Here is a 72089-nt window from a genome sequence, read left to right as displayed (position 1 = left end):
CAGCATACATTTGGACAGCTGTTTCCTGTTCAAGCCATAACACTGTGTACACACACAATAAGGACTGTGTGGAATAAGCTCTCAGTATTATGGGCAGATATCCTATGGTCCATTGCCTTGCTTCTGGGCTCTGTGAAAATGATTGAGGAGCAGTATTGTTCAGCCTTTGTCAGCTTTGCTGTAAGAAAAGTTGGCGCAATATGAGACTGAGTTGGGAGGGCAGGACAAGGGCAAAAAAAAATCAGATTGTTGTGGAGGGCGGGGGTCAGATGATACCTTGGAAAAAGCTTGTGTTTTGAATGAGAAAAATGAAGCTCATAAGTGTTTCCAAATTCCAAATATAAAAAAAAATGACAGAATTACTTTTGTATATTGCATTGTTCCTCACAAACAAAAACCCCAGTCAAACAAACAAAATACTTGAAATCTAATTGAAACAGAATACCTTGGGTTAGTGGAGAAAGCACAAACAGCATTTCTAGTTCAACTTTGTCTCAGAATCCGTTAATAACTCAGAACCAAAAATTAAGCAACTGACAGTGGTTTGTATTTTTCTGCCTAGCCAATAATACCTAAGTGTTAGTTAAATACCCACTAATGTAGACAAAGTGATCCAGCTGATAGTGCTTTAACTGTGAAACATGCACCATCAACAAAGTGCATTGCTATACAGAGAGTGAAGAATAACTTTCAGATTGACAATAGGAAAAAGCATGCTCTTAAAATCTATCTATCTATCTATCTATCTATCTATCTATCTATCTATCTATCTATCTATCTATCTATCTATAGAAAGCTTTTGGTATCATTATCAAAAGTTTAGTAGTGTGTGTATATCACATGGTTTGTGTGTGTATATTCACACCCATGGCCTTCATTTTTGTACTTGTAAATTACTGGCACAACTTTTCCTCTGAAATTATTTTCACCCCTAATTTAAGTCATTTAGATACCAATCAGATACTCAGATGTTTAGATTAACTAAACTGAGTCTGAAGTTAATTGTGTCTACAAATTGCATGCGCAGTAAGGTTGGTTGACAATTTGTGTGTGTATGTATTTGTGTATCCTCCACTAGCAGCACAAATGCCTCTCTCCAACTGCGTACAAGCCATAAAGCCAGAAGGGACCATTAGATCATCTTGTCTGAAGTCCAATATATCATAGACAATTTCATGCTGTATAGAGCCCGATAACTAGTTTGGCTAAAGCATATCTTTCAGAAAAGCATCCAGTCTTGATTTGATGAAATCAGGTGATGGAGAATCCACCACTTCCCTTAGTTGTTTTTCCAATAGTTAATCACCCCAGTTAAAAGTTTGCGAGTAGTGTTCAACTTGAATTTGTTTGGCTTTAGCTTCCAAACATTGGTTCTTGTTATGCCTTTCTCCAATAGATGAAAGAGCCCTTTAGTACCTGGTATTTTCTCCTTGTGACAGTCCTTCTACACTGTAATCACATCCTCTCTCAGTCTTCTCATTCTGTTAAGCTTATCACAAAGCTCTTTACCTCTCTCATTGTAAGGCTTTTCCCTCCAGCCTTCAAATAATTTGTGTGACTGTTTCTGCACCATCTCCCCATTATGAACACATTTTTTAAAAATGTAGATACCAGAACTGTATTTAGTATTCTATTATGTCTCACCAATGACACAGTGGTAAAAATCACCTCCCTACTCCTACTGACTACTCCCTTGCTTATACATCTGAAGAAAGCATTAGGCCTTCCCCAATGTGGCACAGGCGCTCAAGCTGAGTTACTTGTCCACTATGACCCTAAATCGTTTTCAGAATCACTGCTTTCTAGGATATAGTCCCTCATTCTGCATTCCTTGTTCTTAGATGTATAACTTTGCATTTGACTTATTAAAATACATTTTGTTTGAAGAGATCCATGACTGTCCTGTCCTTATAATTCTTTACTACTCTGCCAATCTTTGTGCCATCTGCAAGTTTTAACAACAATGATTTTATATGTATTTCTAGATCACTGACGAAAGTGCTGAATAGTGTCAGACCCAGTACCAATCCTTGCTTAACGCCACTACAAACACACCCATTTCTGGATTATTCCCTGTTGACAACTATTTTTTGAGATGTCAGTTAGCCAGTTCTTAATCCATTTATCGTGTGCTTTATTGATATTATGTAGTGTACAGAGCTACTTTTTAAAAATAAGAGTGTTAGGGTACAAATCAAATACCCTGCAAAACTCTGAGTATTACATCTGTGCAGTGACCTTTATCAACCAAACTTGTAATCTCAAAGAATGCAGTCAGGTTTTCTTGGCAAGACCTATTTTCCATAAAATTATGTTGATTTTTAATTTTTAATTTTTAATCTTTAATTCATTATCAGTTTTTTCCATTATTTTGTCCTGGAGCGATGTCAAGCAAACTTGCTTGTAGTTATGTGTGTCGTCTTTGCTTACCCTTTGTGAATATAGGCACATTAGGTCTCTTCCTGTCTTCTGGAATTTCTCTGGTATTCTAAGATTTATTATAAGTTAACATCAGTGAGTCAGAGATCTTCTCAGCAAATCTTTTAGCGCTCTGTGGAAGTTATCCGCACCTGCTAGTTTAGATTTTTTTTTATCTCTAATAGATTATGTAGCTCTATGACAAGCTATTTCTATTTAAAAGCCAAATAATTCCCTTAAAAAACAAATCAACCAGCATAACACAGTAAAACTAACCCCAGCTAAAAATCTGCAAGCCAACACCAGCTGAACATACTCAATAGAGCTAGTAAAATTTCCAAATTTTGATTTTACAACAAAATTTATCGAATTTGACCACTAAAACCAACACAAAAAGTCACAGTCAAAAAATAAGAATTTTTTCCCTCCCAATTCTGGTTCTGAACAATTAGAAAAAAGAATGCTTTCTAACTACCACCTCATACAGTCAAAGTTAAAAGTTGTATGTTTTATATGAAGGTAGAGGCAGGAGATATGTCTGTCATGGGTGATGGCTGTGAGGGTGCAACAGATGGAACCTAGAGTTCTGCTGGCATTTTTAGCCTTGTGTTAGCAGAATACTCATTTAAGCAATATTAATTGGTCCTTAATGAACCATTTTGTTTGAAAAATATAAATATGTACACAAATATATATACACCCAGAGATTTTTTAATAGATTTTCATTTCCTATATTAACCCTTCAAACAGCACCGTTTTTCAAAATAAATGATTTTACTTAAGTTGAAAACTCAGACATTGTCACATAATGTAACAATGTGCATAGACTAAGAAGAAAGGTGGCTTTTAAGGAAAAGGAGGAATCCTTGTAGCATTGGTTAAAATCTAAAGTTGGACCATTAATCATGTAATCATCTATATAATATTATTTGAATATGATTAGGGGTATGAAACGGCTTCCATATGAGGAGAGATTAATAAGACTGGGACTTTTCAGCTTGGAAAAGAGACGACTAAGGGGGGATATGATAGAGACCTATAAAATCATGACTGGTGTGGAGAAGGTAAATAAGGAAGTGTTATTTACTCCTCATAACACAAGAACTGGGATCACCAAATGAAATTAATAGGCAGCACGTTTAAAACAAACAAAAGGAAGTATTTTTTCACACAATGAATGGTCAACCTGTGGAACTCCTTGCCAGGGGATGTTGTGAAGGCCAAGACTATAACAGGGTTCAAAAAAGAACTAGATAAGTTCATGGAAGATAGGTCCATCAATGTCTATTAGCCAAGATGGGCCAAGATGGTGTCTTTAGCCTCTGTTTGCCAGAAGCTGGGAATGGGCGACAGGGGATGAATCACTTGATTGCCTGATCTGTTCATTTCCTCTGGGGCATCTGAAATTGTCCACTGTCAGAAGACAGGATACTGGGCTAGATGGACCATTGGTCTGACCCACTGTGGCCGTTCTTATGAATATGTTCAGAGTATAACTCAATGAAAAATCTTTCATAATTTAATATATTATTTCTTGGCTTTTTGAACCATGTTATTGAATTCAATTGAGAATTCTAAAACATGTTTTTTGGGGGAAGGAAGGAATAGAAAAGATTTTTTTCTCCCTTTGATTCTATAGAATTTTATAGTTCTTTTTTATAGACCTGCTATTACACTTAACGTTCCAAAAGATTCTTACTGGTTTCTGCATTAAGACATTCCATAGGAATTTTCCCTAAGGGTAGAAATGGTCACAGAGTCCCAATGAACCCCTTTTGGGGTACTAAAGAGTCCAATAGCTAACAGTTTATTTGCCCTAACTAGGGTCTTTGGCCCCAGCTGTGGATCCTTTAAGTTCAGCCCTTTGTTCAGACTCCAAAATAAGGCCCATCTCCTTATTATTATGCCACTTTATCTGTGGCCTGCATGGGGAACCCAGGCCCAGCACCCTCTATACAAGTTTCCAACACAGGAACGCTAAAAACAGCTGCTACTCGCCACTCAATTTCAATTTGTTGCTGCTTCTTCCTTGGGCCTTTTCCTACATGGCCCTTTTTAGCTTCACCCTTATGTCAGGGTTAAGGTTCTTACTCTTCCTGTAAACCCAGCTAAGTGAAAGACAACTAGATACAAAGTCTGGCTATCACTCAAGCACCTTCAGCTAGAGAGGAGCAACCTTCCTTACCGACTTCCTAAACCCCTGAAGCGCCTTTTATCTGAGCCTGCTGGACTCTGATTGAATGCTTCTGTGAGGCCTCTCCGGTCAGAACTGGAGCACCCACCTTTGTTGCTCTTTTCCTGTCACCTTGCTGCTTCCTGAAGTAGGTCATATAGGACCTCAGGGCCTCCTGTAGGGAGCCTCGAATACCATGTATACCCCATCACGAGGCCCTGTGTTATGTTGTTATATGTTGTATGCAAGCCAATTGTCTTCAAATTCTGCTCTTGTTAACACACGTGAGAACCTACTGAGGGATTTGTAAAATGATTAATGCAGTGCATGGGGAGGCAGAACATCATCCTTAGATCCACTAAAACCTTTAAAGAAAAAAAAATATTTTGTGGGACCTTAGGCTTCAAATATTTGATTGGTGAGTAAAAACTAAAGGCTGTAATGCAGTTGCACAAATCTAAGTGACAGAAGCATTGGGACTACAAACTTTATTAATGAGAATGATGAGTAAGTGGGAAATAACCCAACTTAATTCTCAAAGCCCCAGGTTGAGTTTGTGGGATTTGCAGTTAGGAAAGAACTAGAGTTGATTGAAAAATTAGTAATAGAATTTACAGGAAAATTTCAAAATATTTTACTAATTTTATTTAATATTTTTAAATAGACATTTTACTGCTGTTTTGCCAATTAAAATATTAAAGGTTTTTCTTTTTAGTCAAAAGTTAATTTCTGGTGACAAATTTTCTTGAACACTCAACATTTAGGAAGTTTCCACCTACTCTAAAAAATCCTACCTTTTTTATTCTAAAGTGAGCCAGTCCGATATGAAATCATTGGGATGCTGTAAATGCAAAACCCATGATAGACTCTATAACTAATTTTGTCTTTTTCAGAGATCACATGGGGGGAGAGGCACAGCACAGAACTCACAACCCAAGGGAGGATGTAAAGCCACTGCTGTGCCTTCTGGAACCTGGGCCAATCCAACAGATAAAGAGACCTCCAACATACTGACATAGTGCTGGAGGCCTGGTTGCATTGTGGCAGGCAGCCCTACGAGCTACAGTGCTGCTTCCTACACTGGGGTTTGTGAGGGGGTCTTTGAGGCAGCCTTATGGCTGTCTGTCACTCTTTCTGCACCAGGGGATTCCATCCCCCAATGTATATGGGATTCTTAAAGCCCCTTTATGCTATGCCTGCCCTTTCATGCAGTGTAAAAAAGCCAGAGCCAAGGGTGAAGATCTCACCCACAGTATTTACAGACTAACTTTTCAGCATAAAATTGCCTCTTAAATACAACTCTACTATAAGAGCAAGCAGCTTGCAGATGCTCGTACTGCAGCTGGCTAATGACGGAGGCCTGATGCAAAGGAGTGGTCTACTTGTGAAAAATGATTAGCTATCCTTATTACATTTTTACTAGATTGGGGTAAGATCTGTTCTCACATGTGGTGATGGAGTCGAACTATCACATTTCTATTTATGTATTCCAACTTTATGTTGTAGTGACAGATATAAAATTATGGATAGCTAGTTCTTTTAGTTTCTATTTTATTGGGTATTGTTAGCATTAGCATATCCCTATATGACCATTACTCTTGAAATGCTAGGGAGAAAGGTATAAACCCCAGTCCAGCAAAGCACTTCAGCACTTGCTTAACTTTAAGCATGTTCAGAAGTGTTTTGCAGGATTAGGCAATAATGAGCTCATGACAGTATGAATAAATAACAGATTTCAGGTTTCAGTAGCAGGCTATTTCCAACTATAGTTGTGCAGAGAATGGAGATTCTCTTTGCAAAGTATTTCATGCTTTCAACAAATTCCGATTAGGAACAAAACAGAAAAATTTAAAATTCTCTGCAAAAGAAAATTTTTAAAAAATCATTTATGGTCTATCATGTTTTATTTCATCAAAATTGAAATGTCTTGTTTCAATGTTGCTTATATGGTACTATATATACAAAACAAAATAATAATATTGAAAATTTAAAAAATGAAATTAGATCTTTTCAAGACAAAAAATGAAATATTGTGTTCCAAAAATGTCAAAATAGGATGTTTCAATATTGTCTGAACTTTTTTTTTTGTTCTCCAAAATGAAATTTCAGCAAAATCAACATGATCTCATGAATTGTTGCTATTATGGCAAAACTGCATTCTTTGAAGGAAAATGATTTTATCAAAGTTTTTCTGAGCAGTTCTAGGGCCATCATAAGAGTAATTCCTCCCTTAAGCTGACCAGGAGTGGGCTTTTGGATTCACAATTATGTGAGGTAGGTTTCCAGTTCCAAACGTGATGTTGTAAAGATGAAGTGTCTTTTGGCAATGAAAAAAGTTTTATAATAGTTGCCCTAGAGCTTTGTGGTAACATTTTTTTCTCAGATAGACTGAGCTCTTGCTCCAGTAGAGGATAGAGTTGTGTTCTGTCATCTGTTGATTTAAAAAAAGAAAAACAGAATGTCTTCAAGACTATTGTAAAGAGTCCCAAGATATTAGTTACACAGGGAAATATTCAAGAGTTGAAGATTGATGATAGACTTGTGATCTGAGAGTTTTCAGGGTTACTTTTGGTAGAAATTTCTTCTTTCACTTGTCTTTCTGCTACTATTAACCAGTTATCCCCAGGCACAAGAAGACATAATGACCCAATTTCCAAAAATGAGCTGTAATCACTAAAGATTTTTTTTCAAAGACATTTGACAATAAAGTCTGAGATCCTGATGGAAAAAACACTGACTAGGTCATCAGCCTCAAGGAGGTTGATACTCCAACATTTACTGTGACAAGAACAAATTACATATGTGGAAGCTGGCATCACTCAGGTCTATTGAGCAGAGATACCTTCTAGGCAAGATGGCTCTTATCACTAACTGTAGGGTTTCAATTGTGAAGCTCATCTACTTGATGTAAGAGTTTAGATGATTGAAACCTAAAATGGATCTCAGGTCTCCTGTGTCTTTTAGATCAGGAAATAGGTTGAAAAGCCTTCTAGTTCAGATAGCACAATCTTTCTTTGTTATCACTATTTCCCACTGTAGACTTGATCTTAGAGGAAAGTAACAATGATCTTCTCTGAGAGGGAAATAGTTGATATTGCTACTGTCAGTAGAGGAACTAGAAGAAAGTTTACAGCAAAGCTGATTTTGATTTAGGTAGATAAGAAACTGAAGAGATGAATAGAAATCTCTTTCCAGGACGTTCGTTTCTGTCCTAAGAGCTGAGATTTCTTTATAGGATTCCAGGCACTAAATAGCAGGAAAGATTCAGTAGTTTCACCAATTTCAAGACTTTAAACAATAATTAACATTATATTAATTGAGGTATCAGTTGTAAAGAGCATAAGGCAAAAAGAGGTTCAGTAACAGGATAGATATCAGTCATCCTTTTGTTTTCTGAAAATCATGATAACCTACAAAAATGTTCACCAGATGTGGAACACATGCTGTTTACTATTCTCCTCTGGAAAAACAAACAAACAAACAAACAAACAAACAAACAAACACACCTACATAGGTGTGTTTGTTTGTTTATGTGCAAAAATAGGGATTGTTCCATTCTCAAACACATGACGGATTCATCCATACAGTAGTCATAAAACCCACAGAATATATGATACAGTTACAGAAATTGTTTCCAATCCTCAACAACAGCTGGTAACCAGGATGGTCAGCCATCAGAATGAAAGAAAACTATCTCAAAAAGAATAACAATACTGAAAGGCAGCTTTGGAGAGCAGACTGTGACCACAGCAAGAAACCCTGCAGGACAACAGTCCTGGTGGATGTAACAAGGACACTGCAAAATAGGCATGTGACAGTAGAAAGTAAATATATCAACAAACACAATGACCAAGTCCATGTTACAAAATTCACATCACACAGATCAGATGTGCTATATACTGCATGAAACATTAGTTCATACATATTGCACTCTTCAGGTAGATGCCCACCATCCATTGTGTTGCTGAGACAAAAAGCTAATGATGGCCTAAAAAAGTTACTTCCGGCTACATTAATTGTTATGGTATCACACACACTTTTTGTCTTTTCACTTAACATGGACCTTTGAATTGAGCCTGTCATTCGATACCTATCCCCTTGGGCTAGTAAGCAATACCCTGGCTGATGCAGTTTAGGGTTTCACTCATCTCAAAGGTAAAGAATCAAAGAAATAATAACTTTTTTTTTCTAACATTGATCCAGGAACTCCATTAGGAATAAGGAAAATAGTATTCAATATTTAAAGAAACAGTTTAGATTACCTTTCAGTGCTAGTTTTCACAATATTAAATTCTTTAGACACATGGGGGTTACCAGGCTTCCCCAGCACTTTAAAACAACCAAGCACAGGAATTGCTTTCTTCATGTAAATCACTACAATTGTTCAGAATCTGTAAGCAGTACAGTATGGAAGCAGCACAGGTAAATAGATTCAGGCAGAGATGACACAGTTGAACCAGTATCTAGCAGTTCAGTGAAGTGTGGCTGCTCTCCAGGGGTGCAAATGTCAACATAGCAAAGCAGTTCAAGAACAGGGTGACATGAACTGCAATTATCTTCACTCTGGGCAGTAACATCAGAGACAGTGACATAATGTACCTGATTTCCAAAGTGAAGACTCATTTCAGTATATTTCAGTGAAATGTCCTAACTTTCTATAGTATCGATACTGGGTGTTTTTTAGGACATTGGACGTCCTATACAGCTCACTATGTATAGCCTATAAACAGACTGGAATCATGATTTTGGTCAGTTCAGTGAAGAATATAGTATTGTGCACAGTGCTTACTAGACATATGGATTGTGCAGTTTTCAGTTTCGTAGGAAAACTAAGAGATGGACCTCAGTTCATGGTTATGAAGTATGAGCTAATTCTTCAGCAGAAGAAAATATGCTCAAAACATTTTTCCATTTATGATCCTTATGCTCATGCAGAAAAAGAACATTTTAAAAGTTTTGAAAAGACTGTTTGCAAACTGCCCATCTAAAACAAAAGCCTGGAAATAATTTATCATAGCTTTCTTATGGAACTACCAAACAACCGGATATGCAACAACCCAGATGTCTACTGCAGAATAATTGCAAGGGAGGGTTATGCAGACCAAGTTTCATGTCAGTGTGTTCTCCAAAAGACCAAACCTGTTAAATAAAGAAACCAGGATAACACACCTCAGCACATTAAACAGTACAAAACATAGTTTGAAGAAAGCAGGAGAAAAGGTAGGAAGAACAGCACAGATATATACTGGAACTCAAGGTAACCCATATTCTGGTGTGGTTCTTTTGCGAATCCAGATTTGTGTTTGTTTAAAATAAAAAAGACAATGACTCACATTTTGAAAGTGACTAGTGATTTTTGGTTTGAAATAACATAGCAAATCTATTGTGCTGTATACATACATAGAAAAGATCTGCATATACCAGTGCTCCATTCCACATTTTTTAAATTATGTCTTTGGAAATTTACCTATAGCTCTCTCCCTCTTTCTACAAAGTCCAAAATTACCATCTCTTAGTGGCCAATTTGGGAGGCATGTGTTTACGCTTTCTCTCCATTGCTATTGTAATAAGCATATTCAAGCTCACAGTGAAGAATGAAAAAATCAGATTGAACAACAGCAAGCTTTTCTCAGCTTATTTGAAATACTGGTGAACAGTGCATTGCCACTCCAGATGAGATGAGATGAACCACATATATCTGTTAAACTGCATGCTGCCATTGGGGATTGTAAGTCTTTTCAACACATGAAACCTTTATGTTCTCCTAATCACATTTCTCAGTATCTAGTATTCAAATGCACTAAATCACACAGTCACTTTAGCCTTTATACAGTACTATATAAACAAGCAGGAAAAACAACCCTTTTATTTCTCTCTTTCTTTTTCACCTTTTAAATTTGTTGCTTCCTTCCTTCCTATCTATAAACAGGGCCTGAGCTAAATAAACAAAATGGTAGTGTTGCATGTCAGTGATTTGTGTCACATTTTTGTTTTATACTGAGCCAATCTATCAGCATTGTTATGTAATTATATGGTATTATATTATTCTGTAATTGTTTCCACCCTTCCTCCCATGCATTTGCAAATTTTAAAGCACAAGTTTCATCTAGTATCTATTCCTCTGTCTCCTTTCAATATTGTTATGCATTTTTCTACTGGGATGAGGCTAATCGTGGGCTATAAAACCATCCCTCTGAGTTTCCATTATATTGCAGAACATTGTTGCCGTAGTGTTCAAAACTGATCCTTCTTAAGCTTTGGGTTGAATTTTGAACTGTTTGCATCACTAGATTGGATTGGAACTTCAGTCCAAGTGAGTTAGCCCAATGGCTGTCATGTAAGGAAATACAGGTTGCTATTTATTTGTTTTTTTGATACATTTAGTCCTAAAACTGCAGTTTGACACATGGTCCCTTTGGATAGATTTGTGTTCTGGATGGTTTTTTTTAACAGTTCTTGCAAATCTTGCTCAACAAACTAGGTTCTAGTTCTGTGTTTTATGAACTGATGACGGCCTGCTGTTTTATACCATATTTTGTTTTATTGTATCGGTTATGCCAATAAATCTTAACTAAGCAATATCTATTACATGAATCATAGAATCATAAAACTGGAGGGACCTCGAGAGGTCATCTAGGCCAGTCCCCTGCACTCATGGCAGGACTAATTAGCTAGACCATCCCTGACAGGTGTTTGTCCAACCTGCTCTTTAAAATCTCCAGTGATGGAGATGCCACAATCTCACTAGGCAATTTATTCCAGTGCTTAACCACCTTACAGTTAGGAAGTTTTTCCTAATGTCCATCCTAAACCTCCCTTGCTGCAATTTAAGCCCATTGCTTCTTGTCATATCCTCAGAGGTTAAGAAAAATATTTTTTCTTCCTTCTCCTTGTAACAACCTTTTACATACACTCTACCCCGATATAACGCGACCCGCTATAACACGAATTCGGATATAACACGGTAAAGCAGTGCTCCGGGGGGGCGGGGCTGCACACTCCAGTGGATCAAAGCAAGTTTGATATAACGTGGTTTCACCTATAACTCGGTAAGCTTTTTGGGCTCCCGAGGACAGTGTTATATCGAGGTAGAGGTGTACTTGAAAACTGTTATCTTGTCCCCTCTCAGTCTTCTCTTTTCCAGACTATACAAACCCAATTTTTTCAATCTTCCTTCACAGGTCATGTTTTCTAGACCTTTAACCATTTTTGTTGCTCTTCTCTGGACTCTCTCCAATTTGTTCACATCCTTCCTGAAATGTGGCACCCAGAACTGGACACAATACTCCAGTTGAGGCCTAATCAGGGTGGAGTAGAGCGGAAGAATTACTTCTCGTGTCTTGCTTAGAACACTCCTGCTAATACATGAGAGAGGGGGAGTACACGGAAAGGACTTCAGGGGATTCTGGATTTAATTATAGGGTCTTTAATATAATTAACTGAGGAGCTAACTTAGAGAAGAATTATTCCGACAGAACAGGTCCTGAATTGAATTATGAGTTAGAATACAGTTCCAGTTAGGGATTCTGAGATAGGGTAGAGTGTGAAAAGGGAGTTCAAACAGTTCCAGTGGAACTGGGGCCTTGTGATTTTTTTTTTAATGCTTGCTCTTTTCTTCCATCTTGCGGCTTTAGCCTTCTCTGTAACAGCTCCCTTCACTTGACCTTGATTGACTTTATTTGCATGCCTGAGCATGCAGTTAAAGCTCATTGGTTTCACCTGGTATAGCTCTGAGTTTCATAGACATGTTATAACCTTTCACCTGATTTCTCTCAGAGTTTCACAGGGATATTGGTCACATCTTTCACCCACTACCACAGTCATTCCAAACCAAGCAATTCATTTGTGAAGCTGTGGGGGGTGAATTCTTATAGGCAAGTGTGATTTCCATCATGAATACCTACATGCACAAGAATGGTGCTCAAAATCTCCTCTACAGCGTGTATACCTGCCCCTAAATCAGATAGATAGAACTAACTTCTGTCCTCTTATTACCCTCTAGGTATGCTGATCCAGCATCAGTGTGAGCAGGGTACAACTCTAACCCTCACCTATTACACTTGGTCCTGCATCAGGCATTGGGAATGAGAAAGATGCACTGATTTAATACCTTAATTCCTGCATCTGCGCTTTTTATCTCCAGAGAGAACTCAGCATTTAAGGAGATAACATAATAGGGTACCCAGGCCTGCAGAGCTGCCAAATTGCTGATATCACTATGCTGCCACCGACTACCCATGACCTGCTGTGGACACAGACCATGGAAAGGCCTACCTCAAAGGGGTCTGACAGGCAGCAGCCTCATGGCTCCTGATTGACTCCCCACCCTATATAAACCCAAGGGGCATTCCAGGAAGTCTCTAGACAACAAATCCGCCATGACTATTCCTGCTCCTGAACTCCTGATTTTGAACTCAGCTTGTTTAGGACTTTGCCTCCTGATTCAGACCTTGAAAACTGACTCTGACTCTGAACCTTGGTATCATCCCTGGCCTGGAATCTGACTATGAGTTCCTCTGCTACTCCCAGCTTCAGGTTTGTCTGTGCTCTGACCCTTGGTCCCAACTGCCCTTGTTAGGATGCTAACAGTCAAGGTGAAGGAAGATTCCAAAGGCTGTGGGAGTGAGGCTAGATATGGATAGAATCAGAACCACTACAAATAGGAATAAAGGATGGATAAAAGTAGTAGCATGGTCTGAGCATCTGAGACACAGAAATGTTTATCCCCTTTATTGGTTACACTTGTTAATAATTTACAGCCCTCTGTAATGCATCTTCTGCAAAAGAAATCCTCTGCAAAAGAATACACATAATAATGTATTCTTAATGTTAATTATAAATTGTTCTTCTTGGGTCTGATAATCCCCTTTTATGGAAACACCTACTAGACACTTCATGAGGTTCACCTAGGCTCAGTGGGGAAATATAGCTGCAACCCCATAGATCAAGGCTTGTATCATGGGCCCTTCCTCAATTACCTTCCCCATTTGAAATTGTGATTCTCTGAGCAGATGTTCTATAGGCGATCTCCACTATGTCTGGATCTTATCCCTTTCTTCAGCTGGACGGAAGGTGCACAAGAAAAGATAACGCTTTTTAGAGCTTTTTGCAGCAGCTATGAGGGAGGAGGAAGGGGAAGAAAAGCTAATAATGATGACAACAATAAGGCTGAGGTGTTCCATGCCTATTTTGCTTCAATCTTTCATTAAAAAGGTTAATGGTGACCAGATACTTAACACAATTAATATTCCCCACCAGTAGGAACACAAATCAAACTAGGGAAAAAACACGTTAAAGAATATTTAGATAAGTTACATGTAGTCAAGTCAGCAAGGCCTGATGAAATTCATTTTAGGGTACTTAAGGAACTAGTTGAGGTAATCTTGGAACCATTAGCAATTGTCTTCAAGAACTCATGAAGGATGGGTGAGTTCCCAAGGACTGGCCAAGGACAAACATACTATCTATCTTTAAAAAGCAGGGCAAAGAGGACTCAGCGAATTATAGACCAGTCAGCCTGACCTCAATACTTGGAAAGATACTAGAACATATTATTAAACAATCAATTTGTAAGTACCTGGAGGATAATAGATTTATAAGGAATAGCCAGAATGGGAAGAACAAATCATGCAAAACCAACCTAACTTCCTTCTTCAACAGTATTACTGGCCTTGTGGATGGGGGGAATCAGTAAACATGATATATCTTGATTTTAGTAAGGCTTTTGACATAGTCTCACATGACATTCTCATAAGTAAACTAGGGAAATGCAGTTTAGATAAAATTACTATAAGTGGATGCACCACTGGTTGAAAGATCATACTCAAAAAGTAGTTAACAATGGTTCACTGTCAATGTGGAAGGCAATGTCCAGCAGGGTCCCTCAGGGATCAGTCTTGGATCTGGTACTAGTCAATATTTTCATTAATGACTTGCATAATGGACTGAAAGTATGCTTATAACATTTACAGATAATATCAAGATGGGAGGGGTTGCAAACACTTTGGAGGACAGGATTAGAATTCAAAACAACCTTAAAAAATTGGACAATTGGGCTGAATTCAACAACAGGGAATTCAATAAAGATAAGTGCAAAGTACTTCACTTAGGAAGGAAAAATGAAATTCACAGTTACAGAATTGGGAATAACTGGCTAGGTTCTAGCTAAAAAGGCTAATATCATCTGGCGTGTATTAACAGGAGTGCCGTAGGTAAGACATAGGAGGTAACTGTCCTCTTCTATGCAGCACCAGTGAAGCTTCAGCTGGAGAACTGTGTCCAGTTCCACTTTAGGAAATGTGTGGAAAATTGGAGAGTCTAGAGAAGAGTAACAAATAATAAAAGTTTTCGAAAACCTTACTTATGAGGCAAGGTTAAAAAAACTGGACAACTTTAGTCTCAAGAAAAGAAGGCTAATGGGGCGGGGGGGGGGGGGGGGGGGACCTGATAAGAGTCTTCAAACAGGTTAAGGGCTGTTATAAAGAGGCCTGTAAAAAATTGTTCTCCATGGCCACTGAAAGTAGGAGAAGAAGTAATGGTCTTAATCTTCAGCAAGGGAGATTTATATTAGACAGATTTTTCTAATGATAAGGGTAGTTAAGCTCTGGAACAGGCTTCCAAAGGAGGTTGTGGAATCACCATCATTGGAGGTTTTTAAGAACAGATTGGACAAACATCTGCCAGGGATGGTCTAGGTGTCATTGACCTTGCCTCTACGCAGGGGGCTGAACAAGATGACCTCTCAAAGTCCCTTCCAACGCGCCATTTCTCTGATTCTGTGAATTGTCAGGTCCAAAGGGGAACATGCCACATAAGGGGGATGCTCCCCTTCCTACTTCTGCTATATCCCCTCCCATTCTGGATACTTCTAAACTTACCCCAAGAAGAAGGGCGTCTACAGACTTGGGAATGGGACAGCATGCAGCACAGCTGCTGCTCCTCCTTCTATGCCCTCTTTCCAGTTTAACAGCCTTCTTTAAATGCAAGCGAAGGGAAGCGCGTGACCCTCTATTCTAATCACATCACATCACTTGGTTGAGAAAGAAGTTTGGTCCCCAAACTGCTTTAAATGCCTCAAGATGTCAAAGCAAGTGCAAAGAAAAACAGATGCCATAAAAGCCTGGCAGTCATCAGAAGCACTGTGAAAAGACAAAGTAACAAGTGTACCGTACTCCTTCACGCATTAGCTTTGACAAAGGATTTCTTATCTACAGGAAGTCTGTGGGATCTATAGTTAAAGGTCATTGTCTCCTTTAGTTCAGATTTAAAGTACCTGCAACACTTCACTGAACTTTACTGTACAGAGCAAGTAAAAATGGGAAAAAATTTGGTATGCATGATTAAATAAAAGGAAACTGTTAGATGCAGTATTTTTTCCAGTGTAGTTGGAAATTAGTAATTCTCACCTGGCAGTTGTTTTTTATGAACATGACAACCTCAAGCAAATGATAACTGATGGTATTCATTCCTACTGCTGGACATGTAATCACAGGGGCTAGAAATTTTTTCCACTGCATTATTCTGAATGAAGAATTTGAATGAGTGTTTCCATTTATATCTGGTAAGTACTGTTTCAAAGAGAGCTCCCCCACCCCTGCTTTGCAATTCACCCACGTCAAACTAAAAATAAAAGAAAAGCGTGCTGTTCTTTTAAATCACATCGTAGGACTGGGCTAACTCCCATTGCTATTTCTCTTTAACACACGTAATTATGCTTTTCAACTGCCCTTTGACTCTCAGTGGACCAAGGGCAGTCCTGCGTGGAAATAAACTTAATTAATTCTGCTATTGGAATGTAGTCTCAGCCATGGCATGGCAGCTTGTTTCCATTGGCTGATGCTGCTAGCTGTAAACTGTTAGCCGATCCATTTCGCCTTTCTAGAATGCTCCTGCTCAGGTGGTTTTGGCCCTGCTGTCACATCTTTGGAAATGGGTAAATTGGATTGAAGAATGAGAACAAGCCTTCACTCAGAACTGAAATTAAGCGCACAAGAAAACCAATGGATTTTCAGGGACAAGTACCAAAATCTGCACAAGTATCAAACTAGTCAAATGGTGAGTGCAAGTGTTCATCCCCAAAAATTCAGTGAAGCATTTAAGCACATGTGTAACTTTAAGCATATGAGAAGTCCTAATAAAGTCAATGAGATTGCTCATGGGCATAAAGTTATACAAGTGTTTTGCTGGTTCAGGGCTTTAGCACATGCATGCGCGCACACACACACACACACACACACACAAATGTCTGCCTTTGCTAAGTGCAGGTGCAAACTTGTGCTTATGCACAAATGGAGAATGAGGATTGACAATCCATCCCTGTATCTGGTCTAATAGTAACACTATCTGTATCTCTTGCACAACAGGGGCTTCCAACTATTAGGAGAACATGGCATATTGGGGAATAGCAGGATATTTTTAATCCTCAAGTTCAGCTCATTTTTATGAGACCTCTCTGCCCTTTTGGCTGCAGTGATTTGTTATCAAAATGAGGATTGCTGCACTGAGTGGATGAAAAGAAGAATAAAACAGAATTTTAGGTTAAGAACCTAAATCCCATCCCAGTGGCATAGTGAGAACCCTCAATGCTATTTACCTTCAATAGGAGTCAAGAATCATAGAATCTTAGGGCTGGAAAGGACCTTGAAAGGTCTTCTAGTCCAGTCCCCTGCACTCATGGCAGGACTAAGTATTATCTAGACCATGCTTGACAGGTGTTTGTCTAACCTGGTCTTAAAAATCTCCAATGATGGAGATTCCACAACCTCCCTAGACAATTTATTCTCAACACCTCCTAATTTCACACCCAAAGTTTGCTTATACTAAGGTTGGGTGAACTGATATCGACTTTTGCAAGTGCCTTGAATCAAACTAAATCAGTATTGCAACTCTCATGATTGGTGATTTTATCATGAGTCTAGCACAGGGATCGACAACCTTTGGCACGTGGCCCACCAGGGCAAGCACTCTAGCGGGCCGGGCCAGTTTGTTTACCTGCTGCATCCACAGGTTTGGCCAATCGCGGCTCCCACTGGCTGCAGTTCGCCGCTCCGGGCCAATGGGAGCTGCAGGAAGCGGCGGCCAGCACGTGCCTCAGTCTGCATTGCTTCCCGCAGCCCCCATTGGCCTGGAGCGGCGAACCGCAGCCAGTGGAGCCGTGATTGGCCAAACCTGCAGACATGGCAGGTAAACAAACCAGCCTAGCCTGCCAGGGTGCTTATCCTATCACGTGTCAAAGGTTGCCTATCCCTGGTCTAGCAATATGGGAGCAATTTGTTTCAGGAAACCAGGCTGAAAGACTGCCAAATCAAGAATTTTCTCCTATTTAAAGTGGTCACCATCTCCAATTACTGTTAATGGGACCGAAGGCTGCAAGATGGTCACCATTTCTCTACAGTCTATCTGTGTGTGGGAGTGAGGCTGCCCTTAACAAAGTTGGCTGCCATCTCCCACTGTTTTCAAGAGAATGAAGACATGCCCAGAAGCAAAATGGCTCCCATGCTATGGTTCACAGGCCAAGACAAAACACAGCATCTGTATGGAGTCACTATGAAAGGTGGATGGGGAGAACGCGGGAGCAGGAGGCAGATATAAGGGTTGCAGGGGGGCAGGAAGGAGGGGTGGGGAAGGGATTGAGGGTTTGGAGCAGGGCAAGGCAGATCAGCATGGTAGTCATTTGCCATGGGGTAAGGGGGCCCCTGTCCAAACCTTTGTTTGCCCCCCTCGGACTTCTCATAGGTCTATATGCTTTATTTTTGTCCCTCCCCAGAGTTTGAAGGGTACAATATAATTATGTATAAAGTTCTATATGCTGACAGACACCCCCCCCCAATATTTCTGAAATGATGCTCCTGCAGGTTGGGGGGAGGGGTCTGGAGCAAAGGGAGGTGGGGGAGTGGGGGAAGGAGTGCTTCCCAGTTTCAGGCCAAGAAGTCAGAGGAGGAGTCATGAACGTGTTGCTTCTTGCAAAAGACTAACCTATCCCATGTCAATTTTAGTGTGACATTATCACTTATATGAATGATTGATATTAAAATTCATTATGTATATCTGTAACTCATCAACACTAAAACGTAATATAAGCTCTATATGTGTGTGTAAATCATGATGCATTAATTAGGTCAGTGGTTTTCAAACTATTTACCATCCAGGCCTTTCTTTTATCAGTGGAAATATATTAGAAAGAGAGAGAGTCAAGAAAGCAATATGAAATGGATTGCAGTTTCCTCAATTTAAGGGTGAGGGGAAGGTAACTGATGTCTCCATGTGACCAGCCAGTGGGAGGTATGCATTAGTTTGCAGAGGAATAGGAAAGGTTAATCCCAATTTAAAGCATGAGAGAGTGTTCTCGTGACATTTCAAACCTGGCCCAAACCAGGAAGCATTAGGAATCCAATGGGAGAGATTGTTTTCATTAGATTACATTGCTCTACAGCCATAATGCTTCTGAAATAAATGTAGTCAAACTTTACTAATTCTGGGTCACTGAGAACGAAAATGATGCTTAAAATTGTTGATTGGCTCTAGTTTTCAAGATATGCTATTGGGTCAGTATATACGACCCTTGACTTGGGAATGGCGGAGGATAAGTGAGTTATAAAGGGAAGGGATCTCAATTTAAACCAGAAATGACTAAAATACATCTTTGACTGGATCTATGAATAAATCTATGACTGGGTTTGGACAGTACTTGCTTTTTAGGCAAAACAATGAATGATGCAATCTGAAGCTGGTATTGCATCATACATGATATGAATTGCATCATGTTATTCCTAGAAGTCATGGATGATGCAATCATAACGAAGCTTACATCACTCTGCTGAACAAATTGCCCTATATCAGCTCTAGAAATCATACAGTGTCGTGCTCTCTTATTTGTCAGTGTTTGATTTTGCAAAGGGACACATTTCTGTTTAGCCAAAGTGAGCAGAGATGCCTGGTACTTGTTTGAACAGTGCAGATAACTTCTGCTATGTTATGGTGAAGTGACTTTTGCATCACAAAAGCGCAGTATAACCACTATGGTTAAGAAAGCCTATCACCTTTATTTTGGCTGCAAAATTGGAGATCAGGACAAGAGGTGGGCCCCACACATATGCTGCAACACTTGTGCAACAAATCTTCACCAGTGGTTGAACAGGAAAAGGAAATCTATGCCTTTTGCAGTGCCAATGATTTGGAGAGAGCCAACAGATCATACCAGCAATTGTTACTTCTGCATGGTGCCTCCAGTTGGGAAAGGTGTGTCAAAGAAGAAAAAGTGGACTGTGCATTATCCAAACATTCCATCAGCTATACGCCCAGTACCCCACGGAGAAGGACTGCCGGTTCCTGTTGCACCAGAATCATTCTCACTTGAATCAGATGAGGAAGAGGAAGAGGATGAAACTTCTGGTCCTGAACCATCAATGTCACAGGACCCACATTTACTCCTATCCTCCTCCTCTGAACCACACCTCATAACACAAGGTGAACTGAATGACCTTGTCAGGGATTTGGAACTACCCAAGAGTAAGGCAGAGCTGTTGGGCTCCAGACTACAGCAGTGGAATCTCCTGGCAGGTGATGTTAGGGTTTCCATGTTCCGTGACCGTCAAAAGGATCTTGTCCCATTCTTCTTCATGGAAGGTGATCTTGTAGCCTGCAGCAACATCGATGGTGTGATGGCAGCCCTCAACATTGTTCACGATCCAGATGAGTGGAGACTGTTCATTGATTCATCGAAGAAGAGTCTTAAACCTGTTTTACTGCATAATGGCAATGTTTTGCCATCAATTCCAGTTGGTCATGCAGTCCATATGAAGGAAACCTATGACAACATGAAACAACTTTTGAGGTGCATAAACTATGACCAACATCAGTGGCAGCTTTGTGGCGATTTGAAGGTTGTTGCTCTCTTGCTTGGTCTGCAGACTGGATACACAAAGTACTGCTGTTTTCTCTGCGAATGGGATAGTCATGCAAGAGATTCCCACTACATCAAGAAAGATTGGCCACTCCGACAGTCATTGGAGCCTGGGAGGAAAAGTGTTCAGCATCCACCACTTGTTGAATCAAGGAAGATTTTGTTACCACCCTTACACATCAAGCTGGGTCTGATGAAGAACTTTGTCAAGGCCATTGACAAAACACAAGCAGCTTTCAAGTACCTCCGTGGAAAATTTCCAAGGTGAAGTGAAGCTAAGATAAAGGAAGGTGTCTTTGTTGGTCCTCATATGCGTGAACTTCTTCGAGATGATGCATTTGACCATGCACTGCGTGGCAAGGAAAAGACAGCATGGAAAGCCTTCCAGTTAGTGGCAATAAATTTTCTCGGAAACAACAAGGCAGACAACTACAGGTTGTTGGTGGAAAACCTCCTCAAGGCATACAAAAGCCTTGGTTGCAACATGTCACTAAAGATACATTTTTTGCACTTTCATCTAGATTTTTTCCCACCAAACTGCGGAGCAGTGAGCGACGAGCACGGCGAGCGATTTCACCAGGACATTGCAACAATGGAGAAACGCTATCAGGGCAAATGGAGCCCATCAATGCTTGCAGACTATTGCTGGACAGTGACAAGAGATGCTCCATTTAATGAATACAAGAGACAAGCCAAGAAGCGCTGAGTAGACACTGCATAGGACTAAACTATGTACAGAATAGTTTTTTGCCTTTTGTTTCATAATACATTTTATTTATATAACCCTTTTGCTGATTTTTAAAGTGTTACATAAACAGGACAGGTGAAATATTATCATGTAAAGCAACCATAAACACATGAAAAGACCTAGGTTTACCATTTATGATTAAAACTCTACTATCTACACAGTATACATAGACATAAAATGTAAAAACTTAAATATCTTAGAAACAGTAGCCAATCAGTTGTTTTAATTGTCATATTTTAATTCAGCACATCAAAATACATAATAAATAGCACATTTTATCTCTGAAGCAGACGACTTCTCAAAAATTGTAGACCAGTGTTACTTGTCCAGTTTCCAGCCTGCAGAGTTTGGATAAGTATCAAAAAATTTTAGGGTTTATCTGAAATGAATAAACCCCCAAACCCTTTGGGTTTCTTCCATCTCTATTGTACAATATAATATAATTTGTGCAATGCTTTTTTTATTTCTAAAAGTAGCTATTATGTATTCAGCAGAGTTTAGAAAAATATGGAAATATTCTACTGCATTTTATACTCTGTAGCCATATCTAACACTTTTAGCTGAAGGGGCAACCTCAAGGATTTCATGAACACTTAATGGTTCTCTGTGATTTGGGTGTGTTAGGATAGCTGAATGTTCCTCAGTTCCAACTGTAATTAGATTGCTGTTCTAATGCAGAATAATTAATGTAACATAGAGACCAAAAAAAACCCACAAAGAAAACTTATTAAGTTTCCACTGAATTAGACATTTTGAAATGAAGTGTTCTTGCCAAATGACTGCCTTTTCTAGATTAAAAAAAAAGGCCAACGTTTAGGACGGCCATCTAAGTCAAGGACAGTGAAAAGCAAGTAACATTCGATAACATGAATTCAAACTTCAAAGGGTTATTCTGAGCTAGTTCACTGACAGAGAATTATCCAAGCAAAGGTCAGGCACTCATTAAACCTTATCTGAAGCCAAAGTTATATGTTATGGTTTATTGCCTCAAGTACCAATTAATAAAGAATTAAAGAAATGAAAAACCAGTGATTCATACCTTAGCCGAGAGAACACTCATACTTCAACATAATGCTAAAACATTAATAGTCATTTTAGTCATGTAGTATTTTATTAGGCACTTAACTCTGTGGGTTTTATCAAAAGATATATGACATTCATTTTTAACAAAATGCTGAGGAGATTTGGGGAACATTTACTCAAAATCTAATAAAGTAGATTTGAGAGAGATTTTCAAACGGAAGCCTTAAACATGGGCATCAATTATTAATGAAGAAGAAATGCTTAATAATAGGGGTCTGGGTAGAGGCCATAAAGAAGTGCTGAAATATCACTGTGATATCAAGGGCATGTGTCTTCTAAAGAAGCAGCAACAGGAAACAGTAAGAGCTGTAACTGTGTACTACAGCAGCACTAATGCATTTTGCCCGCAAGAGGGGCTCTCCAGTGCTTATTGTTATTATCATGTGCATTTCATTTGTTGTACATCATCTAGATATTTTTCCTCAGTATTCAGAGAGTTAAATGCTTCAGTCACACACACATAACTGCCTGCAAAACCTTAGAAATATACTTATTTTCATCAATTGCATATGCTCCAAATCATCTAGGGCCCTGAACTGATGCCCTTTAGCATACTAAGCTGAAAACATGTTTGCACCTGCAGATGCCAACAATGTTGCACCTGTGACAGGGTACTTTCTATTGTCCTCATTACTTATCACATTAGGGGCTGAAAAACACAGGGGTTCCAATGAAATGGAAGTGGCAAAGCTAATTTTAACCAGACTGCAGAAAGTGAGACTGCAGATGACCTCCTCGGTCAAGTAAAAATTGACTTCCCTGGCATCAGCAAGACACAAGCGTTGTATGAAAAAAATAATTTTGATAATTGAGTTTGCTAGTCTGTGCATGAGTAAAGATGGATACTTCTGCTATTTACTATCAGTTATCAGGTAGCTGGATTCTTAAGCCTCTACAGTTGTTTCCCACCTGCTCCCACAACAGAGAGACTATTCCCGTCATTGTACAGATTGTTTTGGTGAGACCTTGTCATTGGCAAAGGCTTGTCATGTGGCAATTCCATATGTCTCAACACTAGATATATAGCTAAAAGCATCTGTCTTCTTGTCCATCTTTGTAAGGGTCCATAGACCTTAATAAAGTAATTGATACATTCTCATCACTGTTTGCTTATTTGTTCTCTGTTCTGTTATGTGGCCCAGACAGTCTCTAATACTGTTTGGCCAGCTCTTTCTTTGGAATTCCCTGCAATTTTTTCCTGGTATACTCCATGGATTCATCCGCTGTTGGCAAATAAAGTAATTAGGGTCTGCTCAAAAGCCTGTTAAAGTCAGTTGGAGTCTTCCATGGGTTTTGGATCAGGTCCTTAAGCTTTATTTAGACAAATCCCATAATATTACATAGTATAGGGCCGTTTCTCAGATGAATACCATATTGTGCCAGAGATGGGCTAACATTTAAATAGCAAATAGTGCTCTCTTTTTTTTTAGACTCTCAGAGTACTTTACAACCATTTGCTATTTCCTCATTGAAGCAGGTGCCATTGTACCCATTTTTAGGATGAGGAAACTAAGGCATAGAGATTTTAAATGACTAGTTATGGCCACATAGTGAATCGGCAGCAAAGCCAGGAATTAGAATCCATGAGTCCTGATTCCTAGTCCTTTGCTCTAGCCAGTAATCAGCTTCCCTCAGCTATTCACCGTTATACTGGATAACTAAAAGTACACCATCATTTCTTTTTTATATGGCAGCATCTCAGTGTTTAAAGCCCTGATTCAGCAAGGTATTTAAGTATGTGCCTATCTTTAAACATGTGAGATTACTCACATACTTAAAGTTATTAGCCACACTGTTTAATTTATGAAAATATTCAGAGTTGAAGACCAGAAGGGATCTGTATGATCATTTGGCCTCATTCATAACAAAGACCATAGAAACCCATGCATCATTTCCTGCACTTATCCCAATAACATGTGGATAGAACTAGAACATATCCTTTGAGGAAGACATTCAGTCCTGATTTAAAGACTACAAGTGATGGAGCATCTACCACATCCCATCTGTTCCAATGTTTAATTACCCTCACAGTTAAAAGTTTTGCACCTTATTTCCAGTTTGAATTTTTCTCACTTCAGTTTCCAACCACTGGGGCTCGTTATGCCTTCTTCTGCTAGACCTGGTGTCAAATGGTATCAATTTGATAAATAATATGGATGTATGTCCTCAACCACCTTTTCAGGCAGGAGGTGCTCAGCACTTGTATAACAGAGACCAATAACTGGAATCAAAATTCTGTTTTCATTAATTCCTGCATATTTGTATTTCTCTCATCCTGAGCAAATTTGATGTTGCCATCTTTGCATAGTTGTAGCTTTCTTGAGAGTAGAGAAAGGCCTCGAGATGTGATGTACTTTCTCAAGCACTGTGCACAATAAGCCTCTTTTAAAAGCTATTGTTTATTCATGGAACTAGAAAGCCTCATGAGTTTTGTATTTGTAAACTTAGGTTTTGTATTTTCAGAGATACTAAACAACAGGAAAGAAATATACTTTTAAAGCGACTAGCTAATTATTATATGTTACCCTCTGAAGCATGTTTAAATATTTCTCTTTCAATTTGTACAATAAGGAGCTATTTAAAAAGGTATTGCAGGGTGCCTGCCACTTCTTTCCTTCTGTAGGAGGAAAATATATAGAAGCATATGCCAAGCCTTATTCTCTTCCAAATGCTAAAGTGAATGGATGTCAAATCAAATCTCTCACAGAAGCAGAAACGCAGCTGCAGGTATTATGTCTGGAAAAACCTTTCTGCTACTGATGTGTCTGTGTCTGTTTTTCTGTTTAGTTTACATCCTCAAAATAATTACCGGAAATTTGCATCAAAACATATGGATGGGGGTGGCCACTTATTAGGCCTCTGACTATTAGGCCGATTTTTGTTGTTATGAAAGGGAGAAAAAAATTCTTTCAAGAATAAATCTATATAACCCTGGCTTCATTTTAACGCATTTTGTCCATTTTTTTCCCCCAAAGAAAACTTAAGGAAAGATTTGGAACTGAATTTGATTATAAACAATAGGATAGGTTATGTTTCACATTATTTATGTTTTAATACAACTCTGTGTACTATAGTTTGTCTTCTATGACTGTACATATTAGAATTTTCTTTCCCTAAGTGGTTTCCAAAAACTCTAATTTTTATTCCATCACTGTTAATAGAAACCAATCCAATAAATACTTCCTCTTCTAAATCTTCAGTTAATCTATAAAATGATGTGCTTTATCTGTCTTACAAAATAAAAACCTGTGGAGCTGAAACAGCTGAGTCCAAATCAGTTTACTTTCTGGACTTCAGAGATTAAATCCAAAAGGATGGGGTTAGAAAGTGATATACGGTTTCAGAGTTCCCTTCTGAAGACAAAGGAATCCCTGGCAGCTGATTCTAACCTGGGTGTTCAGCACCACGCGTTTGCTACAACAGCAACTGGATTTTTGTTCTTGTTCCTCATTCGTATATAATTCCCTGCACATTCAGAGGATTACATACTGTTTATGCATCATGCAATCTCACTGAGTCCTGTTTCTTTACAGTACTTACTCCTGCTGCTAAAAGGAAAATAGGCTCTAACAATCCTCTTTTGGTGCCAAAGCTGCTGCCACTGAATGAACACATCCTGCCTGCAGTAGTCTGATTGATCCCTGTGATCCCTGTATCCAACAGGAGTTCAAAAGAATTCTGCAGCTCAGAGGACTGAAATTTGTATTCATTTAAGATTTACTGGCAAACCAAAGCTCCTTCATGTAACGGCACGGCAGATGCTATCCTAGCTTTCAACTCCACAGCACTGGACTAGCTCAAAGTTTGGCCCAGGTTAAAGGCCCACTGCACCTAAAACTTGGCATATTTCTGGCACGGTATTCTCATTCTGCTCACGAACAATACCTAACATCATGGAATTAGTCTTCAACCTGTAGTTTTATTCTGAAACAATGGTATTAAGTTGCCTGAATGTTTGTGGCAAATACAAAGTAATCCTACTTGTCCTCGATCTTTGTACTGTTGTTCTTAAGACCAGCCTTGCATCTTGTTAAACCCTATTGCCTATCAGAGTCCCAGTCTTGTTCCCACTGGACGCAACTGCCATGGCAGTGGTATTGTGTCAAAGTGATTTTTTTCTTAAAATACAGCTTTTGGTAGGCTGAAAATATTATTTTAGAGGTTGCTTTAAGTGTGTACATGCTCTTCTAATAGGGTGACCAGATAGCAAGTGTGAAAAATCAGGACACTTTTTCTTTCCAGGGGTGGTATCATTGTGTATATAAGACAAAGTCCCTAATATCAGGACAGTTCCATTAACATCAGGCCATCTGGTCATCCTATCTTCCAAGAGGGGTAAGGGAAGTGTAATGTTACAGAGACAATGGTAGATGATTTATAAAATTTGCCTTATAGAGCAAAAGATTCTATTCCAAGTGTTTTGGACACCACACAGCTTGTGCAAGATGGGGGCCTCTGATGTTTGTTGGCACTGTAAAAAAGAAAGAAGAACCTTGATGCATATGCTATGGGACTGTCCAACAGCCAGGCAGCTGTGGAAAGAGGTGGACACAAGAGTGAAAATAGTACTTGGCTTCAGCAACCAAATCTCACTTGAAAATTATATCCTTGGTTACATGCCTACTAAGCTGGGTTTAACTCCACCACAAAGTCTTGAGGTCCTCAATGATTACTAAGCGCATGATTTTATATAAATGGAGGAGTAGGTTTGTGCCCAGAATAGCACAATGGTATTTGGACCTGTCTAAGTTAGCAGTGAAAAAGAATAGCTTATCAGGGTAGAAAGCAATGATATGAATGTGAAGTAATTTGGACCCCATTTTCTGAAACGTTTGGATAAAGAATGGTGAGATAGCTCAAAAAATGCCAGACTTCTCTGCTTTTTCCCTCCCTCTTCCTGCCCTTGTCCCCCCAGATCCCCTCTTTCCATTTCTTGCCTATTTGTGTGGGGGGTGGGGTGGGCGGGAGGGTAGTTGTTACTCCACCCTAACATGTTATGCCCATGTAATATTATCTTATTTTTATATGGTCTGGTCTTGCAGCTTTGACACGTTGTGAAGTTGTGTAATTACATAATTGAATTGGATATTCTATGAAATGTGTGGTATTTGGTAACATCTACAAATTGTGTGTTGTTTGCCTTTCTGTATTCTTTATTATTTGCTCCTTTATGAAAAAAATTAACCACAAAAAATAATCTGTAAGCTGCTGAATGAGCACCTTCATCTCTCATTAACTTCAGTGGGACTGGAGGGTGTTCAGCACTCTTCAGATTCGGGCCATCATGACTTAGCTCACATAACAAATTAATGAGGTAGCTGGGGATAGAACCTTTGAATCCAGTTCTCAATACCAAGCCTCTTTTTCTAAGTACTAGATAACACTGCTTCCTTACTCTAGGGTACTTGCATTCTCCTTCCTGAGTGTACCTTGGAGCCCTTCTAGGGAGATAACTGTCCCAAATGTATTTGTTTTATACTAACTGAATAACTTGGGGTGCCTGAACCTTTTCTCTTTCTTGGCTCTAGTAGTCATCACTTTTCCATTTTGAAACACACATAGTGCCAATTGGTGCACTTTTTCATAAGTGCACCAGGTTCTAGAGTCTGTAGGCCTAGTATTGGAAAGGTCCACAGTTCTTGCCTTCAGAATATAGCACACTTGGCATACAATTAGGCATCTCCAGATGTCTGATGTCTGCCACTTGCAACAATCCACTGCGGGTGAGGGTATTTGCAATCTACTAGTATTATTCCTAGACCCTTCCAAAGGATAATTTAACCAAGAAAGAACAATGCATTATAATAAAATGTAGATATTGGACTGTTTAATATAACCAAATGTACTCAGGGTCCCAACTGTAATAATCTATATGTAATGAATTCTGTCTTCCCTTATCGAATATATGCCTATTTTTCAGCCATATTCCAGAGCCATAGTTAACAGTGATATTACTACAGAATTTAAATTGTTACTTTACTACCTTAAAAAAGCATTTTGGGGCCTCTGGGTGGACTGGGCAAATGAAACTTGCAGGGAACAATCCGTTTGTAATGTATACAGGTATATGCATAACATTTCAAACTCTAATTGCTATAAACAGTGATCTTTTTGGCAGCAGGTTTAGTTTTGCAGATAAAAGTATTCATTGGTAAATTCTGAAGCTGCAGAATCCCAAAAGGCACTGATTATAGTCTTGATACTTTCAGATTATTATTATTGGTATTATTAAGCCTTCCCCATAGACAGCAGTTTAACATTTATTGTCATTCAAAAAGAAGAAGACAAATAAACCCAGAGAGGTCATGGGGCCAAACCACTATATAACAGAAATAGACAACCTGAGGCTTAAAAAAAGCACAATATTTTTATTCATAGCAAGGTGAAATATGGTTTACAACACAGTTCAATGAATATACTCAGAGCACATCAAAAATACAGTTTTCCTGTATAATTTATTGTTGTGCATTTATTGATGAGTTTATATTCTGTTTCATACTGTTGTGGATACAATAATACTATGTTACTCATCCATGAGTCACAGGCAGCTGTTAATATTTGGAAAGTGCTTTGAGAGCCACAGTAGAAAGGTGATAAATAAGGGAAGTGATTATTTTTAGTACATATTAGTGATGAGATTCTGCTTTTTACAAAGCTGTCACCTTGTTTTTTATTTCTTATATTCAGAAATAACACCCATTCATGTTCTTCCACAGATAATAGTGACTGACTTTGCTATATTGACCAATACCTGGTGCACTTTCCTGGGCATTAGTCTGTTGGGAAAGTAGTCTCATCTGGTCACTAATTCTCAATGAGACATGATGTGCCAAGGTCATCAATTTGGTTGGGTTTATGACAATGGGCCAACAAAAAGTAAGATGGAGAATTTCTAGTGCTCTTGGCACTGTTGTACCAAGCATTTCTAGAGAATAAAAAGTCAGAGTTCAATTTACTGAGAGAAATATTAGAGATTTGCCTTGTCTCTGGTGGAGGCTTAGCCTCATTCTGGATGCTGCTAAAGTATTCTGGCAGTGGTTACTTGTGTTAGTAATGATAGAGGATGGTCTTGTGTTTAAGCCAGAGTGCAATAATCCACAGAATCTCTATGCGTAGAAATTCCATGCTTGAATTCCATGTAGTAGGAATATATGACCGACCACATGACCAGGATGGTGATGGTGATGGTGAAATTCTCAGGGAGATTAGAGAGGCTATAAAATCAGAAAACCCAATAATAATGGGTTATTTCAACTATTCCCATATTGACTGGGAACATGCCACCTCAGGCGGGATGCAGAGAGAAAATTCCTAGACACCATTAATGACTGCTTCTTGGAGCAGTTAGTCCTGGAAACCACCAGGGGAGAGACAATTCTTGACTTAGTCATAAGTGACACACAGGATCTGGTCCAAGAGCTAAATATAGCTGAACCGCTCCGTAATAGAAACCACAATGTAATGAAATGTAACATTCTTGTAGTGGAGGAGAATACCAGAGAAACCCATCACAATAGCATTTAACTGCAAAATGGGAAATGACATAAAAAATGAGGAAGCTAGTTAAATGGAAATTTAAAAGGAACAGTCACATGAGTGAAATGCCTGCTGACTTCATTGAAACTTATTAAAAACACCATAACAGAAGCTCAAATTAAATAAAAGAAACAGTAAGAGGACCACAAAAATGCCACCAGGGCTAAATCGAATAAAACAGACAGCGACAAAAATACATCTTTAAAAATTGGAAGTCACATCCTACTGAAGAAAATAGAAAGGAGCATAAACTCTGGTAAGTCAAGTGTAAAAGTATAATTAGGCAGGCCAAAAAAAAATTTGAAGAGCAACTAGCAAAAGACACAAAAACTGGCAGCAAAATTGTTTTTAAATACATCAGAACCAAGAAGCTTGCCAAACAATCAGTGGGGCCACTAGACAACTTAGGTGCTAGAGGAGCACTCAAGGAAGACATGGCTGTGGTGGAGAAGCCATATTAATTCTTTGTATCAGTCCTAATTGTAGAGGATGTGAGGGCGATTCTCACCCCTGACCAGAGGTGAAAGTAGAAATAGGGACTTACCGGTACGGGCCTGGGTTGGGGCCGGCTCTGGCCCCCGGAAGGGGTGGGGATGGGGGTCAGAGCCAACCCTGGCCCGCCCTGTACCGGTAAGTGCCCTCCCCCTCCCCCACCGGGGTAGCAGCGGCAGCTGGGGGATCCGGCAGCAGTTTAAAGGGCCCAGGGCTCGGCCGCTGCTACCACCCCGGGCCCTTTAAACTGCTGCCGGAGCCCCCAGCTGCCGCTGCTACCCCAGGGCTCCGGCAGCGGGGCTCCAGTGCCTATTTAAAGAGCTAGGGCCGTAGAGGCAGCGGGAGCCCCAGGCCCTTTAAATAGCCCCCGGAGCAACGCTGCTACTCCAGGGCTCTGGGGGCTATTTAAAGGGCCCAGGACTCCCCTCCTTCTACCGCCCAGGCCCTTTAAATAGCCCCCGGAGCCCTGGGGTAGCAGCGGCGGGGCTCCGGTAGCTATTTAAAGGGCCCAGGGCAGTAGAGGCAGCGGGAGCCCCGGCCCTTTAAATAACCCTCAGAGCCCCGCTTCCGCTACCCCAGGGCTCCAGCAGCGGGGCTCTGGCAGCAATTTAAAGGGCCTGGGGCTCCCAGCAGGGGAAGCCAGGCCGCCCCGGTACGGCGCACCGGCTCTTGCTGGTACGCCGTACCAGGACGTACCAGCTTACTTTCACCTCTGCACATGACCCATTGTTTTTTCAGTCCCTCTGAAGCATCTGGCACTGACCACTGTCAGAAGACAGGTTACTGGGGTAGATGGACCATTGGTCTGACCCAAAATGGTCATTGTTATGTTCTAGCACAAAAACTCTGGGTTGAATTGCTGGCTTTCCCATAGATTCTTTGTGTGATCTTAAGCACTGTGTCTGTCTGCATCTTAGTTCCCCATCAGTACAATGGAGATAATAATACTTTTTTTCTGTCACGTGTTGTCTGTCTTGTCTATTTAGATTGTAAACGATTTGGACAGGGACTATCTCTTACTGTGTATGGAGCCTAGTTCAATGGGGGCCTAATCTGAGCTGAGGCCTCTAAGTGTTATTGTAATTCAAATCATTATTCTTAATAATTTTATTACCGTTGTATTCTGAAGCCCCAAGCAAGATTGGAACCCAGCGTGCAAGGCACAGTACAGACATGGAGGCAAACATACTCCCTGCTCCAAAGAATTTACAGTCTAAGAAGACACTCAATATACAGAAGCCAGGTCCTTGTTTAAGAAAGATAGTGAAGAGCATCTGTTTTCTGTTTGGATTGCACAAATGTATGTTTTAAAAATATTTTCCAGATAAGGAAACCCCCCAGGCTCGCCTACAGATCTTTAATCCCTTCCTTCCTTTGCAATTTTTGCACTTTACCAAATGCTCAGTACAGAAGCCAAACAAATTACTTTTTGTTGTTGCAAGTTGTATGGTGGGGGAGGGTTGTACAGTGAATAGTTTCCTCGTGTATATTTTTAAATTCTTGTGCATCTCTGATTTGACCACAGCTGTAGTGAAGTAATCATTTACAAGCATATTTCAGGGCACCTGATTCATAATTATATCCCTAAAAATGTTCCACAGTAAAAATAATCATGAGATGCTGAGCAGTTGAGAAAAAAAATCAGATCTCTCGAAATAAGACGGCTTACAGTTAACACATCTGTATATACAGTAGTTATTTGCAGCTAAAAGTTTCCAAGCACTTTATAAAGGGCACAATCCAGTCAAGTGCTGAGCACCCACAGCTTCCATCTGTCCTCCCTGACCACTGTTTTCCACATGAACAACTGTATCCCTCACACAGTAACATTCAGTACCACTTTAGGGCAGGAAGTGAAGTGCGATGCATCCAGTTAAAATGGGAAGGCTGTAGTATATTTTATCTGATCAAGGAACCGTGTGACCACTATTCTTTTCCATCTCTTGCCTGGGGCACACACGTGTCGTTTTAAATGTCTGTGAACAAGTAAAAAAGGGAAAACAGCCTTTGTGTATGATCCCTAATTGCCAACTTTATCACCATCATCTTGGAAGATCTGGCAAGTGAGGCATGCTGTTCACTACTACTACTTATTTGCAAGACACAGAAAAAGCCAGAGAAATCCTAGAAGGATGCCCACTGCAGAAACCCCAGTGACAGAAACAAGAAAACTGCTAGGTTTAACTTGTCTTTACTTGAAGAACTGATCTTGCATAACAAGCACTGAGCTGCCAATGTATCTCATTCTAAGACCTTAGTGCTCCACCCCTCTTACACCCATAACTTCTTTCCTGACATTTAAAGTGTGCAACCACAAAATAACACGCTTTTACAAGTGCCTGCACATGTCAGTAATGTTCTGAAATATGCCCTCTTGTGGTAAAATTATGATATAACAGATGGGAGAATGGAAAAGGACAAGATTGATTTAACACCTTTTGTATTTAAGGTATACTTTGCAAAGTAATGCAGTGACTGAAGGCTAATGCAGCACCTCATAAGAGGAGTCTTTCTCTCCTGGGTTTTTATATGGCCCTTGTCGCTGTGGTATCTGAATTCTTCCTATTATTTTACCCACGTACAGCCTTGGACATTAAAACTAGAGCAGATCTCCGAGCATGAAATCTGGATCTGTTTAGTTCCAGGATATAGGTTCAGCCTGCTATAAGGATTGTTAATAAATCTGGATTCAGGTCAAGTTTGGATTCTGAATCCCAGCTAAGTTTGGGTTTTGGTTAGGACCCATCTCCACTTAGAACATGAAAATCACTTATACCCAGCTCCCGCTCAGAGCTCAGTCACGCCTACCTATTTAACACAAAGTATATGGCTGCTTACTGTATATGGAAAATAAACATAATTAACAGGGATGATTGGGAGAAAGAGGTGTGGTCTTAGAATGGAATTGGAGTCAGGCAGCAAGACCAGCATTGGCCTTTTTGGGTGGGCATGTCAAACAACTTCTTAGCATCCTGCCGCTCAATGTCACTGATTCCTGCCCCACACATCACTCGCTAGGATCCTTTTGATACATCCTTTTTAGGTTACATAAAAAGAGTGTGTGTGTGCGAGAGCGAGAGAGCGTATGTGCATGTGCACGCACTCCTGAGCACAGAGCGGGGGATTTCCTTGGGTTTCCCCTAGCATCCTGCTGTGGAAGTACACGTCCACTGCTTATGTCAGCAGTCAGCCATTCTCACTTTACATTGGCTTACCTCTCTGAACACATCGAAGGAAAAGGACTAGAAACTTACATGGAAAACAAAAGTTCCTCCCATATCAGGGAGGCTCACAGATGCAGGCTTTGCAGGAACCAAAGTTATAGAATCAGCATTCAGCTGTGAGACTCCCCCCTGATATTCCCATTTGACCTCCTTTGTAAAGTGCTTTAAGAGAGATACTGACAAAAAGTGCTAGATAAGAGCTAGGTAGTATTATTATCATTAGTATACCATCGAGGGGGGCTCAGTCCTGTTCCCATTGAACTCAGCAGCAATGTTCCCATTGACTGGGGGAAGGATCTGGGCCATATTATGTGTACCCCACACAGCTAATGTAATTAGTCACTGCTTGTAAAATACTTTGAAGATGAACAGCACCATATCACTGATTAAAAGGCTGTTATAGACTGTGTGCTAGAAAAATAAGGGAGCATCAAGCCCTGAAAAAACCCATTAACATTTACTTTTTTACTCGCAGCAGGAATAGAGAATAATTTGTGGGAGTACCAAAAAAAAGCAATGCAGAAGCCAGATAAAATAAGCACTAACTGGTATAGCTGTGTTCTCTAAACACAATGGCCAGGAGCTATAATGGGGAGAGTAGTTCCAAGAAAAATGAATAACTGGAGGATATTAATAGGTCAACATTCCATGGAAACCAATAACGTTTAAAAAGCTGCAGATACAATGGATCGCATTTGTGACGACGCAGCAGATAATCATCTGACTTTCTTGCGACTTAAATGAGTTACTAGTAAATCTCTAATCACTTCCGTTTTTCTGTTTTTTCTTCAGATGTCATTAACTTTTTGAAATCATAAGCACTGGACAGACAGTAAGGAGTGAAGATATGTTTATGAATGAGAATATATGATTGTGTTGCCTGTGATAGCAGAGATATAGACTCGAACACGGAGAAGGTCATTTCCAGTCTTATGTCCTATGAAGAGCTAAATGGAGTGGTGGTCTGGTGTACAGTTATTTGAATTGCTGCAATAAAAATTAAGAAATCTCTCTACACCCATCCCCACAAAACATTCACCCAAAACTCTAATCAAACCTGTTTTGATATTCAAATCAATGGATTTTCACCTATTTACACTAGCAGAGACTTCAGCCATAGTTTAATTAATGCAGTCAGGGAATAGAAACAATACCACGTGAGCTGTGTCTCCAAACAAATTTAGTCAACACAGGTTCAAATTTGTTCTTGTAACAATGTGCTGGAAAGCAATCTACAATCTGATTGGCTGGTTAGCTCTAAAAATTATCCAAAGGATAGAGGTTTGAATAAAGAATAAATTCTAGAAAATCAAGAGCTGCTGGTGGACAATTTATGATCAAAAAGAAGCTGCATTTATTGATAAATGATTTACTGTGATGTAATCTCTGAATTTTGATTATCTGAATCTGAAATCCATGCCACAGCTGCCATCCTGCAATTTTTTACTGTCTTGGAAGCTCCATTTCTGGACTGTTTCATGGTATGTTATACTCCATTGCACAACATAACCAAGAATGACTGACACCGGTAGACTCCCAACAACCACCAAAGGAGATTAACAGAGAGAAATACTGTCAACAATTTTTTTCAATGTCTCATAATCTGAGAAAAATCCCACTAATCCCCCAAAAGATTTTGCTGGACCCAGTCATATCCTCTCTTTGCCTTTTAAGAGACCAATAGTATTTATTGTTTGTCCCTTGTATCAGCTGAATATATAGTAAATAAGGAACAGATTTTAATCCCCTTTGAACGACTATCCTCCTAAACTTGAGCTGCTCTTTCGTGGTTTTAAGACATAAATGAAATTGCTCCTCTGTCTATGGATGAAACATATGCTTGCTTTTTAGCAGACAGGAATTTTTGGATAGCAGCTCATTGTGCATCAGGTTGTTGGGCTGGTGTCTTCTACAGTGCTGTCACTCCACTCGGTCAAGCAGAACATTGATTTCTGTACAGGGAGGACTGTAGGGGAAAAAATTCCAATATTCTATTAAACAAAGAAGAGTGGCAGTGGAGTAGTGGCAATGAGCTTGGCCCCCCAGTGTATTTGTGTGTGTACATGTGTATGTGAAGGGAGTGAGATCTATATGCTGGCTTTACTTTGGAAGGACAAAAACAGGTCTGGAAGAGAAAGACAGCCTGAGAGAACCACCAAAAAGAAAAAAAGAGAGGGATGGAAGAGGCAAATAAAAGTGAAGAAATAAAGAAAGTGGAAAAGAGGAAGAGAGATAGGAAAGGAGTTTTATATTGATAAATATGGTAAATAATAGCTGCATATTGAGAAAAGGGCAGGATTGTGACTAACGAAGGGTTATTTTTGGATAACAATCCAGAAATTGAGGTGCTTGTCCACACCCTTGAATTTGGGAGGCAAATCTCATGAGATCACGTATCCTCATGAGATTTTTTCATACTGTCTGCTAGCAATAAGCCTGGAAATATAAAAATTACCATGACTCCAGCATGGTTATTACAGCTGTACAATTTTGAACAAAAGAGAAAAAGAAAAAGAAAATCCCTTGGAATTGTAACCCATATGTTTTACACTGCAGCATTTTACTTTGTTTGCCTCAAAGAAAGGAAGAGAAACAGTGGGGAGAAGACATGGATTGGAATACTCTGTGTCTCTGCACATTTGTGGAGTGCAGAGCAGGGCAACGCAGACAAAAGGGCCCAGAAACATCCAGAACTAGGGTGTGGGCATTCCTAGAATGCTCAATAGCTGCTTCTGTAGCAGTCTGTGACATTTTCATAATGGGCATCACCTGGGATATCATGCCCAGTGATACTCTGAGAACTGAGCCAATCAGAGCACCGGGGGCTCAGGGGGTAGGTTATAAATATAGGAGTTTAAGACAGCCTTGTGGACTCAGTGCTTGATACATGTAGGACCAAGAGATGTGTCTGCTATGACGTGTAGGTCCCAATCCCAGTACCACTTTGGATACAGCCGGGTGCTATTCCAGCTTTTACTTACTAGGGAAATGCTCCCTTAGGAATAACGTTTGGTCCACTGTGGTGTTTTATGGACCTAGAGGAAGTGCTGGGATGGGAGCATGTGTTAACCCAGAGACTACATGGACTTTGGAGTTCCATTTAGTTATCATCTAGCTGCTTCAAACTGGGATTCTGTCTCCATTAAAAAGAGAATGGAGCGGAGCTGAGTGAGGTGAAGGTTTGCAAATTCTTACCTGATTTTATGGGGAGAAGATATTGCCCTCTAGAGTGCAAGCCTTATAGAGATCTAGGGAATAACTATTTCATATGCTGATCCCAATCCCTGTATCACTTTGGATACAGTCTTCTATTTCACCAGCAACTGAGGACTAGTCCGCTATTAACAGAACGCTGGGATGCTGCTAGCTGTGAAACTCCCCAGACTGTTTGTTTGCAGACAGGCTTCTGAAGTGTTTGAAAGGACTGAGATGCTGCTTTTCTTCTCATGCTCTCGAGAGTACAGATGACACACACACTCCACATATTATGAGCACACTATAAAGTGTCAGAAATCATCTCTGAGAAAAGATCAGAAGGGAATGTGTTTTGATGCGTGTGCTAAAGTATAGAAATATAAATGTTATGCTGAAGCCTTATATTGGAAAATACGTAGCAGCAACAAAATGGGGAAGTCTGTATGAGGAACACCAGTAGATTTACTGCCTCACCGATTTGTTTAAAAGATATTCATAGTATTCCAAATACTATTTACCATGTTTTGTATTATTTATAACGTTTCCTGTGTACATTAAATATTTGTTTATACTAAGAAAGGGTATGTACTCTCTCTTTGAAGTTGACTGGGAACTATTAAGAGCTACGTATTAGGGTTTTAGGTATAATAGCTCTGGCAGAGTAATGCACTCTGAAAAGTCAGAGCTCTGGCCTGTGGTCCAGCAAAGAGCTAAGTGGAAGTGCAGAAAGAGGCGGAATATAATAGTGATATATCATACAGCCTCAGCTTCCCCTTACCCATTATGAATCATTTGCCATTTGAGTTTATCTTTTCTCATTTCATTGACAATTTCTCATTTTCCAGAATTGCAAATATTTTTGACTTTTCTACTCCAAATGGGATTTTTATTACTCCTGAAAGTGGTGACTTTTCACTCAAAATTGAACATTTCAGGAGTGACTAGGCCCATTTTTGAGCAGAGGTGAATTTGCAATGAAAAGCCCCGTTGTTTTTTATTTTATATGATATTGTTTTAATGAGAAATTGTGAGGAAAACCAAGATTTTGTGGACAATAAATGTGGACACTAAATGAAGACTGGAAGAATTTCCTTGAAATTCAACTGCAAAGATTTTTGGTCCTGACGTAGAAAACCATTCCGATTCAGGACACCACTTAAGCATGTACTTAATTTTAAGCATGTACTTAAATTCTATGGAGGTCAATGGGACGCGGGATTGTGCTTAAGTGCTCTCACAGATAGGGATGGATTTAAGCCCATGCTGGTGGCAAAGGCAAAGCAAACTTAATAAAAAGCTTTGTAGTAAGTTAAAAAAAAACAACTAAAACCAGCCCCAACCCAGGGATCCTTCTTCCCAGATGTACCTGGTGATAAGCCGATAGACATCGTCCTGTCCAAAGGATAGTTGACTAGCCCCTCCAACTCCCCTCACAGTGCCCTGTTCAGATGGAAGGAAGAGGTTACTATCCTCTCTCCTTTCCCAGGATTCATTCTGGCTGCCTGAGAAAGAGGGGATCTTTGTCATGCACACTCTTCAAAGCTCCAGTGTGCAGCCCTGGACAGAATTACAGCCATGGGGTCTTCTTAAACCATGCACTGCTACCTGGGCACCATTCCTTTGACCCCAGTATTTGTTTTCCTTTGTGCTCTGAACATACATTTGCAGGAAACACTGTCAGAATAGCATGGTCCCAGAGGCTTCCCTTTTTAGAGATAAAGAACCAGTAATGTGCTGAATGCCATCCGCTCCCCCTCTTTCAGTGACAGTTGATGGCGCTCAACAACTAGAAGGACTGAGCCATTGGTTTGTAGTTTTACCTTTGCTCATCAGGGTTAAGCAGCTCTTGTCATTCAAGAATAACATACCAGCATTTGGGCCAAATTTGGTAGAATCAGCTCCATCTTTGTGATACAGGCTGCTTCTAAATAGTGCTCTCCAACAGGTGTAAGTTCTTAGCACAGAGTAAATTCATTTCCACCTGCCTAAGGCTTTGCAAGCTGTACAGTAGCTGTATCAGCACTGCTTTCACTTATCAAATTTACATTCATAGTGGCTAAATTGTTTTGAAAGTGCATCACAGTGTGAAGCCCCTTTCCAGCTCTGCTTGATGTTCAGAAATGGCAAACATAAACTAGAAAAAGGGTATGTATTTGTGATGACTGGTAAAGCAAAAAACAAGAAAAACTGTTTCTCTAAATGGACAACTTCAGTCCTGCTTAAAAAAAATCTGAGCATTTAGATACATATATGAATATGTTTATTAATATTAAGGATATTCACAGTCAAAATTGCTTAGCTTTGGGGCTGCATTTCCAAGTTTGAATAGTAAAGTGCCATCCACTAAAATATGCTAAATTCCTGTGGTATAATTTTTGGTGGACTGAAAGATTTGAAGTGGGCCAGCACTATGAAACTTGAATGCCTGAATTTAGGCCCCTAAATAAGTGACCTACTGGGCAAAATACTCAAATGGTATAAATTGTCATTACCCAGGAACTTCAACAGGCCTCTGACTGCAGATGGTTGGACAATGTTTTTTCCCCAAAGAAAAAGTGTTCAGTTTCAGTGAAAAACTATAAACCAAAGTATTTCACCCACAAACCAAAAACATTTCAATTCTGACACATCACTGCAATTCTTCATGGGAATTGTAGTTCAAGTGCCTCATGCTCCCATTGTCCTCTGTAGGCTGGGCTCAGTGGTTGGACTGCATCTCCAAAGATGCACCACAGTCTCCTCTGTTGGTGAGGGGAAGACAATTCATCATGGCACTTTCATGGCTGGGATGCATCCTGGGTTAGCTCCATCCATTACTAAAATGGAGGCATGATGCACCCAGACAGCAACTCCCATGCGGCACTGTGACAGCATTTCAGAATCAAAACTTTTCAGTTTTTGGCTGGAAAATGAAAATGTTTTTGTTTTTTAGGCATTCAGTTTTTCACATAGCTTTGGCCCAACTGCAATCAATTTAAAAGGAAAGGACAAATATCATGGTATATTGTGATTGGAAAACCTCACACATTTCAGTCCATTTTGCTAAGATTAAAGGTTATCCTGGGACTGGAAGGAAGGATTTCACAATTCTGCAGAGCATCTTGGTTTATAAGATAGAGAGTTGTTAATTGTGGGCCCTGAACTACAAGAGCAGATTAGCAAGCCACTTGATTGTCGTCAGAGTTGAGAACCTGAATGGGACATAGGGTCCATCTCATCTCTTGCTGCAAACACTGCACTGATGAAGAGTTTTAGTAGACCACCGAGCTTTCCCAAAAGGGAAGACAATACAAATGGTAGAAAATGGAGTTAGCGGAACTGGAAGAAGTAAAGGCCATACTGGGATTTCCACTAGCTGAACTAGATAAATTCATGGAGGTTAAGTCCATTAATGGCTATTAGCCAGGATGGGTAAGGAATGGTGTCCCTAGCCTCAGAGGGTGGAGATGGATGGCAGGAGAGAGACCACTTGATCATTACCTGTTAGGTTCACTCCCTCTGGGACACCTGGTATTGGTCACTGTTGGTAGACAGGATACCCAGCTGGATGGACCTTTGGTCTGACCAATATGGCCATTCTTATGTTCTTATGATGATACTTTAACTTAACTTTCCTGAACCACACAAATGATTCAGGGTGTAGGGAAAGAGAACCTCTTATTAGGATTAATTGGTTTAGTAACCATATTTATCCTCTGACTGTTAACAAGTTTGGGATACTATATATTAGGCACTCAGATACCATGGTGATAGTCACCAATATAAAACCATAGATAGACAGAAATGTGCATGGGTAGCACTATTATGCCATCAATATGTTAAATATGAATCTATTATTAGTAATCTTATTTTACAGATTTGTTTAATGTGCCTCCTTAATATTAGTCTACTTCCTCATTAAAGATTGATCAAATGCCAAAATGACCTTAGTAGTGCAACACTACATTAAGTGACATACTGCACCATTTACATAATATCTAGGTATATGGCCAATTGCTTAAAATGTAGTTCAAGTAATGGGAACCAATATCCTCTCTTCACATTCAACTGGCAGGTGATTTGAGTCCTGTTTCAGAATTTCCAGAGATAATTACAGCAAATATATTAACAATGGTGCATGTCGGTTTAGTTTAATTCAGACATTTTAAGTCCTTAAATTTTGGAATGCATTTCCCCCGCACTCATCCTCTAAAACCATTATCCTATTTAAATTGTTAAAAGCTTGGCTACTCTTACAGCCTAAATCAACATGCCAAAAGACCACTAAAACCAAATAAGCTCATTGTTGAAATTCTATGTAACTTTTAGAGCAATGCAACCCCTTTATTCATGGATTGTTATGGAAACACACAAACATTAGAAGTTTGTACTTACCACATGTTCTGAGGAGAAGAGAAGAGACACTTCATACCATCTTAAATGCAATTTCAGTTTACAGACTCATAAAGAGTAGCATGACCCTGTGGTTCAGTAGCTCTCATTTAAATGAATCCCTGTGATCACGTTCTTAATTCACTGGAATTCCTGTCTTTCCTTAACTAATCCTGTCATGCCCTCTTTCTCCCAAACAGTCTGTCTTATTACCCAGTTGTCTGCTGAATGCATAGGCATAATTTGCCCTGATGCATGACTGGGTTCTTATAGTGGTGCCCATAACTGTGGTATCTGAGTTCCTAACAAAGAGACACTGGATATCAACAGCCTTGGAAAATAATGAATTGTGAACATATTTTCCGATTGTTGTTCTATTTTGATGCACACTATGAGTATAGCAGATCACCGGTGTACAAGGCCTATGGGGATGTGATTTGCAAAAAAGAACTAGATGTTGCTACTTTTAAAAATAAAACTGGATTTTATTGAGACTACTTTCAAAGCAGTATCAATCAAATCCTTTATCTGCAGAGAACCTCAATCATGTGAGATTTGAAGTTATGAATTAAGTTACCAAACATGAATGGTACTCAGTCAGTTTGTAATAATTAGCAAGTATAAGTGGACTGGAAACTAGTTTCTAAAAAGTCATAGTATAAAGCCAACAGAAATGGTGGTGGTTGGACAACTAGTTCAGCAAACAACTTAACAGTTTACCGGACAAGTTAGAAAATCAGGATAGCATGGCATGTTCCATAAAAGGCAGTGCATAAATATTACAAAGGGTAAAAAAATATCAGTCAAAACTGTGTTTCATTGGGAAATGTTTATTTTATTTTATTTTTATTTTTTTGCCTAAATAAAATGTTTCTTGGGAAGTATCTGCTTTCTGTGGAAAATTGCAACTGTTGAAACCCCCAAAACCAAAACATTTTGGTTGTTGGCAGAATATTTCAGGTTTTGGTCAAAAACTTTTTGGTTTTCCTTTTTTTGATGAAAAGTTCAAATTTTCCACCACAGAGGAGGGGGTAAATTCTTTGACCATCTATGATAAATATACAATTTCTCCTCCCTTGCTCCACAATTTCATATTTTATGTAACAAGGACTATTAAATATGATTTATTATGGAAGAAGGGAGAGGTAGAGAAAAAGTGTTGTATAGTAGAAATAAAAAGCAGTTTCCATCAATGAAAGCTTCTCTTTTCACAAGACATGAACTTCACATGCTATCACCCAGCTTTGCAGTGAGTAGCCTGGGAGCCAGCAAGGGGATATGCTTACGATGGGAAAGGGCATTTGGCACCAAAAATCTGATTTATTTCCTTATTTTTACAAAACTGTTTCATTTTATCCAGTGGGGAAAACTGTTTTCCAGTGGAAATTTATGGTGTTTAAGAAAACAAGTCAAATTAAGCCACATGTTTGTGGGAAAAGAATGTAGGAGTTTTTCATACTGGTTAAGACCAAAGGTCCATCTAGTATCATGTCTCTGACAGTGGTCGTTACTAGATGCTTCACATGAAGGTCCAAAGAACTTTGTATGGACAATTATGGGCTTCATCCCACTCCTATTTATATTAATGGTAAAATTCCCCAAGACTTGGTGGCCAGGATCAAGTTGTATATCAGTTTCACATCCCTCTCCTAGCAGTGCATGCTCAGTTAGATAAGTAGCAGATAACATACAACCTCCATAGACTATATACCTTTGCAGAGGTGTTGCCAAAGTCCCTATGGTAAATTTTATGGATATTTCTGAATAGCAATCATGATTGCTAAGCCACTGAAGAGCTCGGAGCAAAATTCTGAATTTGCTGAAGAGAGGACAAAGATATACTTTTTTCTTTAAGTTTTAAAATAATAAATCTTAAAAGGTTTTATGTTTATTTCCCTAACACTGAGCACATTTACTGCAAATAATCGTTTGATATTTAAAGATACATTTATTATTTTCATTTCCAATATTGCAACATATTATACATTTGCAGTGTTGTTCTAGCTGTGTTGGTCCTTGGATATTAGCAAGACAAGGTGGGTGAGATAATATCTTTTATTTAACCAACTTCTGCTGGTGAAAGAGACACGCTTTTGTGCTACATGGAGGTTTTCTTCAGAATCTGAAAACAAGGTAGATGAGGAAGAGAATCTCTGTGTAGCTCTAAAGCTCGTCTCTTTAACCAACAGACACTGGTCCAATAAAAGATATTACCTCACCCTGTCTCCAACATATTATACAGTCCATCTAATTTTTCTCTTCATCTTTAATGAAATGCTTTCTCCCAGCATTATGCATATATTCTTGGATACATACACACACACCAAATCCAGAGGAAAAACCTTTATAATATTGCTGCATAAATAATGCCAGGTTCTCAATCTGCAATTACCCTGATCCTTTTCCGGAACTTTCTTACAATTCTAAACAGCTGAGCAGTTGTAATACAGTCACTGATTCACAATCTTTTTTCACTTCCTGCACTGTTTAGGAGCAATGGGATGGATCTTATCTGAGGAACCTCAGATAAGATGAATATTTCTAGTGGAAGAAAAGAAACAGTTTATTTATAGTTATAGAAGAAAAATCTCTTCTAAATAATTGCAGTATAGAGTGTTGTGAAGATACAGAAGATGCAGAAATTGTGTTCTAGTTTCTACATTATTAAAGAAAGGTAATTCTCATGTGGGCTTTGGTTAGCATATTGGAGGGAAAACATACAATTTTTATCAATTTCTTTTCATGTTTTTGCTAGCAGAATGTTTTTTATTTGTATGTGTGCTAATATAATCAAATAATCTTTGAAGTTCTGAGTCCAAGTGATGTACCCAGGGATTCAAACTCTTGTCTCTCTGTTTAGGTACTTATACAACACCCAATCACACAAGCATCTCCATGATGTACAAATAGTGGTTAATGTATGCTTGTAACACTTCACTGAGGTTGTAATAAATGAGGGGAGGTAGCTCCCTTTTATGGACACCCAGCCAGTCAGTAGCTATAGAATCCTCCTTAGCAGCTCTACCCTAATTGCCTTAACTATAAAGGGTTAAGAGAAGCTTAACCTGAGTTGGCACCTGACCAGGGAACCAATAGAGAGGCTGTACCCTTTCAAATTGGAAAAACTGCTGAGGGGGAGGGGGGGGGACTGGAGAGAGTGGAAGGCAGCAACAAGCTGTAAGCTTTAAGCCAGGTATGGGAAATCATCCACATCATACCTAGAAACTCCTCATTTGGAACCCCAGATATGTAAGTAGCACAGGAAAAGTTAAGACAGATGTGATTAGGAACCTTTTTGGTTGTTTTGGTTTGTGGATTCCTCTGTGCTAACCCCAGGTGCTTTTGTTTTGCTTGTAACCTTTAAGCTGAACCCCAAGAAAGTTATTTTGGTGTTTAATCCCTAAAGTCTGAGTTTTCAGATGTGTTTCTTTCTTTCTTTAATAAAAGTTACCTTTTTTTAAAGAATCCTTTGATTCCAAAGTCCTTAGACAAGGGATTGGTCTGTGCCACATTGCTAAGGCAACTGGTTGGTATTTTATTCTTAAGCCTCCCCAGGAAAGGGGATGAAGAGACTTGGGGGGATATTTTGGGTAGATAGGATTCCAAGTGACCTTTCCCTGAATATTTGTGAAATCACTTTGTGGTGGCAGCAATATCTGTCCAAGGCAGAAGACTGTGCCTTGGAAGAGTTTTAACCAAAGCTGGTAGAAGATAAGCTTAGGGGGTCTTTCACGAGGGTCCCCACATCTGTACTCCAGAGTTCAGATTTGGGGGAGTATACCCTGACAGAGGTAGTGAGGTATAGTTCCCATTTTACAAAAAGGGAGCTGAGGCCTAGAGGCTCAAGGTTTTTAAATGTGTCTAGGTGCCAAGTGGAATTTTGAAAAGCCCCTAGTGCCTGGGTAGATGCTTTTGAAAATCCCACTAGGCACCTATCTGCCTCTTTAGATGCCTAAATAGCTTTAAAAACCTGGCTCTAATCTGGTCTGACTTGACCAAAGTCACCCAGGACCTATGTGGCAGAACAAGGTATCAACCCAGGAATCCCAGTTCAGTGCTTTAGCCACTTTCCTCTCACTCTTAATGAGATCCCAAGGAACTGGACTGAGGCAGGGAAGGATAACAATTAGATAACAATTATTCCTACAATTGGACTTAGAGTTAGAACCTGAGTTGTCCATCATCATTTAAATCAAAGATAGTCCTTGCCAAACTGAGTCTATGGAACAACAGAACACTATTGTCTGCTTCCGAAACTATTTTAAACTGGGAGTTGAATGAAATGAGGAAAAACTATATCATCGGTTTCTCAACTGTGGTCTCTGGCCTCCATTAGACTCCATTGCAACCATTAGAGTAAATCATAGAACCATAGATTTTAAGGTCAGAATAATGATAATCTAATCTGACCTTCTGCTTAACACAGGCCATAGAATTTCACTGAATGTTTATTGCACCACACCCAATAACTTGTGGACAAAGTAGATTGTATCTTTTGGAGAGAGAGAGAGAGCTAACCTTCATTTAATTGTGATGGCGAAGACATGGAGAAATAAGGGGCAAGACAGACATGGCACAGAATCTAGCCTATGTAGCATATAGCACAGCTCCGGAGAGAGTTACAAAGGTGGCCTTCACACCCCTCTGATGCTGCTGGGCTGTCTGTGTTTATGGCAACCTGAAGACTGTTCTAAATTGAGACAGCTGCCAAAGGCTCAGAGACTGATTCCCCCTGACAATCCCCAAATCTGATAAGTAATTCTTTCCCACCTACTCCCTACACCAACAGCAGGAAATGAGGTTGGCATAAGGGCCACTGCATGCCTATGTGTTATTACACTACTCTGTGCTATGAGAACATCCCGCTTTACATTCGAGTGATTGTGCTATGGTCAATCATGTCCGTTTAAAGGTCATTTTGCAACAGAGATTATAGGTCAGTGTATGCAAAGCCATGTCAAAATGAAGAATAATAGGTGAAAATTTCAAGCTACTTTGAATCTTAAAAAACTTCTTTCTATTTTAAAGGGCATGTACATATGAGTTTTCATTCTCAGTTACTTTGCCTATCCATTTAGATTTAATGCAAATTTCTTTAGTAATAATCAGAACAAGCAGAGACAAAATATAGGGGGTAGGAGGGGAACCTAACAAGATGTTTCTGTGAGTTGTTAGTTTCTGTTTTTGCTTTTTATTTTCTTTCTTTCTACTGAACTTAATTTTGGAGCACTCTTTTGGGAATCACAGTGGAGTCCTTGTTCGCTTAGACTTGACGAAATGCTTCCTTGATACGGCAACTGCTTCAGAATTTCTTCACAGAAATTTGTCCTCCTTTGAAGAAAGAAACTGACCAAATAATTATTTCAAATGTGTACAAACAACAAATAGTGAGGCTGATCTGGACAATATATGTATAAATTCTATACCATGAAAAAAAATTATTACTTCATTCAGTTGCATTAAATTTCAAAATACTTTCCCCCACCCCAAAAATATCTATTCCAGCAGTCTAATTTCATCCTGAATGGGTCAGATCCTGGCTGTACTGTGTCTGCTTTGTGCTACTGCATTGGGATTGAAAGCTGTTAAAGCTGATCATGAGAAGATCACTCCACTGTAGGAGGGTTTTCTAATTGCATAGATCCAGTTTAGCAACTCTTACAGCACTCATCTTTTTTCAGCCATTATAAACAGCATAGCTAGGGGAAGAGGGCATGGACTGGAGATCACTATGGCTTGCTGCACCCTGACAGCCATATCAGTCCTTTAGGGCTATTGGTAAACAGTGCAAGTTAGAGAAGATTTCAGGAAAAGCTGACACTAGAAAGAGGGAGTGGAACTACCATAACATTTTTATTAGAGCTGGTTGAAATTTATTTGTCAAAGCTTTTTTTTATGAAATAAAAAAGTAGAAACCACAAACTGAAATTTGCTTAGTAAAAATGTTCAGTTTTAGGTAAAATTGTTGGATTTTGATTTTTGAAAACTGAACGTTTTTACCAAAAGCTAAGAAGGTCGTGTTTTTTCAGTTTTGTTTTTTGTCAAAAAGACCAAAAAAAAAAAAAAACATGGGAAATTTGCCCATGAAAATTTGTCATTTGTCATTAGCTCTAATTTTTATGCCAAATCACTGTGTTCATTCTCTCCCTGTTATTCATCTATATGTATGTACTGTACATGTGAATTCAGCTCTCTGTCAACTCAGTATCTGCCCATCACTTGCAAATGAAGAACCTTTATCCAAAATAAACACACCTGCTCACAAGTTGTTTACACCATGTTTAGAGTTAAACATAACTTGGATGCTTTGATGAAGTCATAAGCAATTTACCAGCAGCGAATTCCTGCAAAGCTCCCTTTGCTACAGCGTCTGACAGGCCTGCCAGACCACACTCCTAATCTATTCTTATGTTCCTAAAGAACGGATTAAAACATGTCACATCTCTATTATACACATTCTTTTAACCCTGAATTACTTACGTTGGCCTCAATATGAGGCAGATAGTCCCTCTGAGAGGAGATTAGGAAAGATATTAACTAGAGACAGGGCCGGTGCAAGGATATTTTGCACCATAGGTGAAACTTTTGCACCCCCCCTTCCCCTCCCCCCGGTGCATCGCTTATTATAAACTTTCAAAAATGAATACTGCATAATGTGGCATTGTTCATTAGAATTAATACAAGGGGGTCAGAGGAGATGATCACAACAGTCCCTTCTGGCCCGGGGGAACCTATGAGCAAGGAGGAGGATAAGAATGCTGCCAGCTCACAGGGTCTCTAAACGTTCCCAGGCTCTGAGTACTTCGCCCTCCAGGGGGGACCCAGGGGCAAGGAGGGCAGAGCCGGGCTCTCCCAGGGAGCAGGTGAGGATCTCCCTGGGGATCAGGGCTGGCTCCCCACATTGGCACAGTGCCACCGGGGGAGAAGGAGGTTGGTGTTTGGAAGCGACACCTGCGCCAGCCCTTTCCCCTCCGTCGCACTGCAGGGTTTAGTTTCACTTTCCCTCACCCCAGGAGGTGGCTGTGCCTGGCCCCAGACGTGGCGCGTTGGAGGGCGAAGCTCACCTGAGCTCAGGACTGCGTCCTGCCTCCCCAACAGCTCCGTCCCTCGGCTGTGCTGGTTGCCACACCCAGCCGGCTGTCTCCTCCTTGCTCCGCCGCAGGCTCCCACTGACCATCCTCGCTGCGGGGGCGGGTTTGTTATGGAGGCCTCGCTCCCCGCCCTGCCCTGCTCAGCTGACTCCCGTGATGGTGGACACCGCTTTTTGGCGCCCCCAAAACTTGGTGCCCTAGACGGCCACCTAGTTCGCCTAGTGGTTACACCAGCCCTGACTAGAGATAAAAACTCCTTTCTCACTTGCTCCAGAGGACAGGAAAAGAAAACTCCCTGTGATGGACAGCCAGAGAAAGGACTCAGAGATCAGTTTTAATTTCAGAATTATTTAGTACAAAATATGTATGTGACTGATTACTGACTCTGAATATATTATCACAAGTAACATTGTGCTATGTGATTGTATTTGTATACAATACACTGTTGTTTACAATGTCTATGCTGAACATATACCGATCACTAATAAAACCCTATTATGCTATATAAATTCAGTAATCTCAGCTTTGTAACAGATACTGTTCTTCACTAGCAACTACTTTTCACCAGTTAGTTTGTTCCTGGCTGTCACCAGAACAAATAAACTTTTTCTCCCCACGGACAATCTCAGTAGTAATTTGGGTGGGGAGGGGAGGGAAGGACCTCTATTATTTTAAAATTATTCTTTTAAAATTCTTGTTCTAGTTCCCAGAATTCACAGCCAGAGTTGTGACTCCATTGTGCTAAGTGCTGTACGAATTCAAAGGAAGATACCCATCCCTCTCGCAAATGTCTTGCAGTCTAAGTCATGAACTGCCTGGTTATCAATATTATTCCTTTCAGTTCTGCATGGACCTGTACCCTTTGGTCCAGAGAGATTCCATAAACCTCTGTAGTGTGGCAAACCCATTTTAGCTTCCCCAGTGCTTGGGACTTTGCCAACCCTAAGTCAGTAGTGATTAAAGACAGTGGGTGAAATCCGAGCCCCATTGAAGTTAAAGAAAGTTTTGAAGTTGACCTTAGAAGTCCCAGGATTCCACTCCATAACTTAACAGAGAGAATAAAAGCTTGTATAAATAATTTACCTTTGAAACAGTCATTTTTTCATCAGAGCCTTCCACCATAAGGTTAATTACTAGTACAGAATCATAATTAACACAGACACAACAGTACTGCTGAGGTGGTAACATGTAATGACAAAACCAGCAACCTCAAATTTAAAGCCCCAACAATTTATTCTTAACTTCATTTGGTCTATCTAAAACTTGGAACATCTCTGGCTCATAGCATGGTGCATTTCTCTAAGAGGCCCTTTCAGTATCCACAGGCATGGCAAAACGTTTTGAAAGAAAACTGTTCATTCCAGCAATCCTCGTCAGCTAAGTGCTTATTTGCCCCCCATCACTATAGTATTAGAATGCCTTATGAACATTGTGCTGCATCTCCCATGTATCCCTTAAAGAGGTAAAACTGTCGGCCCAGAACACCCACATGGCTGGAGTTCTGGGAGAGGGTGTGTTTAACCTGTCGGGGGAGTCTGGCCAGGGACGGCAGTGTGCCATGTGGTCACAGCTGTGATAGATAGAGGATATGCACCTTGACAGTGTGCCTAAAGGATACAAGTAAGGAACAGTACATGAGCTCTGTTCAGACTCTAGAGGCTTAAAACATCCAGGGCTGGCTCTGCTCACAGGAGTCTGGTGAGTGGCCCAAAGAAGGTGCTTGAATGGATTGCTAAATAATGTAGGTTGACCAGATAGCCGGTGTGAAAGATCGGAACAGGGGTGGAGGGTAATAGGCACCTATATAAGACAAAGCCCTGAATATCGGGACTGTCCCTATAAAATTGGGACATCTGGTCACCCTAGTTTAATCAGGATGAGAATTGTTGTTTACCATCTGGCTGCTAAGGGCCAAATTCACCTGCCCAAGCCCATCAAAACTGATATGATTCCATGAGTATGACCAGGTGTTAAAGGGGAGGGGGGTGATGTGGGAAGTATAACTCTCACTTCACCTCTTAACAGAAGGTAAGGTTGCCAATTTTGGATTCCTGGGGGGTTTATCATATGATATAATATTTAATTAAAGATTAATCTTTAATTCCTGGAAACTCCAGGACAATCCTGGAAGGTTGGCAACCCTAACAGAAGGGTAAGTGCCTCCATCTTCCCTGTATTGTCTGTGCAGTGCTCATTCCCCCTCTTCCTTGGCTGAAGCAGTGAGAGCTCCCCCTCTTGTTCCAATCCACTTTAACTAGTGGCTATTTCTGGGTGCAATTTGGTTCTCAGGCTGCTGGGCTGAATTAAACAGATACAATTTTCTTTAAGGGTGGACTGAAAGACAGGATTTTGAATTTCCATTTTCCTAACTCTTGTTCGTTGGTGTCACACTCATAACATTCTTTAAACATAACAGTGAGTTGATAATCTGCGTTTATGGTGTTTTTAAAATTGAAAATACACCTCTACCCCGATATAACGCGACCCGATCTAACACGAATTCGGATATAACGCGGTAAAGCAGAGTGCCGGGGGGCGGGGATGCGCCCTCCGGCGGATCAAAGCAAGTTCGATATAACGCAGTTTCACCTATAACGCGGTAAACCAAAAGATTTTTTGGCTCCCGAGGACAGCATTATATCAGGGTAGAGGTGTATACCCCTTATAGAAGTATATGAGGAAAAAACCATCAGACTATGACGGCATGTTTGGACCTGTTATGCTCTATTATGCTATGGAAATACATATTTATGGATTTTTTTCCAATGGCTACTTTATAAATATGTACTTAGGGAAATTTTAAATGACCTGGTAGACCAACAGCACCTCTGAAGCAGTTTACTTGTTTACTTACTATCTAAGAACTTTGCAGGGCACAGATTAGAATGACAGTTTTAAATACCGTTTCATGTATAAATTTGCTAAACACTTCTATTGGGTCTGTAGAATCAAGATTTACTTGGGTATTTCTTGTTATTAGTTCCAATGACTCTTTTAAAAAAGCCATTCAGCATTAGGGCTGAAGAAAACAAGAATTCCATTTCACAAAAAATGTTGAATTTTCAAAATTTGGTTTCATTCTGTGGCAAGATGAAAACAAAACCTTTTTAAATTTTTCATGCTAGAATAGCCAAGTGGTTGGGGAACTCCCTGGGGAAGTGTGAGATCTAAGTTCAACTTTCCGCTCTGTCACATTTGGAGCAGCAATTTGAAGCAGGGTCTCCCACACCCCAGGTGACTACCCAAGCCACTTGGCTATGGAGAGCAGATCTCTGTTTCTGCCCCAACAACGTCTCATGGAGGTGAGAGTGGAGCAATACCTGGTTATATTCTGTTTCCACTCACAGTGAGGCAGAGATGATAATGGGACCTGGAAGATTGGCTGGAGCAGCCCATGGTGCACAGATCAGGCCAGTTGCCAGAAAGATCAGGTAGAACTCCCGAGTCTGGTCCCACCTGTCAACCACTGCAGTTTCCAGTTGAGACACCTGGCCCAGGGAAGGGGCAGGAACACATGCACAAGTCGCCAGGATGGCGTGGGGAACCAAGTAGGGCTCCGGCACCTCGGCAGGGGGCAGGGTTTGCAAAAGAAATTCAGAAAGTACTGCTTTATAAGGGTTTAAAAATTGGATTATTTTTCATGATCCTTCTTATGGGAAAAAATAATCTTTTTGTAGCATTTGAAATTTTAAAAAAAAAATGTTGAAATGCCAAAATTTGGAAAAGTTTGGCCAGATTTTGTAAATGATTTTCAACAATAAATATGAGAAGACATCAATTTTGTGTGGAATGTCAATAACTTTAGGACTAAAATGAATGAAGTCCTTCAAAATGAGTGATACCTGAAACGTATGCATTGTTATGCTTCAAATTCATTTAGCATAGGTATTTAAAAAAAAATTAAACAAAAAGATGATAAAATACAAAATTGTAAGATAGTTTTACAGATATTCTTAACTGTCATTTGATTCCTGTTTATGTTGCAAGGTGTATTTCCTCTTCTTGTTCATGTTTTCACTTCCTGATTGCTTCTAGTAGCACTATAGGAAGTGACAAAGTAAGTGAACTCCTCAGAGTATACCAGAATGTGTGTCTGTGCTGAAAAGTCACTGAATGGCCAGAAGTGAAGTGCTTCATTCTCATGTCATTGATCTGAGATGGATTTTGCTGCTACTGTGGGATAATGAAAGTCTTGATTTCTGCTCAGAATTATGCAGTCAAAATTAAAATGATCCCATAGAAACCAATTTTTGAAAGTCTTGATTTCTGCTCAGAATTATGCAGTCAAAATTAAAATGATCCCATAGAAACCAATTTTTTAAGATGTGCAAAAATTCCAGGATAACATTTTTGAAAGTGTCTGAATGACAGAGTAAGACAATGAAAGTCAATTTAGACATAGTAAGTCAAATTAAGTCATCGAAGGTCAATGGAACTTAGGCTCGTAAAGTCACTTCAGTGCTTTTAAAAATTTCACCCCTAAACTGATAAATAAACACGGTAAAAATAGAAAACAAAATCTGAAATCCTTAGACATAAAAATGTACATGTGGTTAGAGCACTAGCCTAGGACTTACGAGAGCTGGGTTCACGTCTCTACTCTGCCACAGACTTCCTGTGTTATCTTGGGAAAATCACTTAGGCCTAGATCATCAGAGGCATTTAGTTTCCTAATTTGCATTGAGATCAGTGGAAGTTAGGAGCTTAAATACCTTTGAGATCTGGGTCCTAGTCTCTCTGTGCCTCAATACTACATTTGTAAAATGGGGATAATAAAACATCCCTCCTTCACAGGGCTGTTCTGAGGATAAATACATTAAAAGATTGTAAGGTGCTCAGATACTGCAGTGATGGGGGCCGTATAAGTTCCTAAGATAGCTGGAACAGATGGTCCAACCTTTTTTAAAACTAAGATTCACCATGTGACCTTCCACATCCTTCCATTCTGGGCCTGTAAAAGACAGCAAAGAACCTTATGAAAATAATCTAGTATGACTCAGAAAATTAGAAAGGTGGAGAATAGGTAAAGTGGCCGTATTTTCAAAATCAAATTCAAGACATTCTTGTGACATTGTTAGGGGTTACAAAATATTCATTTCAAAAGAACACTTTACAAAAAAAAGTGTGATCATGTTGCTAATTCAGCTCTTCGCTCAACAGTGATCAATGTCTATTTCGTCAAGTGGAGGATTTTTTCCACTAACTTAGCTTTCTGAATGTGCTTATCATGAAACATTGAATAAGTGTCTTTAATATTCACTTTGAGTTAAGAACAACTTTGATAGATTCTACACTCAATGGACTTTTCTCTTCACTCTAGGCACTGTTTATCATACTGAACATCCATTTCACTATATTGTATGTTCCTGGTATAAACAGATCAAATTCTACTTGGTGTAGTAATATGTCTTGAACAAATATTTTGTAGCTATAAATATTTCAGACCTCTGCTTGATGAAATGAAAAACTGAGGTATTTTCAGGAGAAGCTCCTTGGGATGATGATAGAACTGGTGTAGTTGTAACCGTGTCAGTCCCAGGATACTAGAGAGACAAGGTAAGTGAGGTAATATCTTTTATTGGACCAACTTCTGTTGATGAGAGAGATATACAGATGGATGTAGAGACCTAAATCACAAAAAATATTTATCCCTGAATACAGATTTCAGTGCAAAACTTTAGGCAGCTATATTTGAAGAATGTGTCAAGCTTGTCTTTCTCACTAACAGAAGTTGGTGTAATAAAAGATATTACCTCACCCACCTTGTCTCTCTAGTAGAACTGGGACATATGGCCACTTTAAGAAAAATGGAGCTTGAACAGAGCATCTGAAAAGAATAAAAAGGTTAAATATTTCTTATGTAAATGCTGATATAAAGTCCTTTACTGCCATGTCTGGGTGAAACAGCACCATTTGTCATCTGAAAAGTTTATATCAGAGAAAGGGAGAAATATGAATTTACATTTTAAGTGAGAATCATTTGGAGGAGGTATTTGGAAGCCAGAGAGACTGTTGTTATGATATAGGGAAATTTAATTTAGTGATCACCTATATAGATTAAAAATTAGTTTCCAAGAGCCATTTCCCATTGGTTCTGATAGGCTTGTCCCCATTTATACTGATCAATGGGCATTTTGTTCTAAAGATGAGAATGAAAGTAATTTTTTCGGTTTTCTTTTCTTTACTGAAGGGTAGAAAAGACCTTCACACCTTTTTGAGTTGTCACTCAGCTGCAAGTAAAGTATGTCACAGCTTGTGGAAGTGCCAATTAGAGCTAATTATAAGCTGTCTGACCTGTTTAGCAGAGCTCACTGGCTTTATATGAGAAAGATTTGGGGAGTGATCCTGATTTCAGTTACACCAGTGTAAATAAGGAGTAACTCCACTAAATTCAACTGAGTTACAGCCAGCATAAATCCTGTATAAGTAAGATGATAATTAGATCTTTTGCTTCGGTCTGATTTAGATTAATAGATTAGAAGGCCAGAAGGGACCATTGTGATAATCTAATCCAGTGTTTTTCAAACTGTGGGTCATGACCCACTACTGGGTCGCGGCATGTAAGGCGCTGGGTCGCCTTGCTCTGGTCAGCACTGCCGACTGGGACGTTAAAAGTCCCATTGCCTACCATTTCCGACACCGCACTGTGCCCCGGAAGCAGTCAGCAGCGGGTCCGGCCTCTAGGCAGGGGGGCAACGGGGCTCTGCACGCTGCCCCCACCCCGAGCACTGGCTCCACACTCCCATTGGCCAGTTGCTGGCCAATGGGAACTGGGGGTGGGGGTTGCCTCCAGGAGAGAGTCGCACAGAGCCGCTTGCACACTTCCACCTAAGAGCCAGACCTGCTGCTGACGGTTTCCGGGGCGCAGTGTGGTCCGTGATGCACCCCGGCTGCGCTGCTGACTGGGAGCCACCGGAGGTAAGTCTGCACCCCAACACCATGCCACAATCCCCTGCCCTAGCCCTGAGCCCCCCCAAACCTGGAACTCCTTCCTGCAGCCCAAACCCCTCATCTCTGACCCCAGCCCAGAGCTCTGACACCCTCCCACACCCCAAACCCTTGCCCCAGCCCTTAGCTCCTCCTGCACCCCAACCCTTCATCCCCAGCCCCAGCCCAGAGCCCTGACCCCCTCCCACACCCCAACCTCCTGAGCCCTGAGCCCCCCCAAACCTGGAACTTCTTCCTGCACCCCAAACCCCTCATCCCCAGTCCAGAGCCCTGACCCCCTCCTGCATCCCAACCCCCTGCCCCAGCCCTGAGCCTCCTCAAAACCCAGAACCCCTTCCTGCACCCCAAACCCCTCATCCATGGCCCCACCCCAGAGCCTGCACCCCCAGTCCAGAGCCCTGACCCCTTCCTGCACCCCAACCTCCTGCCCCAGCCCAGAGCCCCCATCCACACCCTGAACCCCTCATTCCCAGCTCCACCCCACACCCCAACCCTCTGCCACCACCCTGAGCCCCTCCCACACCCCAAACCCCTCATCCCCAGCTCCGTTGGGTCGCAGGCATCAACAATTTCCTTCAACTGGGTCCCCAGAAAAAAAGTTTGAAAACCACTGATCTAATCTAACCTCGTGAGTAACACAGGCCATAGAACATAGCAAATCCACTGTTTTATTTTATGGATCTTGGTGTAGTGACCAAACAGATCTAATGATCAAAACAGAGAGTTCCTAAATCAATTGTTATAACAGCATTTCAGTATATTCCAAGCCAGGCTGAAGCTAGGAATTACTGGAAATCTCACAAGAGCCAAATCTTGTAAGAATTTTAGCCCAATTTCCTAGACAAAAACATTTAAATAAGTACCTCAGATTCTGGATGCTTATCTGAACCAACCCCTTTGAGCTTTGCCTATTACCAATCTCATTTTGTCACAAAATCTATTGCTCAATGGGTTCAGGAACCAAGAAGTTTTATGTATGTAGGGACCTAAATCACAATAAATATTTATTCCTGAATACAGATATCAGTACCAAACTTCACATAGCTATATTTGAATAAGGTGTCCCAGTTTCATTCTTTATGCCCTAAGTATCTGCTAAATAGTCACACATTTCTAGAGTGTTCCTCTACCCCTGCTACCAATGTATCATGGTTTAAAACTTTGCTTGTACAGCAGGCATTCTTCTTTTCCCAAACTAGTGAGCAGCCATATTCACTGCCATTCTTAACTTCGGGCAATTCATTTGGCGCTCTGCCTGAAGCCCAGAGAATAGTTTTGTCACTGTAAATTCAAATGATCCAACTCCTATTCATGTATGGTATAGATCCTGTGAGTAGTTTCTGTTCCTACTATACTTAAGTGTAAGGCAGCATTTTCATTATAATAACCACCACCTTATTATATATATTTGTACTTCAGTCTGAAATATTTGCCTCAGATAGAAGCATATTGTGCAACATTTGATTTTAGAGGAACAGTTTGGGCTTTCGTCGTTTTAATTTTAGAAAAATATCTACGTGAAAGAGTCTCTCTCTTATAAAATAAACAAAAACAAACAAAAGAAATTTACCAGATTCAAAAGTTCATTTTCACATATACATCTTCTTCCAAAAATCTTTACTTTCTAAATTAAATCTTGGAGGCCATTAGGTTAATAATATTTTGCAAAAAGCAACAGAGGGTCCTGTGGCACCTTTAAGACTAACAGAAGTATTGGGAGCATAAGCTTTCGTGGGTAAGAACCTCACTTCTTCAGATGCAAGTAATGGAAATCTCCAGAGGCAGGTATAAATCAGTGTGGAGATAACGAGGTTAGTTCAATCAGGGAGGGTGAGGTGCTCTGCTAGCAGTAGAGGTGTGAACACCAAGGGAGGAGAAACTGCTTCTGTAGTTGGATAGCCATTCACAGTCTTTGTTTAATCCTGATCTGATGGTGTCAAATTTGCAAATGAACTGGAGCTCAGCAGTTTCTCTTTGGAGTCTGGTCCTGAAGTTTTTTTGTACAGAGATTTCCATTACTTGCATCTGAAGAAGTGAGGTTCTTACCCACGAAAGCTTATGCTCCCAATACTTCTGTTAGTCTTAAAGGTGCCACAGGACCCTCTGTTGCTTTTTACAGATTCAGACTAACACGGCTACCCCTCGAATATTTTGCAAGCCATTCAGTTAATAATATCTTGATTTTAATAAGGCTTTTGACATGGTCCCACATGACTTTCTCATGAGCAAACTAAGAAAATGTGGTCTAGATGAAATTACTCTAAGGTGGGTTCATAACTGATTGAAAGAGCATACTCAAAGAGTAGATATCAATGGTTCACTTTCAAACTGGGAGGACATAACCAGTGGGGTCCCGCAGGAGTCAGTCTTGGGTCCTGTGCTCTTCAGTATTTTCATTAATGACTTGGATAATTGACTGTAGAGTATGCTTATAAAATTTGCAGATTCCATCAAGCTGGAAGGGGTTGTAAGCACTTTGGAGGAGCATTCAAAATTACCTTGACACATTGGAAAATTAGTCTGAATTCAACAAGATGGGAATTCAATAAAGATAAGTGCAAAGTACTTCACTTAGGAAGGAAAAATCAAATTCACAATTACAAAAGTGTTGTTTTTAAGACCCGGGAGGTAAGTATCCCACTCAACTCAGCACTGGTGAGGACTCAGCTGGAGTATTGTGTCCAGTTCAGGGAGCCACAGTTTAGGAAAGATGTGGTCAAATTGGTGAGAGTCCAGTAGAAAGCAACAAAAATGAAAAATTGTGTAGAAAACTTGATCTATGAGGAAGGTTTAAAAGAAATCTGGATATCTTATGTTTTGAGAAAAGAAGACTGTGGGGGACCTGAGAACAGTCATCAAATATATTAAGGGCTGTTAGGTAAGACAAGAAGTAATAGACTTATTCTGCCACCAGAGAGATTTAAGTTAGATATTAGGAAAAACTTTCTAACTATAAGGGGTAGTTAAGCTCTGGAATAGTTCCAACGGAAGTTGTGGAATCCCCATCATTGGAGGCTTTTAAGGACAGGTTAGACAAACAGCTGTCGGGGATTTTCTAGATTTATTTGGTTCTTACTCAACACAGGGGACTGGACTTGATGACTTTTTGAGGTTCCTTCCCGCCCTACATTTCTGTGACTCTATGATTACTTGATTTAGACTCTTTTGCAATATGGTCATATTAGTCACATGTGTATATTTCTGTTATGTCTTGGTGCTAAGAACTTTCATGTTCCCATTGGCCTAAGCATTTGGCAAGACTTATATTTATCTTTTATCAGACCACTCTGCCACTGTAAGGGTCCTGGGCTGGGACGCAGTGGAGTTGGGTGGGCCTGTGTCCCCCTACCCCTTCACTCCACCTTTGGGGTGGCAGCCTCCCCATCACAAGCCAAGAGGACTGCATTTGTCAGTGATCCACCAGAGCCAGGACCCCTGACAGTTTACTGTCCCCACCCCCAGGTTTGAGGGCCTGGGCTTAGAGACTCATTACTGCTCTTCCCTGAATACTTGCCAGAGCCGCCTAATTGCTTGCTGCCTCGCTGGAGGGCCAGGGCTTATGGACATTGCTGCTCTACCCTGACTATAGGCTAGAGCCCCCTAACTGTTTAGTGCCCTTTCTGGTCAGAGGACCGGGGCTCTTAGACTTAGTACTGTGTTACCCCGCCGAGTAGCAGAGACCTTGATGCTAATTCCCCCCGAACTATGCTCTTCCAGAGGACTTGTAGTGAGGGGGCATGGCCTCCCTCCTAGATGGATGGAGGGACAGTGGCCACCATCTTACACAGACCCACAGTGTTCAAGTGAGTTTAGCACAGACTGTAATAACTGAAAACACCTGTCACACAAAATTTTTAACAATAGCTTCGTAAGAGTATCTGAGCAACCATTTTAGAGAGGTGTTTATATATATGAACACATATTAAGACATTTTACATGCATATGCAGGGCCACATTTTCAAAAAGGTGCAAAGATTGAACATTTTATTTGCAAAATGGCCACTTAGGTGTATGAGTGGATCTCAGTACCCAGTTTGCCCGTTCAATTGCTGTATATGTGTGAACAAATTAAAAGCAAATATATGTTGAAAAAACTGGCCCACACTTTCTTAAGTGAGGCAGCTTGGACTAGTGATTGAAATGCAGGACTGAGAGAAAGGAAATCTGGATTCTATTCCTGACCCTGGCCCGGAATTGCTGTGTGGCTTTGGCCAATTCACTTAGTGTAGGTCTATTCTGGGTAAGGACATGAAAAAATGAACAAGGCATGAATTTACAGTAGCCTTGTAAATATGTAAAATATGTAGCTAGTAGAAAAGAGATAGTAGAACAGTAAGCAATGTGTGATAGCATGTAGTGCAGTGCATGAATAGCTCATGATCTAAATGGGGATTGGCTACAGAAATCGATGAACCAGTCATAGAGTGCATAATACAATGTGGAATAGAAGATGCATGCAGCAGTTTGTTTTAGAATGCGTATATAATCTGATTAATGATTTTGTACTTTGGATGTGTGGTATGCTCTGTACCTACCCAATATGTTTGAGCTCAATCAACCCAGTGTAGTTTGATTGTATGCCAATAAAGAAGCCTCAGCGAGGAGTTGAAAAAGTTGAACTGATTTCTTGGATTCCAGAGAACTGGATAAAGTGTTCTGCCTGAACTGGATGAGATGTTTTGGATAAGTCAAGTGGAAAGGTCTTTGAGGAATCCCAACCTCAGTTTCTCTGTGACTGTTTCCCAGGATTTTTTTTTTCAAAATGACCTAGATCACAAGTATTGTGAAGCTTAGTTCATTTAAGTTTACTTTGAGATCTTTGGATGGAAGGGTTATAGAAGTGCAACATATCATTGCTACATCCAATTGATTACTTGTTGTGAAGGCCAAAGTCTGTATTCAGTGTTTACTGAGTGAACTGGAGTTTGCCTGAGTAGGGACATCAGGATTTGGGTCATAGTTAGCTGTTAGAAAGAAAATTGAGAAATAACTAATGAGAAGCAGAAAAAAAAATTCACTACATGATCTTAACAACTTTTTAATGTCTTCTCTCCATAAAGCAATGAATATCAGATGTGTTTTCCTAATTTTCCTTTCCTTCTTTCTCCCTCTTCCCACCCTACAATTTAATAATATATGTACTAGAGATGTCACAACATTTTGAGTATCTCTGAACAGAGGCTGAGCCACAGCAATATCATGAGATACAATACTTTTGTTGTATCAGACGTACACAGGTATTGAGTTAATAACCATTATTGTAGTGGTGCTTGTTATATGTTGTACAGATACATTCTATTTGCATCCATATAATATGCTGTGATAGAAATTATTATTGATCGCAAGCTCGTTGGCTAAACAGATACATTGATCTACTCAAGACAAAGAAGAATAAGTAACATCATGAAATGAAAATAGTTGACAGAAGGATCTTAGTTCAAGTGTCTTTTTAAAGCTTAGAAGCAGTAGATAAAAAGCAAGATCCAATTCTGCCCACAATAAAAAGTATTCAGACAATGTGGCCTTCTGGCTACTATGACATGAACACCAATTACATGACTTACTTTAACAGGAGATGAAGGTGTAACAGAAGCAATGCATGACTGGAAAGTGAAATTGCAAAGAAAAAAGAATAAAAAATGACTAGATGAGAGAGCTAGGCAAGAGTCAGAAAGATCAAGTTGAGCATTGAAATGAATAAGTGGCACAGAACAAAGCACCTCTCCTGAAGATATAAGGGCAGGTGGGTTAAAGTGGTAACTGAATGAATTTGGTTTAAAGGGGAAAGGGATGATACACTGACCATTACAAAGGCTTTGGTTTAAGTAAATGAAAACCTATGCAGAAGCTAAGGGTACAAAGACTGTAAACAGCAGAAGACTGTAGAATCAGACTGCAGAGCATTGGCCCTGCACTAGACTGGAACGCCACATATTAACACTTATGGCTCTATAGGATCTATAATTAATCATTATATCAATTGAAATATATTCCTTTCAAATGTGCATACATGAATCTTTAAGACATGAAAATGTCCAAATATTGACCCAAAACTCAAACCTTTTCTGAAATGTATTAACATGTAGTTAACTGTCATGTAATTTTTATTTTTAATTGTGTCTCCATCCATGTCCTAGTTTTGGCTCATATCAATGGAAATACCATGAGAGAGGTGGTTTCCTTGGTATTTCCAATCCAGCTGAAACCAGGAAGTGGTGATTTATCGGACACTTATATAGCAACTTCCAAAGACTTCAAACTGGTTCACAAACTCTGATATGTTTCATAGGAGAAGAAGCCAACTCCTTAAAAATAAGAAAGGGAAAATATAACAAGTTTGAAGCAAAGAGAAAGGCAGTTGTAAAATGTCTATATTAGGGCTGTAGCTACTTAGCTCTGCCAAATTTAAAGGGCCAGCTACCTCTAATTCATCTCATCTTAAAGCATGCTGGGGGGAAATATCTCTGTAAGAGGGCAGCCCTTTAGCACAGGTGAGAGGGAAAGAGAGTTAGCAGTAAGGAAGGTGCCATTGCATGCTACTGCTATCATCACTGGAGATCCCTCAAGGTCGAGGAGGATCTCTTTTACAGGTTTTATTTTTCATAGGTCCTTTGGTGACTAAAGAGTAAAATTCTTGAGGCTCGTTGGCAGACATTGAAGGTGGTGTTGGAAGAAAGGGTTGGGCCGCGATTGCTGCATGACCATTGTCTTTCCTTTCTTTTCTGGCATTTTTCTGTGACCAGGGCAAGGTGATTTTCCTCAAAAGTGGATGTTCCCTCTCTGACAAGTCTTCACCAGTTATCACTATCCTGGGCTGCTGTCTCCCAGTGTGCAGTGTCGATGCCACACCTCTTGATGTTTATCTTGAGGGTGTCTTTAAAGCATTTCTTTTGGCCTCCTTGTTTCCTTTCTCCTTTGGTTAGTTGGGCATACAGCAGTTGTTTTGGTAAGTGTACATCAGGCATGCGCACACAGTGGCCGCTCCACCTCAGCTGGTGCTGGATAATCAGGGCCTCTGAATCTTCACAATAGCCAGTGGTGTTTTGGCATCTATGACCATCATCTATTTAATTATCAATACCAATTCTTAAGCATCTGCGTTTTTGTTTGAGCTCTCCTATCCAATTATTCTTAAGCTATGAGAGTTGGTAAGCTCACATCTCAAGGCAGTATTACTGCAAGCAAACAGTGTTGAGATTTTCCAAGAAAGATAAGATTAGATAATTGCCATTTTCCTAAAAGACCTTAGAAGTTTGCCCTTCATTAAAACAGCTACCCGGTAGCTAGAGAGTAGGGATTTTTAATGTTTTTTTTTAAATTTTTTTTATTTCTTACTTCCTTTTTAATATCCTACAAAGCAGAGGAAATGAAACCGTAACGCAGACACATTAGGTAGTATTGAAAAAGTGAGTTTTAACTTAGAAAAAAAGACCATTATTTTTGTATGGATGTTTTTGTCAGGATTTTAACAATATGTGCTTGGTTTATATATATTTATGTAGTTTCCATTTCTTTATCTTCATATTTTGTGGGAGGAGTTCCAGGAAGTTCCATCAGGAAAACACCAGTTAAAAATTGGGGGGGAGATCGTTTTCTTTTAGCCCCAAGAGCTCAATTTCCCCTGAATTTTCCATGGTGATTAACTCAGATTTCTGGATCTGAGGAATAAAAATCAGGTGGCAGAAACCTATAGCCAAACTACCTTGTGCTGTTGTCATGTAAGAGTTCACAAGCATTGTTAGGCTGAGTCAGAATTTGGATGAGAGACCATGTTAAACAAGTTAGCTTCCCCTCTACAGTCTCCAAGAAATTTTTGACAAGAGCCCATAGAATCATAGAATCATAGGACTGGACGAGACCACGACAGGTCCTCTAGTCCATTCCCCTGCACTCATGGCAGGACAAAGTATTATCTATACCAGTGGTGGGCAACCTGCGGCCTGCGCTGCTTCCCACAGCTCCCATTGGCTGGGAACGGCAAACCGCGGCCACTGGGAGCTGCGGGCAGCCATGCCTGTGGATCTTCAATGTAAACAAACTGTCTCGCGGCCCGCCAGTGGATTACCCTGATGGGCTGCATGCGGCCCAGAGGCTGCCCACCACTGAGCTAGACCATTCCTGACAGGTGTTTGTCTAACCTGCTCTTAAAAATCTCCAATGATGGAGATTCCTAGGCAATGTATTCCAGTGCTTACCCACCCTGACAGTTAGGAAGTTTTTCCTAATGTCCAACCTAAACCTCCCTTGCTGCAATTTAAGCCCATTGCTTCTTGTCCTATCCTCAGAGGATAAGAAGAACAATTTTTCTCTCTCCTTCTTGTAACAACCTTTTATGTACTTGAAAACTGTTATCATGTCCCCTCTCAGTCTTCTCTTTTCCAGACTAAACAAACCCAATTTTTTCAATCTTCCCTCATAGGTCATGTTTTCTAGACCTTTAATCATTTTTGTTGCTCTTCTCTGGACTTTCTCCAATTTGTCCACATCTTTCCTGAAATGTGGCACCCAGCACTGTACACAATACTCCAGTTGAGGTCTAATCAGCATGGAGTAGAGCAGAAGAATTACTTCTTGTGTCTTAAAAAAGTATAAAAAAGTATAAGAGAAATCTTTGTGTAAGGGGGGGAATGTCTCGCTGTAAGTTAAAAACTTGTTAAGCCATAAGAAACAAAGGGTATTTCTACACTGTGGTTGGAGGTGTGGTTGCAGCTTGGGTAGGTATACACACACTAGCTTTAATTGAGGTAGAAGGGCTATAAAATAGAAGTGAACACATCTCACCATAGACCTCTGCACAGGCTGTACAAATCTTCCTGGAACCCTGAGTATATATTCACATTGCTAACCCAATCTTCACTGGACTTTAGCCATCCTAGCTAGATTAAAGCTAGTGTGGGTATGCACATGTGTTGCAATCACACCTCCAGCTGCAGTGTAGACATACCCAAAGTCATACTGAGAGGTGTTCTTGAGAGTTTAATAGTGCCCCAGAGTTGCAATTGAGATGAATATTTTCAAATACATTATTAGCTATTTGAAGGAGGAAGTGGGTGATGAGATGGTCGAAGTTGGCTTAGACACTAAATTCCTTTGGCTAGTGAAAAACACAGAGGATTATGAGATATTCCAGATGTGCAAAAACACATGGGAGGACTAGGCAGCATGATGACAGATGAACTCCAACTTGGATAAGTGTGAGATATGCCAATGTGTACTAAGTAGTCTAAACTTCTGGCATACACTGATTAAAACTGACTGTGTCAGATTCTCTGATGAAAAAGATTTAGGAGTCCCTTTGGATAGTTCAATGAAAAAAGTCTTGCAGTGCTCAATGTGCAGTGACAGACTAGGGTGAAGAGATGGGATACTATCTCTCTACCTAAAGGATTCCAGAGATTCTAGTAAGATAAAAATTCTGAGTGGAAAGGATGACATGGTTGAATCTATATGGATACAAATCCCAATTGTAAGAATGTAAATATATTAGTGGGGCTATGCTACTGGTCTCCTGAGCAAGGAAAGGAAATTGAGTGTACAGTGGTGGGAGAGACCAAAAAGGCAGCAAAATCTAACAAAATGATAACAATGGGAGACTTCAACTACCTGCATATAAACAAGTTAAATGGGACAAACTTTAGTGAAATAATTTCTCAACACCATAATGGATTGCTGCTTGGGACAGCCACTGCTAGAGCACACGAGAAGAGAAGCTAATCTTCATTAAGTTTTCAGCAACACACAGGCGATAATTCAAGAAGTGACAGTAACTGAGCCATTAAGTAATAGTGACCACAATATAATTAGGTTCCACATCCAAGGGGCAGAGAAAGGGAGATTACAATAAAATGAGGTTAGTCAAAAAGGCCCTAAAGTTAAAAATAAAAGAGGTAAAATCCTTAGAGGTGGCATGGATACTTCCTAAAAAGCAGTAATAGTCACAGAAGGCATATGTACCACTGAGCAAAAGAGAACCAGGAAGGCAAAGAGAAAACCTATAATATGGCTAAATGGCAAGGCTATCTAAGAGGGGGAAAAGTCCTTCTAAATTTGGAAATCTGACCCTGGTGAAGTCAGTGAACAGGAGCAATAATTGAAACAGGTAATGTGTAAGAGAGAAATTAGAAAGGCTAAATTGGATTTTGAAGAGCAAATAGTTAAAGGTGGGAAGACAAATGATGAGAGAGTCTTTGGGCATGTCTACACTTTGAGCTTGGGAGTGGGGGGTTGTTCCCAGCTCAAGGAGATATACTTGTGCTAGCTCTCATTGGACTAGTCTGCTAATGTAGAATGTAGCCATGACAGCAAAAGCTTCAAGAGAAGTTAGCCACCCCAAGTACATACTGTCACAAGATGTACCTTTCCCCTGGGATGCAGCCTGAAAGCCATTGGAACCATTCGGCTGGGTTGGCCTCCCACACTGCTCTGCTGGTGATACCCAGCCAGCCCCTTGGGGCCCTCTTATCACCCAACATGACAGCAGGTGGCGCTACACACCCAACTGAGTCACCTGAGTGCTTTACCTAAGCCACTCACGGACCAACAATGAAGGCACCCGCCAATTTCCCTGCTCCCCAGCCTGCATCCCTATTGGAGTATAAACCCAGAATTATAGATTCATAGATTCATAGATTCTAGGACTGGAAGGGACCTCGAGAGGTCATCGAGTCCAGTCCCCTGCCCACATGGCAGGACCAAATACTGTCTAGACCATCCCTGATAGACATTTATCTAACCTACTCTTAAATATCTCCAGAGACAGAGATTCCACAACCTCCCTAGGCAATTTATTCCAGTGTTTAACCACCCTGACAGTTAGGAACTTTTTCCTAATGTCCAACCTAGACCTCCCTTGCTGCAGTTTAAACCCATTACTTCTTGTTCTATCCTTAGAGGCTAAGGTGAACAAGTTTTCTCCCTCCTCCTTATGACACCCTTTTAAATACCTTATACTGTCTTGAACTTCACAGGGCTCTGTACGGTGCAAGCTCATTAGATTAGTCCACTTCCCCCTCAATGTGGGGAAGATATGCAACAGCCCTTGCTAACAGAGCCAAGATTCCCTGACACTGCACTTAAAAACACACTGGTTAAGTTAAAACATAAAGCAAGTTTATTAACTACAGATAAATAGATTTTAAGTGATAGCAAACAGATCAAAGCAGGTTACCTAGGAAATTAAACAAAACCACCATCTAAGATTTATACACACTAGATAGGATTTGAATCAGCAATATCTCACCCTGACTGATGATACAAGCAGGCTTATAGATGCTTGAGGCACAAGCTGCCTCTGCTTTGCAGCTTGGGTTCCCCTCCCCCGTTCAAAGTCCCTTTGTCTTCCAGAGGTTCTTTCAGGTGTTGAGTTGTGGGGGAGTGAAGACAAGTCATGATGTCACACCCGAACTTATATAGTTTCTCCATATGGTGGGAACCCCTTTGTTCCAAGCCAGGTTCCCAGCCCCCTTTGTGGAAAAATATAGGTACCAAAATGGAGTTCAGTATCATGTGGTCTGGTCACATGACCCTGCATGCCTCGCTGAGTCATAGTAGCCATTATTTATAGGTTGGCTGAAATGTGCCCAGGTGAAGACAAGCCCTTTCCATGGCCCATTGTCTTTGCTGATGGGCCATTCCACTTGAATAGTCCATTCATGATGTGCTGGCTAGCCTGAATGCAAATGAACCTTCAGGTGTTACCCAGGAGTAAACACATTTGAAATACAAATACATAATCAATATTCATAACTCCAGATACCAAAATGATACATTCATACAAATAGGATAATTATATTTGACAAATCATAACATTTTCATAGACACCTCACATGACACATTTTGCACAAGATGCATTGTAATTATGTCATAATCATATCATAATCATATCACTATGATGAATATGGGGCAGAGTTTCACATATACCCAACTGAGACCCTACATACCTATTCAGTGCGGCTGGCCTGTTCTGCTGCTCATGCCTCCAGAGCTACATTCTATTTTTAGTCCACTAGTTCAATTAGAGTTAGTATAAGTATGTCTCCTCCAGCTGCAAATCACACTCCAGCTTGAAGTGTAGACATACCTAAACAAGAAGTAGGATGCTGACAAAAGAATCACTGGGTCCATTAGATCACCAAGGGTTAAAGAAAGCAATTAAAAGAATAAGAATATAGCTGAGAAGCTAAATTATTTCTTTGCATCAGTCTTCACCCCAGAGGATGTTGTGTTGATATCTACCTCAGATTTTCTTTTTTACTGATAATAAAGCTGAGGTAGAAGAGGTGCTGGAACTCATACTGGTAATTTATAAAGCAATCAGTCATGAGACCCAGGTAGTACATCTGGAGTTCAGAAGGAGCTTAAGCATGAAATGACTAAGCTGCTCACAAAAATATGCATCCGAAGAAGTGGGTTGTAGCCCACGAAAGCTTATGCTCTAATAAATTTGTTAGTCTCTAAGGTGCCACAAGTACTCCTGTTATTTTCACAAAAATATGCAATCTCATTAAAAACAGCCACTGTTCCAGAGGATTGGAGGGCAGAAAAGGTTGCATCTAGATTTTAAAAAGTCTATAGGGGTAATATGGGGTAATTATCAGCCTTATTTCTATAGCAGACAAATTGGTTGAAATGACAATTAAAAGTAGAATAACAAAACACCTGCCCAATCATGACATGATGGGTCTAACCAGCACAAATTCTGCAAAGGAAAATGGTGTCTTGCTAATCACTCAAAATTCTTTGAATGTGTCAATAAAGTAGTGGATAAAGGAGAGCCAGTTTACATAATATATTTAATCTTCTAAAAGGCCCTTGACAAAGTCCCACAGAAAAGGCTGCTAAAGAAGTTAAGTTGTTCTGAGGAGAGAGTCAAAGTGTTGTCATGGATCAAAAACTGGGTAGGAGACAGAAAGTAGAGTAGGATTAAATGGAACATTTTTGTCATGGCAAAAGGTTAACAGCAGGGTGCCTCAAGATTCCATATTATGTCCTGTATAGTTTAATATATTTATTAATAAGCTGAAAAGGAGGGTGATTAGCAAGATAGCAACTTTTGCATATGTCACAGAGATAAATTAGTTTAGGCAGGACCAGAAAGGATTGTGAGGCTCTTCAAACAGACCTAAACAAGCTAGGTGAATGGGTAAGATGATGGCAAATGAAATTCAGTGTTGATAAATGCAAAGCAATGCATATTAGAAGGAAGAAAATTAAACTGCTCATACACCTTACAGAGTTTTTTCTAAACTAACTGCACCAACTCAAGAAAGGGACCTTGGGCATCATTGTAGACCCCCTGATGAAGACCTCTGCTCAATGTGCTATTACATTCAAAAAAAGCAAACAAAATGGCATGATGCATAAAATATGGGTGATGAGCAATAGAAAGAGAGAGTTATGATGCCTTTATTTAAATCAATAGTGCAGCCTCATTCACAGTATTGGTGATCCTAACTCAAAAGGGATATTTGCAGAACTAGAGGGGGTTCAGAGAAAAGTGACAAGAATGATCAAGGGCATAAAAAACTCTCATATAAAGAGAAATTGAAAAGATTGGGACAGTTTACCTTAGAAAATAGATGAATAAGATTGGGCATGGTAAAAGTATATGAAATAATGAATGGTGTAGAGAAGTTAGATCCGGAACCTCTGTTTTCCCTATTTCATAACAGAAGAACAAGGGGACAGTCAATGAAATTAAAAGGTGGGAAATTCAAAACTGATGAAAGGAAATAATTTTTCACACAACACTTCATTAAGGTATGGAACTCATTGCCACATGAAGTCATTGAGGGCAAGAATTTAAGGAGACAAAAGGAATTGAACATTTATATGGATAACAAGACAATACAGTTATCATGATTACTGATAATAATTTTGGAAGGGATATTAAACCTTGTGCTTCAAGGTTTAAGCCAATCTTACGTTTCAGTGTAGCAGTAGGTATTAAAAAGCAAATAGGATACAATGTGAATTTATAAAAGTGGGACAGAAAATAATTCAAAATATAATTAAACAATAATATCACATTCCCTTTCCTATCTGCAAATATACAGATACCATTTTTTAACCAAGTTTTCAAAAGTTGGTTTCTAATTCATAGCCATAATATCTGCATAGGTAGTCCTCCTTTGGATGTGCAAACATGTGCCTTTACATGCAAAATATGTAAATACATGCACCGAATAGGCACACGTGATCAGTTAAAAATTTTGCACGTACAAATACCCGTGTAAGCATGCAAAGGTGCTCTTTGTATGTCTACAAAGAGGCAATTTAGGAACCAACCTTTGAAAACTGGACCCATAACGCACTTTTGGATTCTTCCAGATGAAAGGTACTTAGATAAAACCTCAATCCTACAAAAATTGCAGGCACAGAAGGAGAGCCTAAAGTCCTGATCCCGCAGATGACACTGCAGAAACATAGAAGTCAATCCACACAGAGTCACTTGCAGGTTTGGGGCTTAGATGTGCAGTCTGGTGTTGTTACATTCTTCCAGAATGTTTAGTTGAATTCATTTCAGTATTGCTGTTTCTTTAACTATTAGTAAAAGTTTTGAAAATATATCAATTCAGACTTACTACACTCACAAACAGCATAATGGAATATCAAATCCAAGTCCTGTCAGGGATTTATTGCAGACATAGAAGTGAGCTGAGGGGTGAAAACATTATTTTGAATCTAAAGCGTCATTGCTCTGCCTACACAATATGTATCTTTTAATAGAGTAAAGTTCTCTAAATATTGTATCAACTATCGCTGTTTTCATAGCTCCTTGGTTGTCTGAAGCATGGGGTGGAAATGCAAAGATTCATATCATACTCAGCAAATCCCAATGGGAATTCCAAACCTCAGAGTATTAAGCAAATCTATAGGCTATTATCTAAGGAGCTAGACTTAAAAGCCATTAAAAATATAGTCTGGAGTTTTATCTTTAGTTTTGATATTCAGATTTTCAGTATATGTTCTCAGCTTCATGTACATATGATTTTTCTGTTGTCTCTTGTGTGTGAACATATACACAAGCAAACGTGTGCCTGTTGTGAAGAGGTAACTAAATAGAGTTAAGTATTTTACCATTCCTTATTTCAAGGCCTTTTACTACAGAAAATGTGCCCCATTTAATTGAGTTTATGTGTGTGTACGTGCACGTGTGTGTAAGACAAAAACACAAATGATTTGATGCTGAGCCTTTTTCTCCCTCCCTTGCATGCTTCTCAAGCTGTCTCTAGAGAAATAATGTGGCGTTTTTGCCCATTTCTCATTATGGGAATCTAATGAGAACTTTAATTAGTATCATGAATTTTTTCTGTACATCTCAAATTTTACAGTTATCTTTCAGTATTTTTCAGTCCTGTTTCTCCACTACGTCTTGGTCATATTATTTCTCTAAAATGATGTATACAGTGGTGTCTTGACTTGGATTTAATTCAGTTCATTTTATCACCAAAATATCTGTGACTAAAGCAACCAAGAAACCTCAAAAATTGTTATTAATATTCAAATCATCTAGTCATGTAAAGGGATACTTTCTCAGCTACAGCTATTTGTAATTCTTCCAATATTGCGAGTCTATATTCAGCTAATGTATGGAACTCCTATTTAAAGACAACCCCTCCTTTTTTCCTCATTTTTCTCTGTAATTGTCTCCCCTTTCACTTCTGAAATTACAACTATTTTAGAGGAAATGATTTCCTCCTTTCCCCGAGTTTGAGTCCATGTGGGGCGGAATTTATTTTGAGAACATAATGAAAGCTTTTGCCTACTGCCTTGTGAAATGATTATTGGAACACAGAGCCTGTTCCTGCTGAAGTCAATGAGACCCAGATCCACAAAGGGACTTAGGTGTAGCAATCCTCAGTGTTGCAGCTCCTAACTTTTAAGTGCCTAGAAAATCACAGGAACAACACTGCGATCCACAAAGCCTGAATTAGGCACCTAGGCTTCCTATACAGTGAATGGAGAGATATAGGTGCCTGAGAATGCAATCCACAAAGCCAGCATGCTAGGTGGAAAACAGCCAAAGGGAGATGCCGATGAGAAGGGTGTGTCCCAAGCCCCGCCTCTCGGTCAGAAATAGGCATCTAAGTCTGGGCCGCAGGGAGGCATATATCTCAGCAGGTGATCCAAGAACTGGGGGAAGATAGGTGCTCTTCCACATAAATTGCATGTGAAGCTGGAAAAGGAAGAGTACTTCACTGGTAACATTTAGCCTAGTGTACTCACTTGGGATATGGGAGATCCTGGGTTCAAATTGCTTCTCTCCCTAATGAGCAGAAGGGATTTGAACAAGGCCCTGCCACTTCATAGGTGAATGCACTGACCACTGGGCTATAGAGTCATTCTTGTTCTGTTACTGACACACATAATATTTAAAGTTGAGAAATTTAAGGTGACCTGCATTAAAGCATCCCATAGACCAGTGGTCAAAGCACTTCTCTTGAGAGGTAGTAGATCCCTGTTCAAGTGCCTTCTTCTCATCAGGCAGGGGGTGAGATATGAACATTGGGTCTTCTACCTCCCAGGTGAATACCCTAACCACTGGACTAAAGGTTATGAGGGAGGCCCTGGTTCTCTCCCACTCCTGGCTCTTTTGTGTGGCATTAAGCAGCCTGTTTTGTGTGAAGTTAGGCAGCCTCTGAGCAGGCCCTGCACGCAAATTAGGTGGAGGAATGCCCCTCGTTTGTGGCTTGCTCTTGGTCTCAGGTGGGTGATAGATTTCCATATGCTTAGCATGAGGGCTCCACCTTCATAGGTGAAATTTCTCTCTTAAAGACAGGTAGTAAGGTCAGTGGACCCTGGGACTCAAGAGACCTGGGTTCTATTCTGGGCTTAGCCATTGCTCTACCAAATGACCTCGAGTAAGTCACATCACTTTTCTATGTATAAGAAATAGGTATTACTGCAT

This window comes from Emys orbicularis, chromosome 2 (genome assembly GCF_028017835.1).
Source record: "Emys orbicularis isolate rEmyOrb1 chromosome 2, rEmyOrb1.hap1, whole genome shotgun sequence".
Classification (NCBI taxonomy): domain Eukaryota; kingdom Metazoa; phylum Chordata; order Testudines; family Emydidae; genus Emys; species Emys orbicularis.
Note: the sequence above shows the minus strand (reverse complement) of the source record.